Consider the following 72089-nt stretch of genomic DNA (forward strand, 5'->3'; position numbering starts at 1 on the left):
CTTAAGGGTGGATGGGATCTAGAGATTTGACGCGGAAAGATCGGTTGTAGGGGAATAGATAAGTGCAAATCCTTAGTTCTCTTTGTTTGACACTTGAATCCTTTACTCGACTTAGGACATTGGTTAGCGTGCATTCGTTTATTGGTTAGTAATATTAGCATTCTTTCGTGCTCGTTCCATAATAAAGGCCCTTTTCTTGGATTTTGTAGTTTTATTTTACTTTCTTTTTTATTCATTTCTTTTCTTTTCTTTTTCTTTTCTTCCCTTTTTCTTGGTTTTTTTTCCTTTTAGGTCTTGCCTTGATTGTGTTTTTGGAAGAGTTATGGGTGGTTCTCTTTGGAAACTCTTGCGAGATCTTACTTGCCCTCATGAGCGATTGTGGGGTTTAAAGAGCTTGTTGCATGTGCTTAAATGCAACCGTGATTCCTACGAAAGTGAGTTAGTGTGCATTCTTGTAGTTCTTATTTTCGTAATTTTGATTTTGAATAATTAAGCTCTTTCTCCTCCCCATTTCTCATTCTAGCTTTGCTTGAGGACAAGCAAAGGTTTAGCTTGGGGGAGTTTGATGAGTGAAATTTATGTCGCTTTTAGTTTAGGATTTTATTTCATTTTATTATCATTTTATTATTATTTTTGCTTAGTTTTATCGTTTTTAGTTCGTTTATCGCATTTTTGCATTAATCGTAATATTTTCTCGTCTTGCGTATATTTTAGTCGTTCTTGCTCTAAACGTGTCTTTTGTGCGCATTCTCATTGCGTAAGAGTCGTTTTGAGTATTAACGTATTAATAAATTAATGTGTCATTATGCTTGACGATGTTTAAAATGATTTTACGATTTGGAAAATTGCGATGCGAATTAATAATACGATTTTCTATTCTTAATAACGTGTATTGTGATTTTCTAACATGCTATACGTTGCTTATTAAATTGCAGCGACAAGCTTCTAATGTGCAGCTATACACGAGCAAGACAACATCAGCAATCAAGAAGTACAGCAGCTTAGAAACCTCACGAGCAGCAACAGCAGCTACACGAAGCAATCTACTTGGCTGTTGTTGATTAAGCTTCACTGCTGCTCACAAAGTGCATGAACAGCAGCCTTGCAGCATCACAATAACAGCAGCAATGACCAAGCAGAATAGCAGCTATGCACGAGAAGAATAGCAGCATCACAAAGCAGCTACAACACGAACAGAACAGCAGCAAAGCTGGCAACTACAGCTCTGTTCGGTCGCACAAGCAGGTTGTGCGGTCGAACAGGCCCTGTTGTACGGTCGTGGTACAGAGCTCGAGTGCACAGATGGGCCGATCATTTACAGTAGCTGCTGAGTTTTGTTGTGCGACCGAACAAGTATATGTGTGCGACCGAACTGAACCTTGTGCGACAGAACATACCCTCTATTCGATCGCACAGCTGCGCGGGTTTGAAGCTATAAAAAGAAATTCGCAGCATTATTTTGACTTATTTTTTTTTACGTAATTTCATTTTTTGAATCTCATAATTAGAATTAGCTTAGATTCTAGAGAGAGAATTAGATTAGGGCTTAGATTAGAGGTTAGGATTAGGATTCTTAGCTTCAAATTCTTCAATTCTTAGTGGATTCAAACTCTAAATTTCAGATTTCTTTTCTCTTTCATTTGAGTGTTTTTCTTCAATTTTGTTCTTCAATTTTGATGCAATTTCAACAATTCAAGGTATAATTCTACTTTTCTCTTTAATTTGTTCTTTCATTCTTTTAATGCTTCATTAATTTAGTTTAAGCTTTGATTTCATTGTTGAATTCTAGAATTAGTTTCATATTTTGAATTTTCTTGATTTTTCCCCCAATTTTGATATTTGAATTTTCTGATTTTTGTTGATTCAATTAGTTTCAAGATTAGGATTAGTTTTATTTTAATCTTGATGTTAATCATGCTTATTGAGTAGTCTTAGTCTAGAGATTTAGGTTGAAGCCTTGGGAATGAATTTGGGGAAATTGTAGGGAAATTCATATTGATGATGTGATTAAATTTGATTTGATGATAGGATTGAAGGAAATAATGCATACTGTGGCCTGCAGGCGCGACGAGCGAGCAAGCGCGCGCGCAGCGTGGCCTGCAGTGCTGCGTTGCGTGTGGTTGCTTGCGTGTTGCTGTACGAACAATCAAGGGGCGCTAATCCTCGTGCACTCGATGGGGCTTGGGGCGCAAGCCCAAGTGCCTCGTCGTGTCTCGATTGAGTCGTTTCAAATTTAATTTTGAATTTTCAGTTCGGAAGTAATTTTAATTATTTTTAAAATTAATAATTTAAATTGTTTTCTCGGATTTTAATTTTGAATATTATAATTATTATAAATTTTATTTATACTAATTATTTTACTAAAATTAAACCTTGAATTAATTTAAATTCGTTTAATTCAACTGAAATAAATTAAATTAATGGATTCGATTGTAAATTTTATATGAGCTTTAAATTTTAATTAAATTTGTATGTTTTCGGTTAGACTAGAAATACATTTTTATGTTTAAAATTAGTAAAGCATATGAATTTATTGGTTTAAGTGGGAGCCTTTTAGTCATAAACTCTTGATTAGGTCTATAAATCCTTTAAGGTTAAACAACTTGATTAGAATTAATAAGGACTGAATAATTGGTAGATTATTGGTGCCCTTAATTAATTGATGCAAATATTTATGTGATGCATAACGTGTTTTACTAACCAGCTATGTGGGCTATTCATGATAATGAATGGGTGAATGGTATATATTGTATATGTACTGTTTTGCAGGTTATGGAGTGACTGATATGGCCCAAATAGGATTGAAAATATGGTCTGCGTACCATTAATTTGAATGTAATTGGTCTAATGCACCAAATTTATTTTTCAATTTAAATATGGTCTGCGTACCATCAAATAGTTGTAATTAGTTTAATTATAACTTATCCTATTTGAAGAAAATGGCGCCTCCCACGGTGAAATTCAAGACGGAGTTTTCAATCCATTTTCATGACGGACTTTGAAGTTGAAGCTTCAAGATGAAGTCGGGCCATACTAGATCACATTTATCTTATGCATGCTTTAAGTTATTTATTTCTTTAAATATGTCTTAATTATGCATGAGATTGTGGCTTGATTATGTTGCATGATTAAGGATTTTAGTTCACTTAAAATCTAACCAACATAGTAAGAGCCTTAAGTTCCAAACTTAAAAATTGAGTTAAAAGGTGCCATTGCAAAATAAACACTTACTTGGATATCCTTTACATCTATCTAGTAATAGTTTTCGCTCAGCGAGGTGTTACTTATTGGTCCTAAAGGGGTAAGGTACACAAATAATTGTGAGTACATGTTAGTTTTGGTGAAACTCAACGATATAAGTAAGGAGTCCTTTTATGTCGTGGCAAAATCGATAGGTTTACCTAATACGTTCTTAGACGTACCTATCAACCAAGAGTAGTTTCTAGACTATTAGCAAAAGGCTTTTGCTTACCTAAAAGATTTTAGAATTGAGTCTAAATACATAATGTGCTTAATTCTTCAATGGGTTTTAGGATCTTGGAATCATTTTATTCACACCTGCCGGAACACATAACTTGAATAAAATGCTTAATGAACATTGAATTATGCATGTATGCTAGAATTTAAGTTTATTAAGAGAAACTGTGAATGGTTATTTATTTGTTTATTCTTTTCAATTGTAGTTTTAATTATGGCAAACAACAATTCATTCAACATTCGATCAATTCTCGAGAAGGAGAAGTTGAGCGGGAAAAACTTCCTTGACTGGCAAAGGAACTTGCAAATAGTTCTTATGCAGGAAGAAAAGGAGTATGTCCTGGAAGAGGCGATGCCCGAAGCCGCAGGCGAAGGGGTCACTCAGGCAGCCCTCAATCGTTGGATTGATGCCAACAAGGATGTGAAATGTCTAATGCTTGCAACCATGAGTGCAGATCTACAGAAAACGTTCATCAACTCAGATGCTTTCACGATCATCAGTGAGTTAAAGAACATGTTCCAAGATCTGGCTCGAGTCGAAAGATTCGAGACTCATAGGCAAATTCTTGAGACCAAGCTAAAGAAAGGCGAGCCCGTAAGTCCACATGTTCTCAAAATGATTGGACTCATTGAGAATATGAGTCGGCTGGATCAGCAATTCTCTTAGGAAATGGCTGTAGACACCATCCTCCATTCTCTTCATAGCGGGTATGATCAGTTCAAGCTGTACTACAGTATGAATAGTCTGGAAAAAACGCTCACTGAGCTTCACGGTATGCTGAAGACCGCTGAAAAGACGCTCAAAAGTGATAAGCAAGATGTGCTTATGGTGCGTGGGGGCAAGTTCAAGAAATCTGGAAAGAAGAGGAATGCTAAGAAAGGTGGCAACAAGGTCAGCCAAACTAAGCAACCAGCTGGCGCCAAATCTGAAAAGAGGAAGGTCAGTCAACCCACTTCTGAATCTGAATGCTTCTACTGCAAGAAGAAGGGGCGTTGGAAGAGAGATTGCTTGAAGCTAAAGGAAGATCAGAAGAACGGAACAGTCGTTCCATCTTCAAGTATTTTCGTTATAGACTATATACTTGCTAATTCAACTTCTTGGGTATTAGATACAGGTTGTGGCTCACACTTATTTTCCAATCCACAGGGACTAAGAAGAAGTAGAAAGTTAAGCAAGGGTGAAGTCGACCTACGAGTGGGAAATGGAGCACGGATTGCTGCATTAGCTGTAGGAACTTATTATTGATCGTTTCCCTCTGGGCTAGTTTTGGAACTGGAAGAGTGTTTCCATGTTCCAAGTTTTACTAAAAACATCATTTCTGTTTCTTGCTTAGATGCTAAGGGATTTTCCTTTTTAATAAAAGATAATAGTTGCTCGTTTTATTTTAAAGAGATGTTTTATGGATCTGCTAGATTAGCCAATGGACTTTATTTATTAGATCACGACAAACAAGTTTATAACATAAATACCAAAAAGGCCAAAAAGGATGATTCAGATCTCACCTATCTGTGGCATTGTCGATTAGGCCATATTTACTTGAAACACATGGAAAGACTTCAAAAAGAAGGAATTCTAGAACCATTTGACTTAGAGGATTATGGTAAGTGCGAATCATGTTTACTTGGCAAAATGACAAAGCAACCTTTCTCTAAAGTTGGAGAAAGAGCAAATGAACTATTGGGTTTAATCCATACAGATGTATGTGGACCAATGAGTACAAATGCTAGAGGTGGTTTCAGCTACTTTATCACTTTCACTGATGACTTCAGTAGATATGGTTATGTCTACCTAATGAAGCATAAGTCTGAATCCTTTGACAAATTCAAGGAATTTCAGAGTGAAGTAGAGAATCAATTAGGCAAGAAGATTAAAGCGCTGCGGTCTGATAGAGGCGGTGAATATCTGAGCTATGAATTTGATGACCATCTGAAAGAATGTGGAATTCTATTAGAATTGACTCCTCCTGGAACACCACAATGGAACGGTGTGTCGGAACGGAGGAACAGAACCTTGCTAGACATGGTTAGGTCAATGATGGGTCAGGCCGAACTTCCAATAGAATTTTGGGGACATGCACTAAATACAGCTGCACTCACTATAAATAGAGCTCCGTCTAAAGCTTTTGAAAAGACTCTATATTAATTTCAGACAAACTTCATCCAAAATCTGACAAATGTATCCTTGTGGGCTATCCAAAGGAAACAAAGGGGTATTACTTCTACAATACATCTGAGAACAAGGTGTTTGTTGCTCGAGATGGTATCTTTTTGGAAAAGAATCACATTTTCAAAATGACAAGTGGGAGAAAAGTAGACCTCGAAGAAATTCGAGTCGAACAACAAACTCTAGAGAATGCTCAAGATGACATTCAGGATGAAACTCAGAGATCTTTAGAAGTATCTGGTGAGAATCATGGTCAATCTAGAAATGTAACCCCGCGTAGATCGCAGAGATATAGATCTCAACCGGAAAGGTACTTAGGTATTTTGACGAACGAGAGCTATGACGCTCTATTACTTGAAAGTGATGAACCTGCGACTTACAAACAAGCTATGACGAGCCCTAGCTCCAAGAAATGGCAAGAAGCCATGCAATCTGAATTAGACTCCATGTCAGAAAACCAAGTATGGGATTTGGTCGATTTGCCAGATGGCTACCAAGCCATTGGAAGCAAATGGGTTTTCAAACTGAAAAAGGACAAGGATGGGAAACTTGAAGTTTTCAAAGTTAGATTGGTTGCAAAAGGTTACAGGCAAGTCCACGGTGTGGATTACGATGAAACCTTTTCACCAGTTGCAATGCTAAAGTCTATTCGGATAATGTTAGCAATCGCTGCATATTAAGATTACGAAATATGGCAGATGGATGTCAAAGTCGCTTTCTTAAACGGCGTTTTAACAGAAATTGTGTTCATGACACAGCCTGAGGGTTTTGAGGATCCAAAGAATGCTAAAAAGGTATGCAAGCTAAAGAAATCAATCTACGGTTTGAAGCAGGCATCAAGGAGCTGGAATATACGTTTTGATGAAGCAGTCAGTGACTTTGGTTTCATCAAGAACGCAGACGAATCTTGTGTATATAAGAAGGTCAGTGGGAGCAAAATTGCTTTCCTAGTATTATATGTCGATGACATATTACTTATCGGAAATGACATTCCTATGTTGAACTCTGTCAAGATTTGGCTTGGGAAATGTTTTTCGATGAAGGATCTAGGAGAAGCACAGTACATATTGGGCATCAAGATTTACAGAGATAGATCTAAAAAGATGATTGGACTTAGTCAAAGCACTTATATCCATAAGGTGCTTGAAAGGTTCAAGATGGCAGACTCCAAGCGAGGCTACCTACCCATGTCTCATGGAATGACTCTAAGCAAGACTCAGTGCCCAAAAACACTTGATGAGCGTAGACGAATGAATGGGATTCCATATGCATCATTGATTGGTTCAATAATGTATGCTATGATATGTACACGCCCGGATGTTGCGTACGCACTCAATGCTACGAGCAGATACCAGTCAGACCCAGGAGAGGCACATTGGACTGCTGCCAAGAATATTCTGAAGTACCTGAAAAGGCACAAAGATGACTTCCTGGTCTATGGTGGAGATGATGAATTAATTGTTAAAGGCTATACGGACGCAAGTTTCCAAACCGACAAAGATGATTTCAGATCACAGTCTGGGTTTGTCTTCTGCCTCAACGGAGGTGCAGTAAGCTGGAAAAGTGCTAAGCAAAGCACCATTGTGGATTCTACAACTGAAGCGGAGTACATTGCTGCACATGAAGCAGCAAAGGAAGCTATATGGCTAATAATATGCATGTTTTATATAGTATTTTTACCCCCGTCCCTTAGTACTTTTATGTGTCAAACGTTCTCTTAGGAGCTGTTTCTAGTACTAATGTGTGTTATTGAGTGTGCCTTGAGTTTCAGGTTTGATTATGAGAAATTGGTCGTTTTAGACCCGTTTCATTGTTGATCTAGGCCACTATATGAGTCCGAGAAGTTCGGGACCTCCATCGTCGACTTTCGGGAGCCTTGGATGCTTATGGTTGAGCCCCGGGAGTTAGACTCAGTGATATGGGCGAGCTACATTGAAGATTGCAAATCGCCCTGGAAGCTGAGGGCGAAATGCAACCATCGGGCGGAATTATAAGCAATCTGGATTCATCAACGCGCGCCCGATCGGGCGCAGCTCGCCCGATCCGGATCGGGCGGTCAATCTGGAGGCTATATGGAGAGTTCACAATCCGCCCGATCGGGCGGATTTTGGCCCGATCGGGCCGACTATCGAGTGGATCGCCCGATCGGGCGAAGCGACGCCCGATCGGGCGACGCCAACCCCCAGCAATTATGCGCGAGTTTTCTTTCCGTTTTTTAGACTTTATTTTGGGCAAACTATATAAGCAAGCCTTGATTGTTTTTAGAGAACACTTTATTTTCTAGTATTGAAGCTTAGTATTATTTCCCTTAGCCTAATTTTCTCTCTAGTTTATGCAAAAACACTTAGTTTAATTCTCAATAAAAATTCAAGCTTTCACTTTCCTTTGTTCTTCAAATAGGTATTAATTCTTATTTCAATTCATTGTCTTGCTTTAATAATGCTTTCAATTGTTATTATTGCTTTGTTTATTGTCAACATGCTTGAGTAGTTTAATTTCTAGGGTTGGGGATCCATGAATAAAATGAAGGGATGATTGAATGATTATGAATGTTGGCATTGTAATTGATTCCTATTGATTGGTTTATTTCACTATACAATTAGATTTGCGCAGGTTTAATTGTGGTAGTTATGCAATATCAAATTAAGATTCGAGAGATGGAATTTGATGTTTAGGCTTGTGTCAATAGGTAGAATTAGAGTTAATACGTAGCGAGAGCCCATTAATTCTAAGTCTATGATTAGTATCGACTTGAGAGAGCATGCTAATCTAATTAATTACTTTGTTGATTATCGTGATTGTTCAATGTCTTGGATTATTATTTGTTGGCGAACCTATACCCTAGATTCCTTAATATATTGATTCATTCTTGTTTAATATTCGTTCGTAGTCTTAGCATACAAACCATCAACCAACTTTGTTCACAATAGTCTAGATTAATTAATTGATAGTAGAAAGAACGCCTGTTTCCCTGTGGATTCGATCCTGACTTCCCTTGCTACCTAGCTAGTGGACCTTAGGTTATTTTTGATTAGGTGATACGACTTTAGCCTGTCAAAATTTGGCGCCGTTGCCGGGGAAACGGTTTTATTTTCTGTTGTTGATTGCTTATCCTAGATTATTGTTTGTTACTACTCAAGGAACTCACGTTCCTTGAGACCGGATCTCACATTGTTTTGTAGTCTTTGTCTATGCCCAGGACCGTAGGTACTAGTAATCTTACTCCATTCGATCCTGAGCCCGAAAGAACCTTTCGTAGACGAAGAACTTTCATTGCACAGTGTGGGAATTACTCTGATTCTGATCATAATATTGGCGATCTTTTTCCTTCAGATACAGATTCAGTTTCAGAGATAGAGATGGGTGACGAAAATCTGATACCGCCACCTACCCCACGGCTTACAGACTATTCTAAGCCAAGTCTGTCCGTGTTACCAAAGGCGATCATGCCTTCTATTACAGCTGAGACCTTCAAGATTGAGCCTGCATTGATTAACATGATCGAGAGACGCTAGTACGGTGGGGAACCAGGTGAAGATCCAAATCTTCGCATTCAGTCCTTTATCCAATATTGTTCCACCATCAAGCAAAAGGGATTGACTCCGGAGCAGACCATGGAGATACTTTTCCCGTTCTCTTTGAGTGGGAAAGCTAAACTGTGGATTGTTTTTTGGCAAATAAGATTTATTACCAAAAGGAATGAAAGAAAGGCAACAGCCTGTTACAAGCTCACAGCTAAACAGCCAAAAAACACCTCAACTACTCTGACTGCTCACAGCTAAACAGCCAAACAGCTCTACAACTAACTGCTCAAAGCAACTAAAGCATTACTAAGTACATCAGATGCTCTGCTAGCTACATGAAACTGAATTTCCCTAAACAAGGCATCAGGGTTTTTGCAATGTTGAGAATAAACTACATTGTTCCTATGCAGCCAAACTGAGTACACACTTTCTGCAAAAAACATCACTAGCAGCTTATGTTTGCTTCCACACCTTTTACTGCTCTTCATCACCAACTGTAGCTCTTCATGAAACAGACCAGGTCTTCTATGGAAACCCAGCAAGTTAAGGACTTTTTGCCATACTTGACAAGAAAAGGGACAGGCAAAAAATAGGTGATCAATGGACTCAGGTGAACTGGTACACAGAGGCCAAGCACCAGATTGAACAATCCCCCAGTGTAGTAACCTGTCAAGTGTGGGCAATCTCCTCCAAATAGCAACCCATAAAATAAAGAGGCTCTTGGGTGTAGCAGAATTGTTACAGATAACTCTTCTCCAGGGTACCTTAGGATAATTCCCACAAAGTTTGGAGTACATCAGTTTAATAGAGAAGCAACCTTTCTTCATAACAGCACTCCAACCACTCACCCCTTCCACCAGTTCCATACAACCAAAGATCTTCTTCAACGCCCAAGACATTGTGGAAGGGCATTGAAAGCTATTTAGGGGCCTGCCTTTCATATAGTAACCATCAACCCATCTACTCCACAGTTTGTCTTTCTTGTGTGTGATGGCCCACAAAAGTTTACAGATTGCTGCTTCATTCCAAAGCTCCATATTTTTGATGTTCCACCCTCCAACAGCTCTGGGAAGACACATATTAGACCAAGAAACCAGAGCTTTTTTAGACACCTCAGTACCACCTGTCCATAGGAAGATTCTGCAATAGCTTTGAATTTCTTTGACAGCTTTCTTAGGAAGAACAAAGATTTGACACCAGAAGGACTGCAGACTAAGTAGAATAGTTCTAACAAGTTGCAATCTTCCAGCATAAGATAAGTATCTAACTGTCCAACTCTTTGCTCTAGCTAGCACTTTGTCAACCAGGGGTTTGCACTGAATGTAAGACAGCTTCTTAGTAGATAAGGGAACACCCAAATATCTAAAAGGAAACTCACCATGAGGGATATTCAGAGTGTGCATTATCTGATTCTGAATCTCCACACTCACACCACATATATAAGCATTGCTCTTATCCAGATTGGCTTCCAGCCCTGAAGCTTTAGAGAAGAGGAAGAATTTCTGGAAGATCATATCAGTTGAAATAGGGTCAGCTCTGGTAAACATGAGCAAGTCATCAGCAAACATCATGTGAGTGATGTTTAATCTCTCACACCTGGGATGGAAATTGAAATCAGGATCCTTTTTAAGTTGCCCCAAACTCCTAGATAGATATTCCATGCCTATAGCAAAAAGAAATGGAGAAAGAGGATCTCCTTGCCTTAAACCTTTCTTAGCAGGAAAAGAAGGGCAAGGGGAGCCATTAATAAGTATACTATAGGAAACAGATGAGATACAACTCAGAATCCATTCCAGAAAAACTTCAGGAAAACCCAACTCTCTCATTACATCCAACAGAAAACTCCACTCCACTGAGTCATAAGCCTTCTTCATATCAACCTTGATCATGCATCTAGGAGACATATTTCTCCTAGTGTACCCCTTAACTAACTCAGTAGCTAACAGGATATTATCAGAGATGTGTCTCCCTGGTATAAACCCTGCTTGGCATTCATTAACAACTGACCCCACCACTTTCTGAAGCCTAGCAGTCAAGATTTTTGAAATAATCTTGTACACAGTGGTGCAACATGCTATTGGTCTAAAGTCTTTGACTCTAGTGGGATTGGGAACTTTGGGAACCAAAGTGACAGTAGTGCAGTTAACCTGTTTCAGCAATTTCTTGTGATTAAAGAAATCAAATATAGCAGCATACACATCAGTTTTAATCACATTCCAAGTTTTCTTGAAGAAAATAGCATTGAAACCATCAATTCCTGGAGCTTTAGTATCATCAATCCCTTTTAAAGCCAGATCAATTTCAGCTTCTGTGACAGGTTGGCACAAGAGAGCTCTTTCAGAGGTACTGAGAGTGGCACCAGATCTCATTGTGGGAACATCAATCATTGGCAAAGAGTGAGCTCTAGTACCCAAAAGCTGCCCATAGAATTTTAACACTTCAGCCTGTATCTCATCAGGTTTTACCAACCTGTTGTTGTTGTCATCTATCAGCTCTGATATTCTGTTAGTTCTGTGCCTCTCTTTTACTGCAGCAAAGAAGAATCCATTATTAGAATTCCCTACCTTTAACCAGTGCAACCTAGATTTCTGTTTCAATGCAAGTTCTTCAACCCTCAACCACTTTCTAAGCTGAGCAACACACTCTTGTTCCTGTTTCAACAAGGATGTATTAGAATGATCTTGCTGCAGTTGAGATTGAGTAGAATCCAACTGCTGCCTAGCTTGATCAATTCTGCATTTAATCCCCTGGAATTCCTGTTGATGAAGGGTTTTCAATTTGCCTTTAATCATCTTCAACCTTTCCCACACTGAATACATGGTTGTTCCTGTAACAGTGGTATTCCAACAATGTTCAACCAAAGAGATAAAGTCAGCATGATCTGCTAAGTAATTAAGAAATCGAAAAGGTCTACCACCCCCTTGTGCTTCTGGAACACACTTGATTAAAATTGGACAGTGATCAGAGATAGAGGAATTAATGTATTCAGAGTAAATTCCCCCATTAGCACTCATCCAGTCTCCATTCCCTAAACACCTGTCAATCCTGCTTGCAGTCTTGTTGACATCCCCACCTTTATGCCATGAATAGAAATGCCCTTTACTCTGAAGTTCATATACTTGATTAGTATCCACAAACTCAGCAAAATCCTTGATTTCAGCCCAAGTAACTGGAGCACCATTAACTCTATCTTGAGTACTCATAATTGCATTAAAATCACCAGCAAGCAACCAGGGGAGCTTACCAACTAAGCCATTAATATCTCCCAGACTACTCCAAAGACTCCTCCTATCATCTATAGTGTGTAAGCCATAGATTGCAGTGAAAAAGAAGCTAAAATCCCCATTCTGGTCAATAATTTCACAATGCATGAATTGAGTGTGAGTCCTCACCATTCTGACTGTTACTAAGTTTGGTTGCCAACCCAACCATATTCTTCCTCTATCACAGTGAATGTAATTGTGGTCCCATGTCCAGAACCTACCAAACTTACTAGTAATAGAAGTAAATTTACTATTTTTAACCCTAGTTTCAAAAAGAGCAATTACTTTAATATTATAAGTACTAATCAACCTTTTAACCTCAGTCACCTTAGAGGGATCATTAAACCCCCTAACATTCCAAGTACACAGATTCATCATGTGAGATCATTAGGGAGAACAATATCCCCCTCTCCTTCCTGCAACTCCACATCATCCTCCACTGACTCCCCATCAGAATCATCTTCAACTAAAGGGAAGAAGGTGTTACTGGTGGGAACTCCTCTACTTCTAGCCCCTTTAGTTGCCACTCTCCATCCAGCATCAGCTCCAGACTGGTTCAAAGGCACAGTTTGGTTCAGAGGTGTAGCAGAAGGAGTGACAATAGGTGGAGGAACCACCACCTGAGTTTTCTTAGGGACCCAAACTTTCTTCACCTGTGGAGCCTTATTAACATTCTGAGCATGAGTTTTGGTTACAGTAGCACAGTTGTTTCGCACTTAGTACAGTAGGTAGGCTTCCAATCATACTGCACCTGCTGTTTGAATGTTGTGCCATTAATATCTTCAATCCATATGTGATCAGGAAGGACAGCAGTCACATCCATTTCCACCAAGATTCTAGCAAATGATACTCTCTGTTGCCTAGAGGTACAATCATCAGCACAGACTGGAACACCTAGCAAGCTAGCTATTCTGCTTAATGAATCACTACTCCAGCAATTCAGTGGCAAATTAGGCAATCTGACCCAGAGAGGAATGACCCTTAAGACTTCTTCATAGAAATTAAACTCAGATGACCATGGTTTAATAATCATAGGCTTATTAAAGAAAGTGTAAGGACCCCCACTCATAATTGTGTTCCTATCATCAACAGAATCAAACTGAATAATGAAGTAACCATCATCATGTAAGAAAACATTTGGAGTCCCAACATGTGTCCAATTAGCAGTAATATATCGTTTAATAGAAGCAATAGTTGGTGTATCCCCCACCACATACAGCACAAGAGCACTAATCCATTTTCTAGTCATGGCATCAACTTCAAATTTTTGCAACTGGGCAACTTTCTTTCCATCTTTAACAACAGGTGCTACAAACTGGAGAGAGACCCCTTTACCTGTCAATGGTGAGCGCTGAAAGAGACTGGACCAAGGAGCAGCTTGCATCTCTAGCCTCCGTTGAACTGGTGGACCATCAGCAGTGCTTCGAACAGGGACAATAACAGGGGAATAGATTGGACGACTCGGATTCACAGTCTCCTTGGATTAATGGGTTGAATCGGGCGGCTTTGAAAATCAATAATTGGGAATCCTTGGCTCTTGCTTTTTATGTTAAATATTTTCCACCTGAGAAAACGGCTCGTCTGAGGGGTCAGATATTAGGTATCTCACAACAAGCGGATGAGAGTTTGTTCGAGGTCTGGGAGAGATTCAAGGATTTGCAAAGAGAGTGCCCGCACCATGGTTTGGAAGATTGGTTCTTGATTCAGCAGTTTTATAATGGTCTGGGCAATGAGTCTAGATGTTTGTTGGATTCAGCTGCCAGTGGGAGGTTCATGCAACTTGAGGTGCCTAGAGCTATGGAGGTGATTGAGGAGATAGCCATTCACAATGCCCAGTATGGAAATCCTAGAGGTCTATCTAATAGGGGTGGTAAGCATGATTTAAATTCTATTGAACAATTAACTGCCCAATTGTCTGCTTTACACTATAAGTTTGATAATATGCAAGCAGCCAATACTCAATCTGCCCAACCTGCTAGTGTAGCTGCTATGAGTGCCCAACCTGCTACTCTTTGTGAAAGTTGTGGAATGTCTGGTCATTATGCACCGGAATGTAGGAGCTCTGTTGAACAATGTCACGCATTTCAATCCTTCAAACAAAATAACCCATTCTCCAACTCTTACAATGAGGGCTACAAAAATAACCCTCTACTATCTTACAGGAGCAACAATATCCAGAACCCTCACCAAGTCCAACATCCACCACAACAACCATACCAACCCTACCAACCACGGAACAACTACAACCAACAGTCTAGTGGACCACCTGGGTTCCCTAGACAACACACATCACCACCACCACCTCAAAACACACAACCTGACCCTATGCTAGTAGAGATGAGAAACATGATGCTACAAATGCAAAAATCTCTAAGTGAAAAGGATGCAAAAATCGGTGCTCTTACTGCCCACAACAAAATCATTGATACACAGTTGGCACAGATGGCTACTACTATTGCAGGGAGGCCACCAGGCCAACTTCCTTCACAGCCCGAAAATAGGGAGACTGCTAATGCAATTACATTGAGGAGTGGTAGGGATTATGATGGTCCTTCTATGCCGGTCGAGGTTGATTCCGGGGTGTCTGCTAGTGATTTGGTCAGTGAGGAAATCCCGAAGATAGCTATGGGTGAAAAGGAAGCTGAAAAGGTAGTCAATGAGAATGAGGCTACAACTGCGGTTAAGAAGGGGGCGGATATTCAAGTACCACCTATTGCACTCCCCTTCCCAAACCGACAACTCAAGAATAAGCTAGACAAGCAGTTTGGCAGATTCTTGGAAGTGGTCAAAAATTTGCAGGTAACGGTTCCTTTTACTGAATTAATTTTACAGGTTCCTGCTTATGCTAAATTCATGAAAGATATTTTGACCAGGAAACGTGCTTTTTTTGAGGTAGAGACTGTAGCTTTCACTGAAGAATGTAGTGCTTATTTGCAAAACAAGTCTCCACCTAAACTTAAAGACCCTGGGAGTTTTTCCATCCCATGTAACATTGGCACCGTATTTATTGATAAAGCTTTATGTGATCTAGGTGCTAGTGTGTCTGTCATGCCTTTGTCTGTCTGTACTAAACTGAATATGGGTGAGCTTAAGGTTACCAATATCACTCTACAAATGGCCGACCGTTCTGTCAAATACCCCTTAGGTGTTTTAGAGGACGTCCCTGTTAGAGTAGGTAAATTCTATATACCTGTAGACTTTGTAGTATTAGACATGCAGGAGGATTCTCAAATTCCCATAATCTTAGGTAGACCCTTCCTTCACACGGCGGGGGCGGTAATTGATGTTAAAAGTGGGAAATTGACATTGTCTGTTGGGGATGATAAGGTGACTTTTAATCTGAATAGTGCCTTAAAAAGTCCCATGCTAGAGGGGGAACAATGCTATCGCATAGATGTAGTTGATTTTATTACTCGTGATAACGTCTCCCAAGTTTTCGAAAGAGACCCTTCGGAGGCAGTGCTTTGTTGTGAGTCTTCTGCAGGTGATAGCAGTTCTTGGAGTGCTGAATTGGATGCTCTGGAGTTGGCTCTTAATGGTGGAGAATCTGAGCCGGAGAGCACCAAATTGAAGAGGTTAGTTCGGCCGATTTGTTCTGTTAAAGAGGTAAAGAAACCCGAACTTAAGCCTCTTCCTGCTAACCTTAAGTATGCGTTTTTAGATAATGAACAACTTTGCCCTGTGATCGTCAGTACTGCACTTGATGCAGACCAGTTATCCCAACTTCTTATTGTGTTGAAAAGGCACAAAAAGGCCATTAGGTATAGTATTGATGATTTAAAGGGTATTAGCCCTAACTTTTGTATGCATAGGATACATCTAGATGAAAATCATAAACCATGCATCCAACCCCAACGTCGTTTGAACCCTGTCATGCAAGATGTTGTAAAAGATGAAGTTATGAAATTGCTTGATGCGGGTATTGTGTATGCTGTGTCTGATTCTAAGTGGGTGAGTCCTGTTCAGGTAGTGCCTAAGAAAGGGGGGACAACTGTGGTGAAAAATGAAAAAAATGAGTTGATACCAACTAGGGTAGTCACAGGTTGGCGCATGTGCATTGATTATAGGCGTCTTAATGTTGCTACTAAAAAGGACCATTTTTCCCTTCCCTTCATTGATCAAATGTTAGAAAGGCTAGCCTGTCACAAGTTTTTCTGTTATCTGGATGGTTATTCTGGTTTCTTTCAAATCCCCATACATCCAGACGACCAGGAAAAGACCACCTTCACCTGTCCCTATGGTACCTTTGCATATCGTAGGATGCCTTTTGGTCTGTGTAATGCACCTGCTACTTTCCAACGTTGCATGATGAGTATTTTTTCTGATTTTATTGAGTCTATCATGGAAGTGTTTATGGATGATTTTAGCGTCTATGGTACTTCTTTTGATTCTTGCTTGCTAAATCTGACTAAAGTTTTGAAAAGATGTGAAGAGTGCAATTTAGTCTTGAACTGGGAAAAGTGTCATTTCATGGTTACTGAAGGGGTGATTTTGGGACATTTGATATCTGATAAGGGCATTCAGGTGGATCGAGCTAAGGTCCAAGTGATTGAACAATTACCCCCTCCAGCTAATGTGAAGGGTGTTAGAAGTTTTCTTGGTCATGCGGGGTTTTATCGCCGCTTTATCAAGGATTTTTCTAAAATTGTTAAACCACTTACCCAGCTCCTTATCAAGGATGCCCCGTTTGTGTTTACTGATGCTTGTCTTGAAGCCCTTGACAGGATTAAACAGGCACTGATTTCGGCTCCCATCATTCGTTCTCCCGGATGGGATCTTCCGTTTGAGATAATGTATGATGCAAGTGATTATGCAGTTGGGGCAGTTCTGGGTCAGAGAAAGGAGAAGGTTTTACATGCCATCTATTATGCAAGTAAGACCTTAGATGAAGCTCAAGTTAATTATGCTACTACTGAGAAGGAGCTTCTAGCTATAGTCTATGCCTTGGATAAATTCCGCACCTATCTGATTGGATCCAAGGTGATAGTCTATACTGACCATGCGGCCCTTAAGTATCTGCTCTCTAAGAAGGAAGCCAAGCCTAGGCTTATTCGATGGATACTACTGCTACAGGAGTTCGATCTAGAGATCCGCGACAAGAAAGGGGCTGAGAATGTGGTTGCAGATCACTTGTCTAGATTGAGGTATGACGATGGTAAGGGATCTACCCCGATTGATGATTCATTTCCGGATGATCATTTACTTGCACTTGCCAGTCAGTCACCATGGTTCGCAGATTTTGCTAACTACATTGTGGGGAGAATTCTTCCGGCCGATCTTTCATATCAACAGAAGAAGAAATTCCTACATGATGTCCGGTTTTACTTTTGGGACGACCCTTATTTGTTTCGTGAGACTGCTGAAGGGTTGTACAAGCGTTGTATTCCAGAATGGGAAGTTCAAGGTGTTATCAGTAGGTGCCATTCTTCATCTTATGGTGGTCACCATGGACCGTCTAAAACAAACGCTAAGTTGTCACAATGTGGTTTTTACTGGCCTACTATGTTCAAGGATGCACAGGCTTTTATTATGGCTTGTGATGCGTGCCAGAGGGCCGGCACTATTTCGAGGAGGTATGAGATGCCACAGAACGGGATCCTTGAGGTTGAGATTTTCGATGTGTGGGGAATTGATTATATGGGACCATTCCCATCGTCCAAGGGTAACTTGTATATCCTTGTTGCTGTAGATTATGTGTCAAAGTGGGTGGAAGCCGTTGCCTCACCTACTAACGATGCTAAGACAGTCATCTCCCTGTTCAAGAAGATCATTTTTCCTAGATTTGGGGTTCCGCGCGCTTTGATCAGTGATGGAGGGTCACACTTCCATGAGAGGCATCTGGATGAGCTCCTGCGCAAGTACGGGGTTTATCACCGCACTGGGCTAGCCTACCACCCTCAGACGAGTGGTCAAGTTGAGGTCTCCAACCGAGAGATCAAATCTATCCTTGAGAAAGTGGTGGCGAAGTCTAGGAAGGATTGGAGCGATAAGCTAGATGATACTCTATGGGCATACAGAACCGCCTTTAAGACACCTATTGGTACCTCCCCGTATCGGTTGGTGTATGGCAAGGCGTGTCACTTACCAGTAGAAATGGAGTACAAGGCTTATTGGGCAATCAAACAGCTCAACATGGATGCAAAGCTAGCCGGTGAGAAGCGGTTACTTCAATTGGGTGAGCTCGATGAATTCCGACTACAAGCCTATGATAGTGCCCAGATTTACAAGGAAAAGACCAAGAAGTGGCACGACAATCACATTTTGCATAGAGAGTTCGCGGTGGGCGACAAGGTTCTACCTTTTAACTCTAGGCTCAAGTTATTTCCTGGAAAACTTAAGTCTAGGTGGTCTGGGCCGTTCACCGTGACTATGGTAAGCAAGTTTGGGTCTGTTGAAGTAGAGAATGAGAATGGTGAACGATTCAAGGTCAACGGGAACCGTCTGAAGTTGTACCATGATGGGGCTACTGTAGGAGTGGTTGAGGTCCATCACCTCAATCCCTCCGCCTCATAGACTGCATATTCAAGGTAACAAGGTCGAGCGGGACCTAGAAATAAACCAGCGCTTTGCGGGAGGCAACCCGTATTTTATCGCTTTAGTAGTATAAGTTTGATTTTTTTATTCTATTTTTGTGTGTTTAGTTAGTATTTCCCATACCTAAGTGTGTTTAAGTATTGTTTTTGGTGTTAGTGAGGCGAGAAGAGGGCATTACGCTGTTTGGGTGTTTAATAATGTGCAGGCCTAAAGCTCCAAGTTCGAGAAAGTGAAATTACGCACAAGGCCAAGCACGCTGCAAACCGCCCGATCCGAATCGGGCGAGGTGCGCCCGATCGGGCGCGCACGGATGAGTTTCATGCAGTTTATTTCTGCCCGATCGGGCGCAGCATGCCTGATCGGGCGGTCTGGCGAGTGGAATGCTCGATCGGGCGAAATTATTTTGCCCGATCGGGCGGTCTGGCGAGTGGAACGCCCGAGTCGGGCGATTGTTTGCCCGATCGAGCGCAGAAGGCGAGTGGAATGCCCGATCGGGCGAAATTATTTTTCCCGATCGGGCGGTTGATGAAAATTTCGAGGAAAAGTCAAGGAAGATTCTGGGCAGGAAAAAGTCAAGAAAATGAGCATTCGCAAATCGCCCGATCCGGATCGGGCGAGGTGCGCCCGATCGGGCGCGCACGCATGAAAAGAAAAGGATCGCATCCCGCCCGATCGGGCGGAAAGTCGCCCGATCGGGCGAGACGCGATTTCAGCGATTAAACCACGGTTTCCCCTTTCTTTCTTCACTTCCTCTTCATCTTCAACCTAACTTTCTCTCACTTCCTCCATTAAACCCCAACTTCCAAAAACTTCCAACCACCATATCTCCCTCAAATCTCCACCAAATTCAACAATTTTTTCATCAAAATCATCCTCTCATCATCCTCTACAACCTACACTTAACCGATTTGAGTTTTCTCTCATCCCCACAAAATCCCCAAATTCACCCAAAAAGCTCAAAAACTCAAAAAAATCAGATTTTTCATCAATGGCAAACCGACCACAAAGGAAATGCACAAGGGTACCAAGAAATCAACATGAAGCTTCCACGAGCCGAGCTCGGGAACCGACACCACCACCTCCGCCGCCGCAATTCGAGCTCGACACGGATTTTCCGGATGTCATCTTTATTACGGAGGAGCAACGAGCACGATTCATGCACCTCAAATTGAGGGAGGTAATCCCTACTCGCTTTATATGTCAAAAATCCTTGCATGAAATGGGAATTGAGCGTGATGTAAAACGTGTTTTTGTTGGTGTTGGTATGAGTAACATTTATAGTATGCTCCGTCTCACATTTAGACGGTTGACTCTAGAATTTTTGAGTAGTTTTAATGTGCGTAGGGATGGTTATCGAACTGTGTCATCGGTTCAATTTCGTGTGATGAACCGAACCTACACCATGAGCTTATCTGATTTTGGTAGGATTTTTGGATTGTCTACCACATATAGTAGGAAACCTAAGGAGACCCATAATAATTGCACCATGTGGGGAAAGCTTACGGGCAATGCTAATCCTGGGAGTATGCAACATTTGCATGCTTCCAAGATACAACACCCGGTACCCATTGTCTTTTACAGGTTCCTAGGATTTACAATCTTTGGTAGGGATGAGACCCAGAACATTAGGAGTACGGAGCTAGAGATCCTAGGTGGCTACGTTTCAGAAGGAGAGGAGAGCTACAAAATGAACCTTGCACATCACATGGCCTCTCAATTTTACTCCATAGCCACTTCCACACATACTACCAAAATTACCATTGGTGGGTTGATCACCCACATAGCCATGGCCACGGCCAACTTTACTGAGGCTAACCAGATTCCAGTTCTGGGTAGCAACTTGCTTGATTTGGCTTATTTTGCTGGAATCCGTAGGCTACAGGGGGAGCATGGGTTATTTAGGCCGGGAGCCATGTACTGGATGTTCGAGGGAAACAGGCTTTTCACCTTGCCTGACCCTCAGGGCCGCACTAGTTTCAGACCCGGTCAGGCTCATTATTTATTTGTTGGATTTGAGCAAGAGCCTCAGCCTGACCCCCAGCCTCAGCCTGACCCTCAGCCAGAGCCCCATCAGTACCAACCAGAGCCTCGCACCTACTTCAGGAGGGGGCTTCGAGACACGGGGAGGCCCCAGGGTGGCCCGGTAGTACATGAGGAGCAGGGGTCCATTGATGAGAGGTTGAGCAGACTTGAGCTCGGGTTCCGGGAGTTCGCAGCTGATCACCAGAGGACCATGTTCCCATTTTATGATCAGTATGCCAGGCAGGGCTATATTTCCCCAGATTACGAGCACCCTACCTGGTATACCTATCCCGCGGAGGGATATGGAGCTCCGGGTTCTATGGGCACCTTCACACCCACCCAGTACGGAGGGTGGGGAGCGGGTCCTAGTGGGCATGGTGGCCGAGATGATGGTGATGATGATGATGATGGCGGCAATGGCCGTCAATGATGGAGATGAGATCGAGTTGGTTCGATACCCTTGAGACAATGAGGACATTGTCTGATTTGGTTTGGGGAGGGTTTCACATTACTTGTACATTGTAGGTATGTTTTTCTTTTCTTTTCGCATTTCTTTATTTTGGTGTGTTTCTTTGGTGTGTTTAATGCTTTCTAGATTAGTTTATTGCTTTGAAAAGAAAAAAAAAATACAAAAATACGTTCCGATGAATGCAAAATCATGCTTCCCTGTGCCCCTTTGATTGAAAATTGTTTTGATTCTTGGTATTTGATGATGGGCAATGTAGATGTGTTAGCCATGATTTGATGTTCGATTGCTTTGATGCCTAAACATGAGTCAACTCCGACTAACTACTTGTGGACTTGGTGCTTGACTAGTTGACTTGGTTAGGATGTGTGATAGCTTCCTGGTGTGCCATTGATTTTGAGTATTGGTTTGCAACTATTAGTAATGTTTTATGACTCGTATACATGCACATTGTGGAGGACGAAGGCATTTTTTCTATTTAGGTAGCCTTCAGATGAAATTAGATACGTTTGTTCCCTCTTTTTCTACCCATGTTGTGCTTGTGCCATTTATTCGGTGACTAACCACATTACAAGCCCGTAAATTCCCCATTGGTTACTAGTCCCAAGCCTAGCTTGGGGGAGCTAATAGTAGTGAGGTGAGGGAGTTGTAGTGTGGTACATTTTGAGCATATTGAGTATTGAAAAGGGAAGTTCTTCTTATCATGATTGTTGTTGAAAAAATGAGATGAGGAGAATAAAAAAATTTGTGCGAAGGTTCCAAAAGAAAAAAAAAATGAGATTGAGCAAGAAAAAAAAAGAAGAAAAAAGTCGTTATTCTCAAGATAATTCAAGCTTTTGTCACTCCGGTATTATAATTTCTTATCTTCATGAGTGATTGGTTATAATTGTGAAATCAAGGCAAGAAAGTATAGTGTGGTTGTTTGTTGTTTTTATTCATGTGTTGAGTGGGAGATTGTGGTCATCATTTGTGGTTGATCATGGATTTGCTAGGATTTATGCTCCCCAAAGCCAAGGCTTTAAGCTCACATTTTACCCAAATTTACCGCACCCTTACCTAAGCCTATCATTACAAGCTTGAAAGACCTTCCGACCTTTGTGCATAGAGTTGTATTAATGTGAAAGTAGTTGTTTATCAATGCAAGTTATGACATGACACATTCCGAGTCGACTACTAGGTTGAGTGCATGTTTTTCTAGACACACGAGTGTTGTGAGTTTGGGAGGGCATTGTACACATATATGTTGGGAGGGGAGCGAACGGGTACAATTTTTATCCGCCACATAAATGAGTGACGAGTGTGTGAGAACTAGTCTTGAATTCCATTATACACTTGTGGTTCGCTTTGCGTGACGATTGTTAAGGTGGATTGGCGATTGAATGAAATTGATTGGTTAGCATTGATGCATGCTTGTTGGATTTTGCCTCGAATTATGTTTTTCATTTTGAATTATGTCGGGGGTGAAGTTGGTTTTGTGTTCATCGATGATTTCCTTGCTTAGGGACAAGCAAGGATCTAGCTTGGGGAGGTTTGATATGCATGTTTTATATAGTATTTTTACCCCCGTCCCTTAGTACTTTTATGTGTCAAACGTGCTCTTAGGAGCCGTTTCTAGTACTAATGTGTGTTATTGAGTGTGCCTTGAGTTTCAGGTTTGATTATGAGAAATTGGTCGTTTTAGACCCGTTTCATTGTTGATCTAGGCCACTATATGAGTCCGAGAAGTTCGGGACCTCCATCGTCGACTTTCGGGAGCCTTGGATGCTTATGGTTGAGCCCCTGGAGTTAGACTCAGTGATATGGGCGAGCTACACTGAAGATTGCAAATCGCCCTGGAAGCTGAGGGCGAAATGCAACCATCGGGCGGAATTATAAGCAATCTGGATTCATCAACGCGCGCCCGATCGGGCGCAGCTCGCCCGATCCGGATCGGGCGGTCAATCTGGAGGCTATATGGAGAGTTCAAAATCCGCCCGATCGGGCGGATTTTGGCCCGATCGGGCCGACTATCGAGTGGATCGCCCGATCGGGCGAAGCGACGCCCGATCGGGCGACGCCAACCCCCAGCACTTATGCGCGAGTTTTCTTTCCGTTTTTTAGACTTTATTTTGGGCAAACTATATAAGCAAGCCTTAATTGTTTTTAGAGAACACTTTATTTTCTAGTATTGAAGCTTAGTATTATTTCCCTTAGCCTAATTTTCTCTCTAGTTTATGCAAAAACACTTAGTTTAATTCTCAATAAAAATCCAAGCTTTCACTTTCCTTTGTTCTTCAAATAGGTATTAATTCTTATTTCAATTCATTGTCTTGCTTTAATAATGCTTTCAATTGTTATTATTGATTTGTTTATTGTCAACATGCTTGAGTAGTTTAATTTCTAGGGTTGGGGATCCATGAATAATATGAAGGGATGATTGAATGATTATGAATGTTGGCATTGTAATTGATTCCTATTGATTGGTTTATTTCACTATACAATTAGATTTGCGCAGGTTTAGTTGTGGTAGTTATGCAATATCAAATTAAGATTCGAGAGATGCAATTCGATGTTTAGGCTTGTGTCAATAGGTAGAATTAGAGTTAATACGTAGCGAGAGCCCGTTAATTCTAAGTCTATGATTAGTATCGACTTGAGAAAGCATGCTAATCTAATTAATTACTCTAATGATTATCGTGATTGTTCAATGTCTTGGATTATTATTTGTTGGCGAACCTATACCCTAGATTCCTTAATATATTGATTCATTCTTGTTTAATATTCGTTCGTAGTCTTAGCATACAAACCATCAACCAACTTTGTTCACAATAGTCTAGATTAATTAATTGATAGTAGAAAGAACGCCTGTTTCCCTGTGGATTCGATCCTGACTTCCCTTGCTACCTAGCTAGTGGACCTTAGGTTATTTTTGATTAGGTATACGACTTTAGCCTGTCAGCTAAGGAAGTTCATAGGTGAACTTGGTGTAGTCCCCTCCATTAAAGGACCAATAACCCTGTATTGTGATAATAACGGAGCTATTGCACAGGCAAAGGAGCCTAGACACCACCAAAGAGTCAAGCATGTACTTCGTAGATTTCACCTTCTACGAGAGTTCGTTGAAAGAAAAGAAGTCGAGATAAGCAAGATTGGAACTGATGACAACATATCAGATCCATTGACTAAACCTTTGCCGCAGACGAAGCACAACTCGCACACTGCAGCTATGTGAATCAAGCATATTGGAGAATGGCTTTGATGTCCTTATTTAATGTTTTAAAGTTTTAGAGTTTAATTCTTTGTAAAACATTATTGGTTAATCATTCATAATAAATGAATAGAATTCATTTTTCCATTTAATTTGTGGTTTATTAAATGATGAGTCCCTTCAATTTGACGAAATATTCAAGATAGACTGTCAAGACTAGTCCTGTGACTAAGAAATGTCTATCAAGTGAACTTGAATGTCAAAAGTTGAAAATGGTGCCTAGTCGGAGTTTTCCATAAAATTGGACGCATAGAAAACGTTAGACGACTGGAATGCAAGATGACTAGTAGTTCTGTTTCTTGAACTATGTGGACATGGCAATGTCATAATCATTTGCATAGATACTTACTTTGGGAAGACTAGTATCGGACAGACCTATGAAACTTTACTGTAAGAGATAAAAATCTGTCATAAGTAAATTTCATTAAAATTATTAGACACTAAATCCTTAATACCTGAGTGATTTGAGATTACTTATTTGAGAACTGGTTACTTTGACGTTGACCAACCGTCGCACCGTAAAAGGAGGCTATAAAGGCAACGCTCAGGTAATCACCTATCAAACGAAGTCTAATCTCAAGATCGCAAGATAGGGATTGTCCTCCCACAAATCGGGATGAGATGCTTAAAAGTTGTACAAGGCCACTCGGAGAGCTAGAAACTGTAAAATGCAAGGCCGTGCTCGGATGAATCATAGGCTATGATTATCTGTTTATTTGATCAGTTGAACTCTGAAACCGAGAAACACCTCTGGACATAATAAGGATGACAACTCTTACCTTATGTTCAAGAGCAAGCATCGAGCGACAAAGGAATTAGGAAATGCACACTTGTCCCTAAGGACAAGTGGGAGACTGAAGGAAATAATGCCCTTGGTCCAAGTATGCATATAATATTAAGTCTAATAAATGCGGTTCAGTATTAATTAACAAGTTAATAATTCAGTGAGATCAAGTGAGCTGAATGCCTAGCTAGAGGCCGCTTCAGTTCAAGTGGAATTAATTATATTAATCCACAACTTACTCTTGACTGAACCCGTAGGGTCACACAAATAGTACGTAAACGGATCAAGTATTTAATGGAATTAAATACTCCATCTACGGATATTCGGAATCTACGGATCTTGGTTTCAGTGGGAGCTGAGATCGTCACAAGCAAGAAAGGAATCCTCCGGAAACGATGATATTGCCGGAAACGGAAATATGGATCGTATCGGAAATTTAAATATTATCTAAGTCGTAGATGTTGCCGGAAACGGAAACATGGTACGTATCGGAAAATATTATCGGAAATGGAAATAATACCGGAATCGGAAATATTGCCGGAAACGGAAATATTGTCAGAATCGGAAATATTATCGGAATCGGAAAATAATTCCGGAAACGGAAATATTAAATATTTGTTCGAAACGGAAATTAATTCCGGAATCGGAAATATTAAATATTGTTCGTATCGGAAATGAATTCCGGAACCGGGAATTTAATCGGAAGCGCATCGTACGAATTAGCATCGGACGAGGCTTGCTAGACAAAGGCCCAGCACGAAGCCAGGCCCGCGCCCAGCAAGCCGAGCGCCCAACACGAAGGCCACAAGCCTCGCCAGGCCCAGCGCAAGGCCAGGCCCAGCAAGGCTGTTGGCGCGCGCGCTGAGCGTGCTCGTGGGCTGCGAGGCTGCGCTCATGCGTGTGGGCCGCAAGGCCTGCGCGGTGCGTGCTTCCCTCGTGGTCGTGCGACGCTCGTGTTCGTAACGAATCCTAATCCTATCGGAATTCGTGCATTGATTAAATCCTAATCCTAAAAGATTAAATTTATTATTTAGAGTTCTAATAGGATTCTAATTAATAAATCCATATCCTAGTAGGATTATAATTCCTTTCCATAAGCTCTATAAATAGGTGGCTAGGGTCACATATTTACATCGAGATTTGAAGTATTCTAAAGGTAAGATTTTGAAGCAAAAATCAGCCAAACACTTGCAACCTATTAGCCGAAATTCCTAGTAACCTTAAGGGCGATTCTAGTTGGTCAAGCTTAAGGCGGATCCGGACGTGCTGTGGACTATCTACGGAGGGACGACACTTGGAGTCCTAAAGACTTGTTCTTGTTCGGTTCGGGCGTAGCTAGGGAGGGCACGCTACAAAGTGTATGCATCTGAATTATGCTAAATGATTATGTGTAAATAATATGTTTCCTGGCTTTATGGTTTTTTCGCATGATTTATATTTTGTCATATGTATCATAACCTAACAAGGATTTCCATGACTAATGAATTAGTAGTTTCAAATTCTAGTTTAATTAGGATTTATTGGAGTGATTCATCTTGATTTGGCAAGAGATTGTGAATCTCTATGATGTATGTGAAAAGTAGGTCTCAATTGCGAGTTGTCTAGTCCTAGGATCATGCAAGAGCTTTTCCTAGATTAGAGGACTTAGCGCGCTCTATCCGAGAGGTGGCAAGCTCGGCAATAGTTGCTTTTCCCCTATACGTCAAGTCATTGCATAATCATTGTGTTTTGACCTTTGTCCTTCCCCTAATTCAACTTCCATTGCCGATTCCCGAAATCTCTAGAATTTCTTTACTTGTTCATATTTCCTACTTTTCTTGCTTTCATTAGATTCATACAAAAACTCATTTTACATTCGAACTAGCTTTTGAACACATTAGATTGAAAAGTCAAACATATTCATTCTCTTGGGACGATCCCTATGCTTGCCGCTATAGCTCATATAGTCGGTTAGTTAGGTGTTTATAAATATTGTTTGATAAAGGTGTATTAATTCAACAATGGAAAATACCTCTATCAAATACCTCTGGACATAATAGGATGACTACTCTTACCTTATGTTCATGAGCAGGCATCAAGCGACAAAGGAATTAGGAAATACACACTTGTCCCTAAGGACAAGTGGGAGACTGAAGGAAATAATGTCCTTGGTCCAAGTTTGCATTTAATGCATTTAATGCTAAATCTAATAATGATGGTTCAGTATTAGTTAACAAGTTAATAATTTAGTGAGATCAAGTGAACTAAATGCCTAGCTAGAGGTCGCTTCAGTTCAAGTGGAGTTAATAACATTAATCCACAACTTACTCTTGACTAAACCCGTAGGGTCACACAAATAGTACGTGAACGGATCAAGTATTTAAGTGAATATATTATTCATTAAGTACTCTATTTATGATCATTCGAAAATGACGGATCTCGGTTCCAGTGGGAGCTGAAATCGTCAAAAGGCAAAGTAAAGAGTATTCCGGAAATGAAGATATTGCCGGAAACGGAAATATAAATATTATCCAAGTCATATATGTTGCCGGAAATGGAAACAAGGTTCGTATCGGAAAATATTATCGAAAATAGAAATATTACCGGAATCGGAAATATTGCCGGAAACGGAAATATTACCGGAATCGGAAATATTACCGGAATCGGAAATATTTTCGGAATAGGAAAGTATTTCCGGAATAGGAAAGTATTTCCGGAAACGGAAATATTAACGGAAACGTAAATATTTGTTCATAACGGAAATAGATTCCGGAATCGGAAAACGAATTGGAAGCTCGATGAGCGACAAGACGGCAAGCGAGCGCACAACACTGGGCGCGAATCCCAGCACCAAACACCCAGCCTTGTGCGATGGGCCAGGCAGGCTGTGGGCGAGCAGCGACCAAGCCGCGCCAAGAAACGGGACAGATGCCAACTGCAAGGCTCGCTTGGGCCTGGTCAGGCGCGCGCCAAACGTGGGCCTCGTGGTTGCGTATGGGCGTGCGTCTTAGCCTTGTCCGATCACTTAGTCACCATGTAAGTTGGGTGTTAAGTTTAGTTTTCCTAGTCCTACTAGAATTGGATTATTAGGAGTTTAATTATTCCTATAACTCTAATTGATTAATAATTACAATCCTAATAAGATTGGTAATTGTTTTCCTAGTGGGATTCTAATTCCTTATTTCCTACTCTATAAATATGAGGCTATCCCTTATAATGTAAAAACCTATATCATATTCTTTACTTAGATTGTGTTTAAGGGAGAACATAGTTTAAGCCTAACCCGAGTGCATAAAACCTTAATGAATATCCTCGTTGGTTGAACCTAAGGCGGATCCGAACGTGTTGTGTACTTTCTACGGAGGGGCGACACTTGGAGCTCTAAAGACTTGTTCTTGTTCGGTTCGAGAGCAGCTAGGGAAGGCACGCATCACATTGTATGTAACCTAAATTATGCTAATTGACTATGTGGCAATTAATTTGGATTCCTGGCTTTATGGTTTTTCTGCATGAATTATATTGTTTGTATTATTCATAACCTAACACGTCCGCCCCTAGTTGTCGTCGCCCGATCGGGTGAACAACTCGCAACCTGCCCGACGGGCATGCGTCCGCCCAATCAAGCGTATTTATATCCTTCTTTGGTTGTTGCAATGTGGGCGCCCAATGAGCACCGGGCGACGGGCGCCCTATCGGGCGCGTGCTGAAAGGGGGAAATCCTCATTTTCTCACTCGGTTGGTCTCCCTTCGCCCTACGACCGGCTTCACGCCTCATCCTTCATTAATATCACCGAGTCTAACTCTTAAGGCTCAAACATGAACATCCTAGGCTCCCGAGAGTTGACAATGACCGTCCCGAACCTACTCGGGATAGCGTAGTGGCCCTTAATATCATGAAACGAGCCTTAAAATGTCAGTTTCTCTTCAAACAACCTGAAACTCAAGGCACACTTCATAACACATATTAGTACTAAAAATGGCTCCTATGAGCTCATTTAACACAGAAAAGTACTAAGGGACGGGGGTAAAATCACTATATAATATGCATATATCACATCCCAGCCTTGGGAAATCTTCTTCAGCCTAACCAAAGGAACTTCAACCTCCTCCCTCTCACTGGAAGTTTCGACCACGAACTTGTTCTTATTTTTATCTCTAGCCATGGCCGGAAAACCTAACTCTAGGGTTCAGACGGTGTGGTAGAAGAGAAAGTACAGAAAAAAGAGGGGAATTCGCCGATGAGCCAAATGACACAGGTTCCCGAACAGAAATTCCCACCAAGAGACGAAGATCTAAAGAATTCAAACGAACAAGATCGCCGAAATTTGAGAGAATTCTGAGAGAAAGTGATGTGAAATAAAGTTTGAAAAGTGGGGTTAAGCTGGGTATTTATAGAGGAAATAAAGCCCAAAATCACTTCAACTTCCTCTAAACCTCACACCACATGATCTGAAGAATTTGAAAAGACTTCGACACTTATCATAAATGCAGGAATTCGGAAAAGCTTTCAAATTAAAAAGCGGGACTTTTTGAACTTCAAGAAACAACCCATGTGCATACAAATACCCATCCATTTAACCTCAAATGAAACGGGTCTGGGAGCATGTTGTTTGGGTGTCCAATTGGCTTCCAATTGGGCCTAGTCCCCAAAAGCCCATTGGCTAAAACATGACATAAGCTCCAACCAGCAAATGGCTCTTAGCCTTATCCAAATGGCCCAAAGCCCATTTGGCAATGGATGCCATAAACAGCATTTACTACTCAAACACTATAAATAAGCCGCCAAGGCTCACAACTCAATGTGTACTTACTTAGGTATCGGAGGGGCTTTTCTCGGAAACACCCCGATGCTAGTGACTTTGTCATTGTGAAGGTACATTCGGGCTCTACACAATGAAACAAGCAAGATTTTTCTCATTTACACAAGGCTATTTAATCTGAAGCTCATTGTTTCAACACAGGAACAATTATGATTTCATAATTGGTCGAGATATGGAATAATGTAACAATTGACATCAATCATTAGAAATATAAGTAGTAATTAACAACATCTAACAACCTAGGATAGTAATTGGCAAACTCACTTACTGATATATTTCTAACTTTCTCCTCCTGGAAATCTAATCAGTTAGATTTGAAATCTTATTAGTTTGATTTGATATATGTACGAAATAATGTCACCTATGATAATGCTGAATTTCAAGGCCAAGTTCATGCATATGTAACTGATGTGCAAGGTAAGAAATAATGATCTAAATTGCTCACCTAGAAATAATGATCTAAATTGCTCACCTATAAATAATGATAGTAATTGTGGTTGTCTTTCGAAAGTACGAAAGAATATTGAATACAATAGAATACTTATCCCTAGTAAAATCATCACCAAAATTTCAACCTTAAAATCATCACTTGTCACCTGACTGCGTACATAAAATACCTATAAACTCAACCTAAAACAAGAAAGGAAAAAAAAAAAAGACATTACTGAGCTGACGAGGACGGAGTGAATGTTAAAACCAATTGCCAATTTGCCAACGAGCAAGGAACGAAGCTTGAGGCTGCGACTGGTGCTAGAGCAAAACTTTTAGAGAGCGAGCTTTGCCCCGGACCTAACTCTCAAGGCTTGGCATGTTTCGAGTCCGCTCGTCATTTTCCAGCTTGAAGCAAATCTTCAAGGTACAATATGAGCTCATGAATCTTCTTATCATTGAGGTAAAGTGATGAAAGAAATATACATTTAATAACAGCACAAGGTAGGGCATTGTATCACATTTACTTCACCAGGCCGTCTCTCTACAATTTGAGTCATTTGGCTACGTTGGAGACCACCATTGGGGAAGGACTGCCAGCAACTGAAAGCTTCACTGACTTTCCACCAATTGCATTGTTTCACCAATTCAAATTAAGTAAAGTTCGGAATTTTTACAACATCTTTGCTAATTATGAAGGTATGAACTTCAGAGAAAACTCATAGGTGAAACTATTGCCGGTACACTATTTGTTAAAAATATACCCCTATATGATGCCCATGTTCTTCACGTATATGATACCCTCTGCTCCTGATTCTGCACACAAGGAGATGAGAAAAGACCAGAAAAGCCCTTTGAAAGGCAGCCTTCAACTGTGTAAAGATATTTTGATGAATTCAATGGATTAACAGTCTGCATCCCTTCATCTGAAGCATTCTCTCCACATCTATTGAGCTGCTGGTGCTTCCTTCGCTTACAGCTTATGGAATTTATCACTTCACATGGTAGGGAACTGTTATCCATATTATTTCCCGGTAAGTTCTGCCGGAATTTTCTCTTCAAGCCAGGCAAGTTCTTTAATCCTGTAACACAACCAAATTTAAAATACCAATTCAAAATTAAGCTACGAAGAGAGCGTGTAGGGTGGAGGGGGGCTAGTTATGACTGCCAAAAAACTGTAATGATTTTATGCTTAGCAATAAAGTGGTGGCAGGCTGACAGCAGATATAAGTTACTGGGGATAAAAGCCTTAAATCGATAGCAAAGGCTAGATACCTGGAAGGGGTTCTTCAAACATGGATGATTTCCCCAAGGGGACATCGCAATCACAGGTGAGATTCTCACTAGTGCAGTTATTGAACCCAGTAATTCTACACAGCAAATAATGGGTAAAGGTAAGCATAAATACATAGAGAAGTGTGAACCAATGTCTGGGATCTCTCAGACAAGAATGTAAACAGATCTCAAAGCAAAAGCATTAGCAATAACAATAACAATAACAATAATAATAAAAGACTCCATCCTTTTACCTGTCTGTCTTATCTAACTTATTTTTAGTTATGGAATGAACTTGGTAGCTCTGAATCTGGACATTTTAAAAACTATCAAAATTTACCTTCAGCAGTCTGAAGTCTGAACTTATTTTCCTAAACCTATAAATTCAAGGTGAATAGAATGAGGCCAAAGCCTATGCAACTTTTAGGCAGTACCATGGTGTAAAAACTCGCCCGAGTTAACTCGTATCACCCGAGTTAACTAGGTTTTGGAGGCTGGCGATACGAGATATCACGAGTTGTAAAGGTGTTTTTAAAAAGGGCGAGATCTCGGCCGGTTCAACCGATCGCGTTAAACGTTATTAGCCTCACATCTACTCGGTTTTCAGCCGAATTCCTTATGTTTTCGACAAAAAGAAAGGGAAAAAGGAAAGAAATGGAGAAACTCCACTGAAATAGAGTAGAGAACTCCATTTTCTGATCTAAACAAGAGAGGAGAGAGAAGGTAGACAAAGGAATTCATTTAATTATGTCACGTGTACGGTTTAGGGGAGGGAGACTAGGGTAGGTAGTGACTGGGGTTGACATGGGGCTTCTTTTTAAAATTCCTACGCGACAACCGCGATACGGTCCGCAACTAACACATCATTTCCGTTACCGAGACTCCGCGACCGATCCCGCGACCGTGACCGATACCGCATTTTATAACTATGGGCAGTACCCTCGAGGTAAGGAATTTTCTGCTGCAAATAAACTTATTCTATTCATTTTTCTCTTTTAATTGGAAATCAAATTAAATTCTACAACGCTACCAAGTGCTGATATAAGCTACTTCCACATGCAGGTAACAAATAATAGAGTAATCAACTACATTAAATATAGAAAAAAAATTTACCATCCAGAACAGAAATGGCAACTGACATTCCTATCTCTCCTCTCCCTCTCTGAACCACATAGTCCTCTCGCCCCCAACCTCTGGGGATCATCCATGGACCATGGCCAATGAATAACTAGGTAATCCCTCATTTATGCTACCCTACCAGCCAGCCAGGGGCTAGTTTTGTGATTTCCTCCGTAAATTCCAATTTTTCTCTAAGTTCTCATCCTCCGTCCTTACAAAAAACCTCCCGGAAAAATTGATTCTAATAATCCAACCTTTGGCCCGTTTTCGTAAAACAGTCCCACACAGTTAACTAAGAATAATCCAATCTTTGAGGGATACCTTCCCAAATTGGTCCTCTGTAACCGTCAACCTTGGAGGCAGTTAATTTTAGTAATTACTTCTCCAACCCAATAAGCTCATCCCAACCCACCATACACTAATCTTGTTAGTTACAGTGTATACCAACCACCACTTCCATTTCTTCAATTGCTGCACCCCATTGCCCAATTAAAAACAACCTTTTTGTCAAAAAAATAACAACAGTTAATTACCAAGTAATCATGTAAAATCTAACCAAATAATCGATATTTTTTTTGCCATTTCTTAGTTTGAGCTAATCATAAGCTTGTTTGCAGCAAAGACGACGGCTGGATTAAATTGAATTCGACTAACAAGGTAATCAAACATGCATAAATAAACAAGAAAACAAATCAAACCTATTTCCAAAAACCTCAAATCAATTTTAAAAGGAAATAAGTCAGCAATCAACGAATAACCATTTCATATTTCAGAAAAATCACGAGGAATATAAAACTGGAATTTTTTGTCGTCTCAAAAAGGTTGAGCTTGGTGGATGTGTACTATGCAGTTGTTGGAGGATAGAGAAAGGGTGGCATTGCCGGCCAAAGAGGAGAGTGAAAGAGGGAGGAGCGGTGATAAGTGAGGCGGTGTATGAGGAGGAGGACAGATGGGCAGCGAGGGTGGAAGAAGAAGCCAAAAAGGAAGATGAAGATGCCACAAGAATGGGGAAGGTGACATGGGAGTAAAAGTAGCTAGCCAATTAAAATAAGAAACGTGTAATACTTTACCGGTTAACAAAGGTTACAGACCGCTTTAAGAAGATACCGACCAAAGGTTGGATTATTCTTGGTTAACAAAAATGTGGGACTGTTTTAAGAAGACTGCCCAAAGCCCAAAGGTCGGATTTTTGGAATCAAACTTTCCTTTTATTTTCTTAACGCTTTACGCAACATTCTTAATTCTAATTTTAACAAATGTTGCATTAGTTTGAACGTCGACTTATATTTTGAAATCCAAAAAATGTGTGTGAAAGAACTTGCATTTCAAAGTGATTACTCCTTACATCCCTTTTTAATTGCCCAATAGCCAAAATTCATTTTATTAAGAATTAGATGAAAAATGTGCACATGGGTCGATAAAGTGAGCCCATGAGGAGAGAGATAGAGAGCGCAACTGGAAAAACTTATCATTTAAGTTATGAATCAAAGAGACACCCCAAAGAGGAATAGGGGAAATCAAAGAGGGATGGACAAAATTAACTTCAGACATGTCATTTGGTGGCGTCCCAAAGTACATCACACTCTTTACCCTTACTTTTCCGTTCTTCACTTTACATCCCATCAATCGTTTTCTCTCTCTCAACATGTATCTTTACTTTTTCTCTCTACTCATTGAATTTTTTATTCTATATACTACCTCTGTTTAAGCTAACAAGTTCCTTTTTAATCCGTTTTATAAATCTGTTAAGATGTTTGCTTTATTCTACTTTTGGCATATTATGTTACCCTTCTCACACCAAAAGATTTACACCTATTTCCTCCCTCTCTCTTACTTTATCCACCTTTTTTTTACACTCACCCGCCTTCTTACACTTTCTCTCTTACTTCATCCATCTTTTTCTCACACCTACTTACCACATCGACACTCTCTCCTTTGTCTTAGTATTTGTGCAAATAGTAAATGTTAACTTACATTATTAATCTCAATTCCAATTGTAAGGGTGAAGTTCATCATCAGACAAAGGCAGTATTTCTTTTCTTTCTTTTCTTTCTCGCAAGGGAAATCCTCTCAATCTAGGCTTGATTGGTTTGTAAAAGCTGAATATAGCCCCTTTATATCTCTAGATGTCCAGAATTGATAGTGATGTTATGGAAAAAAAAAAATGGATAACTTTCGGGGTTGTGTGAAGAACATAAAATGTATTAGAGAAGGTAAAATTGTTCAAAGCTATATGGTAAAGCCTGATGACACCAAGACACAATTCAAGAGTTCAAGCCAGTATTATGGGTAACTCCAACTCCTTCACCAGCGTCAATATGCCCCCAAATACCACATGATTCAAGTGACTGTTGCATAGAACTTATACAACAAACGAGTGACTAGATCCCGGAATCTACAAAGTAAATATAGACAGATACTCCCTCCGTCCCTTAATACTCGACCTGTTTTGACCGGACACGCTTGCCAATGCTCAACTTTGAACACCAATTTCTTTAACTACATATTATAAAAACTTATAAAAATATTAGTATTTTGAAAATATATATTAAGATGAACCCAACAATTATTACTTCCTCCATTTTTTTTTTAATTGCACCATCTGTGATTTCACGCTTGCCAATGCACTATTTTAACCACTAATATCTCTCATTATACATTTTAAAAAATTATAAAAATTTGATAATTTGAAAGTATATTTCGAGACGAATCTAACAAGATCCCACATGAATATATATTTCCTTACATATAAATCACAAAAATAATTATATAAGTATGCGTGAATAGTGCTAAAACCAAGATGGTGCAATTATTAAAAAATGGAGGAAGTATATATATTAACATTTGTTTTCATATACTAGAAATAAAATAGGGTCAAAGTGAATTATGTGAATAGTGCAAAAAGTCAAAACGGGTCGAGTATTAAGGGACGGAGGGAGTAGTAGATAGACATCAAACCTGTACATGTGCTCAACAAAGTCATCGATTAATGTGGGCCAAGCACCTGAAAATGAATTCGTGACTTGAAAGTTAATTCAAAGGGATGGATTTTACTGATAAGTACGAACTCTTTTTCTCAAGACGAGAACAAGTACAACTGAACAATAAGGGTTCCTGGACAGATATAAACAATGAAAGAACAATAAATAAGAGGACAAGACTATTTGCCTTTGTTTAGACCCTGAGCCTCAACTGATTTGGAATTTCCAAAGTTAGAGCTCCCTAAGTCAAGTTTTTCTTTCTAGGGTAAACAATGGAAAAAGACTTTGTATCCTTGTGCGGAGGATTGACCAATTTCATAAAATTATATCGCTCAACAACACCTGAACGCATAGCATGTGCCCGTGGTACTCAATCAGCAAAAGCGCACGCTTTTCGTAGGCAAAGCGCAACAGAAAAGAAATAATAAATTTAAAAATTCATAAAAGATGGAGAAAATATGGAAAAAAAGATGAAAAAAAAAAGAGAAACCGTAAAGATGAAAGAAAAATTCAGAATCCGACTGGAGAAATTCGGCTACGGGAGAAATTGCACTAAGGTTTTCAAAAAACCCCCAAATATTCGCTTTTAAAAAATAAAAATAAATCACGTGATACTTTAAAAAGAAGATTAGAGTCACGTGGCTTTATTTTTATAAAAAAGAAGGGTCTGCTGTGCCCAGACTACAACAACGCGCTTCCAGTATGTTGCTAGGCTTCGGCTTCTGCTGTGAGCTTCCGAGCTTCCAACGCTTTAAGCGCACTAAAGAGTGCTTTTTAAAACTAAGGCACCAACAAAACTCCAAGGCACCCGAATATCTAATGAATTTGAAAAACTAGAAACATTGATTGAGTAATAGGTTAAGGTCACAAATTTACTAGGCAAAGGAAAATATAAAAAATATCTCAAGGGACTACGGAAATTTCAGTGAAGTGAAGTTCTGCAAATAACTTTTGGTACCACCTTCCTGGACAGAACCATTTCTAACTGTCCAATCTCCGATTTCCACATCTATTTTATTGCTATGACTACCTTTCCTTAGTCTTTTCAGCTTACACCAGAAGTAAAATGCTGACAACGCCAAGTACGAGAGGTTAAACAAAATCTATAAAGGACTATGCAAGAAAAGCCCAATAACAAAGTGAAATTTGATTTAACTTTGGTTAGTAAGAACATCATGTCACCCCCTCAGATTGATATCGTACCACATGTAATTGAAACTGCTTTTTCTTAATAGGTTGGCAAAATTGTCAAACAATACCTTACTTTTCTCTCTTTTTGTGAACTACTCCCTCCGTCCTGGAATACTTGAAACGTTTTCCTTATCGGGCCGTCCCGGATTACTTGAAACGCTTCTAAAAATGGAAACTTTACATAATATTTTATTATTTTCTCACCTTACCTAAGGGCCCACCAACAACCCTACTACCCCAAATAAACATTAAAAAATTCATAACCCCCCACCACATCCCACTATCTATATTAAACAAATACCCCAATACCTTTCAATTAAATAAGAAGTCAATTATAATGAATTAAACTCCGTGCCGGTCAAACGGTTTCAAGTATTCCGGGACGGAGGGAGTAGTACCTTACCTGATTATTTTTGTGAAATAATACCTTTGAAGTACCATTTCTTTTTAAAAGGCCACCTTGTTGCCTGATTTGGTGAAAAAGTCAAGAATTGGGGCATTTGACTTCTTTTTTCCTCTGATTTTCCCTAGATTGGGGCGTGACTTCACTTTCTCTTTTCTTTTTCCTTTTCTTCTCTGTTTTTCTTCTTCCTAAGCTAGTGTTTTTTTGTTCAGGAAAACAGTGATTTTCGTTTGATCACCATATTTGTCGATCCTATATTTTATTCCCTGCCCAATCACCTAAAAGCTCAATTGCATAGGTAAACGGCTAAACATCTCTACTTCGGATAAACATATACAGACTCACCAGAAAATCAAACAGCGGAATGTTGAATGTCATGCCATAGATTAAAAATGCGGTATCGGTCGCGGTGATGCGGTAACGGAACGGTCTCGGTGGACGCGGATCCGGTCGCGGTGGTACAGGACCAATTAGTGAGGGAAATAAAAATTAATTAACAACACTTGTATAAAAAGAGTACATTAGTGATGGAATTTTTTTTAAGAAAATTAATAAATAAAAGTGAAAAATGCCCATAACCCACTCCCCGGTTCCCACCTACCCCAGCCCCCCACTCCCCAGTTCCCACCTACCCCAAAGCAATATATTTAATAAAAGGAAAAGGCTGACGCAGTCCTCACCTACCCCCAACTCACTCACCATATGTGAAAGAACATACTCCAAGAATCCCAACTCTTTCTCTTCCTTCCTCCAAATATCCATGGCAGTCTTCAGAGCTTCACTCTTGGCGGTCTTCACATCTTCATTCCTCTACTTCTTCTCTACTTGACTTCTCTGTTCCTTCTCCTCGTTTCTATGAAAAAATCGGCCGATTTGTGAATTGTATCGGTACATCTCGTGCGATTTTTTGACCAAAACGGTTGATTCGGGCAAAATATTGTTTTTTTAAAAAGAAAAGCTTGACAACTCGGGAAATCTCGTATCGCCAACATGAAAATCCGAGTCAACTCGAGCAGTACGAGTTAACTAGGACAACTTTTTACATCTTATCTTGTATTCGGTTTGTTCAATTTTGCATTTAAAATTGGAACTTGGGAGTAGCTTCTGATTTCAAAAGAAGAGAAGGAGTTGAATGAAAAGGAAGAACAAATAAAATCAGAACTTAGTTTTAAAAGGCGTGAGGCGCACCAAGGCGCAAGGTGCGAGGCGAAGGCGCGCGCCTTTCGTACACAAGGCGCATAATTTTTTAAACATTTTTGTGGTACTTATTTTCTGGAAAAATAAAATCAAAATAGTACTACTTGTCCCCACAAGGGGTAAAATAGTAATTGTAGTAAATTAAAAGCCTTTTTGAGGAAAAAGTTAAACAAAGAGGGGAATAAGGAAGGTTCAGTAACTTTTTGGTCACTAGCTATTCATTTAGATTCTCAATAGAAGGGTGCCACACTACATAAAATAGTTGCTTTAAAACAGAAAAAGAAGGAATTTACATGACCTTTTGCTGAAAGAGACAAGAAAAAAACGGAAAATTTGGGGTTCTCTCTCCTCTTTTCAATATAGGAAATTATAACTGTTAGGAGGGAGCCATTAAAGTCATGCGTTTTTGGCCTTTGCGCCTTTTCCAAGGATCCAAAAGGTGCGAGCCTTTTGGAGGTGCCTAGCGCCAAGCCTTACACCTTACGCGCTTTTTAAAACTAAGAATCATAGAGAGGACGAAGAACAACATAAAAAATAGAGTTACAATGAAGAAGAGGAAGGAGATCCGACGAGAAAAGGAACAGAGGAGAGAGAGGGAGTGCGTGTGAGGGAAAGAAAATAAGTAAGGGAAAAAAAAGATAGTTCAAAGGCATGATTCTTAATTTTTCTACCAGAATCCGGCAATAAGGTGTTTTTCTTTTAATAAAAGAATGCCTATTTTAAGGTACTATTTCATAAAAACAAAAATCAAATGAGGTAGTAGTTCACAACATGACAACAAGAGTAAAAAGTAGAGTATTCTTTGACAATTTTTCCTAATAGGTTTGTTGAAACTACTGTCTTCAAAGAACTTGTTCAAGATTAATTAATTGTTTTCTATCTAATCTAAAAATGTGGTTAGTAAGAATTCAAAGAGAGGGAAAAGTTGTGCTGATTTAGGGTGTCACTAGCCTCAATAGAGCCTGGGCTTGTGGAGTAGCAAAGAGCAGAATCGAGGGTTCCCGTCTCCATACTCAAATCTAAGCCAGATGACTTGTGGACCGGACATTTGATTTAGTTATTTTTTTTTTCATTTATACACCCAATTGATAATTTCTTGTTACACAAAAGTAGCAAGATGATTGTTTGAAAAAGCACGTGAAGAAGAGACCAAATACAACATGTAGTAAATAAGGGAAAAGAAGAAAGCAAAAGAAAAATACAAAGAGCTTTTCTTGGGGGGTCATCAAACATCATTCCCATATGAGACATCAAAAACAAAATGAGGGCCCTAAAAAATATTGGTGGATTCATGTGGACAAATATCTATCTTACTTGGACTCTTCATTTTACCTCTAAGTACCCGTGTGGGATTCTCGACGCCCGGACATGGTATGGACATTGTACACTTCATTTTGGAACAAAATCATGAAACCTTTTCAGAGAATAGCCGAGTCATACACTTGGACACATACCTGTGTACGACATTGCTGCCCGAGTCCGAGTAACATAGATAAAAATAATAGGTGAAAGAATTATTTGGAGCAATCCAGAAAAAACAAGGGTTAGATGTTGGGGGGAGAAGGCAAGCAATTGCACATTTAACCAAGAAACAGGCTCCTAACACCAACAGCCTTGTCAAAGGTCTAGGACTATTGCATACTTTAGGTAGCACCAGGGAAAATAACATGGACAAGGTTAAACCTCAACCAGTTAACAATTTTATTTCATGCCTTTCCAGGTTAAAAGAGGGGGGACATTCTGGATACAGCCACTCAAACTGGGAGTATGTTGATTAGTGATCTATGAAGAAAACAATCAGGTCATGGCGCAAGGCTAAAAGATCCTTTTGGATGCATATCCATATTTTTACAAGTGCCGAAAAATAACTAGAAAATAGAATTTGTAATTGAAGAAAGAGTGCATAACAAGGATAACACAAGAGTACAAGACCAAAGAAAAGATATGCCACATAAAAGTCCACCACACAGTACCAAACAACCCAAAAGACATCAAAACCCAACCAACTTCCCCCTAATACATGCTTCAACACCTGAACACAATGGAATCAAGTTAAATAAGGAAATAAAGAAATTATACCTTCAGGGTCATACCCTTCCAGATCTTCATGTACACAGCGGCTGAAAGCTAAAACTTGACGCCACGTATCTTCAGTTATATTGTGCCTTTGGTTTTTCTGAGATAACCCATTCAACAGAAGTAAATAAAACATCATTCGCTATTGATTTAAAAATATAGACTAGTAATAAGCTGAGCAGGAGGCAGAATCCTAGAATGTACATTGATTTAATGAAGGTCCATACTAAATAAAATCACTGTCACACACGCACACTGCACAGTTTATCACTAAAACAGACACAAATTTGAGCTAACAAAGCAGCAATTGTGCCAAGGAGATCATAAGCATGTATTTGTTTGATTAGTGTTTAAAAATATATTTATATAAATAATGCCAAATTCGTTTTTGGGAAAACGGAATAGCATAAAGGGTGAAAGGAGCAAATCTAAAGGGGGGCAAAAGAGGGATACGGAAATAAAAGGTAGATAACCCTTATATGAAACTCTTAAATGTTAAGAATAAAGAATATTTACACTTGTGTCATAACCTTTTCTGCCAGAATGGAAACAAAGAAACCAAAGGAAGGAAAAGGAAAACAATAAGGTCATTTCACCTCTGTCACAACAAGGGGTTTGGAATGTTGACATAGAAGATAATCAACTAAACCTCTTGCTTCCAAACAAGGAATACCCTCTTTTGTCCCACTCTACCATCCCTTTTTCCTCTCTAGCCAAGTCTCAGACAGATATTTGAACTCTTTCATGCCAAATTTTTAACCATGACAAACCAGTTTAAGTACAAAATTGTATACGCAGAGAAGTGCAAATAATCTTCAATTAGACATCATAAGAACATAGAAAATTTGACACATAGAATAACAGAACTCAACAAACATTGAGACTTTGAGATGAGAATCATCTGTACATCCAAATAACAATACAGGATAGTGCTGGCATGTAACACTAACATGGAATCTGAAAATGTCAAAACAGGATCATGCACCTCAACAAAGTCACACCACTGATCAAGTAGCCGAAACCTTCCAAAAAGGACTACTTTCCATGCAGCTATTGCCCTGCTTACAGCTAAACACAACAGAAGAACAGCATCCATGAAGAATGCTTTTGTCAGTAAAAGCATCGAAAACACAATGTGATAGGGATTAGGGAGGGGGATAAATACTCACTGATATTCTTTTGACCACTTTCCCGGCATATAAAGAACACAAAATCGTAGAAATTTGAAAATTCTGAAAAGTCCCCCTGGAAAGATCAAAGGAGAAATATACATTACAATATAAAAATATGAAAAGAATCACAGTCAATCAAAAGATAAGTATTCTTTCTTTTGAGGTCTAGGAGTGGGTATTTAATACAAAATGGAACCCTACCATTCTATTTAGGCTGGACATTAGCTTGTATAGTTCATCCAAAATCGAAAAGCTGCCAGCAAAAGTTTATAGCATGATAAGAAAAATAGTTGAATAACTTATAAAGGTAACAGAAGCCATCAGAACCATTGAGTGAACTTAGAACCAAAACTGACTGACATGCAGCCAATACACCTTAGTTGAAGCAAAAAATTAACTAGTAAATTCAACTTGCATACATTCCCCTGAGCCAATAACCCACATTGACGACATTGAAACCTCCACTATTTGTATCACTAGCCAGCAGCGGCGGATCAAGGAATTTTATATTGGTTGGGCCAATACTATAACTTCGTTCTATATACTTTTCTGTAAAAATATTTTTAAATAAATACACTTATAGATACGTTAATATACTATGTTACATCACTATACCCAAAAAAAATGAAATTGAAATAAGATTGCAATTGTTGTAAACGAAAACAATATTGTCTATAAAATTTATGATCTTTTATCAAGTTATTGTCTAAAAAAAGTTGGACACGTTTTATTTGCATGTGATAGAGTTTGAACCCTTGACCTTCAGGGAAAGAAGCCACGTCAATACCAACTAAGATATCATGACAATTTGTTCTAAACATGAAACAAAAATGCTTATATTTCTTTTGGCTAATAGGGCGGGCCAAGGATATTTAGCCCTTAAACACTATCGAGAACATATGAAGACTGGGAAAAATTAGGATGATTCCCTGAAGCTAAAAGGCATCCATGATCACATCCACACCATCAAGATCAGCATTAATGCCTCTAGAGTGGTTCCAGCCCAGGTGGAGTGAAGGAGAGCAGAATATGAACAACGCACTAGCACAAAACAAAGAAGCAATTCCCATTAATCCCTTAACCCAAATCGCAATGAATTTCTGCTTTGGTTATTCGTTCAGAATCTAAAGCCAACAGGTTGGTGACTTTTCAGGCTCTACTGAACTAAGAGAAATTCATAATCTCGTCTGAAAATCCAAAGTGGATAATTTAAGACAATGGAGAAGCACATGGCTTATTTCATACAAAATCCTCAAAAAAACAGCTTCATTTCATGTTGTGACAAGTAACACCCACAATAACTGTCAATTTCTTTCCTTTTCTTTTATTTTGACAGCATATTAGGGTCCTTAATGATTTCGCCATTGAATGAGAAATTTACCTAGTCGAAAGAATTCTACAGATTCAACCGTTAACAATATTGAACTCAAACTTAGATGAGTTGATGCCCAAAAAAGCATATGTTTAGATATTTGCGGGAGAAATAAAATGAAAATGTTTAACCAATACTTAAAAAACTGCATAAAATAATGCACTGAATAAGCCAACGAAACACAGGAAGATTGTTGTAAAGGAAGAGCTTGAGGACACTAAATGGCAGCCAACATTATGGTTGAGATTTTTGGCATAAATTTGGACATTTTGGGATATTAAATTATTGTATACAGTATGTTTGAGATATTCTGTTTATAAGTTATTATTTGAAATATCTTGAAACATTGTATTTGGTTAGCATTTGAGGATGGAAAGGAAAGAGAGGGAAAAAGAGGGAAGAGGAAGGGAGGTGGGGGGAGAAAAGAACAAGCCTCCATTTTCCATCCAAATATTTCTGATAGTGCAGGGATTTGGTTTATTATAAAGGAAAGAAAATGAATCCCATCACGTCTTTCCCCTCACTTTCCTTCGTGATAAAATATCGTGAACATGGGAATAATAATGGTAACAGTAGCGTTGTCAAGGTAGCGGCTTGTAACGGATGAAACGCATCACAGCCAACACAGTATGAATTTTTGAAAAATTAAAATTACTGAGTTTTAACCTTATTTACAACTTTTTAGGTTAAGAGGTATTCTTTCAACATAATACAATTAACCCTATAATAATATGAGTAGTTTATATATTTAGTGAACCGATAATTACTTAAACTAACATGTTACATTAACTACATAAATACTAAGTAAAATACTTTAGCCATTTTTAGAATGGATGTGAGGGGTAAAAACAGCCACATAATTCCCATTATTTAATGGAGGGTGTTGCGAGAAGGATGTGATTTCCTCGCAGCATTATGTAACGGGGTTAGTGGGAAGGCAACTCCATAATCCGCTACAGAACCCTTTCCCTCCAAATCTTCCTATCCAATCATGACATAGAAATTTTCTTCCTTGTTTCCGCGTTGAATTTAGGTTATCAAAAACCACTATTCTTATGTTCTGTTCTAAATTTTTGAAATTGCACTTAATAATTCACCTTACGTGGGAGGATCCACAAAGCAGGCAGTATCTAGAACTATCAGAGAAAACATGCAGCATATGTCATGTTAATTTACCGTCTACAATACAAGCACCGAATCACAAAGGCGGGTAGTGGTGAACAAGCAATATAAAAGAGTAACAATAAAGAATGGCTGCCATCAAATTTGTTCAGACCTCAAGATTGACACTTTACAGGTCAATTCATTTTCGGTTTTTCAGGAAAGGCCAAAGGAAAAGAATATCGACACTCTTCTTTCTCTTTGGCTGTCCTTGATCTCTATTTTACCACATCCAGAACAACTGTAACTTAGGCACCACCCACCCTAATTCCATCCCCACTAACGCACACAAGCTTTTACTCAAGCGGTTTCCCATCTATTGTAAGTTTGTCGCCACTACCATAAACCCATCCACTTATCCCCTTTGAGAATTTAAATTAGACCATATCAGTTCGTTAGGATTACCGTGAAGAGGAAGCAAGGCAGTTAATTAAAGCAAGAAAGAGGGGAAGAGAAGATCAGATCCTCTAATTACTGAATAATAAGCATTCAAAATAATTTAAGCACTTTTCTTGGCGCATACCCGTCAAAATAGATAAACCCGTAAAAAACCGAGTATAAATATTATTTACTGAGAAATGCAACACCCTGCATCCATAAATAATATACAAAAGAATTTATCATCCTTTTTTTTAATAAATAACAAGCCTGGGCAAGTATGTTTTCAGTGAACTTTTATTCCGAATTATTGACTACAAAATCACGATCTTCAATTAAACATTCATAATTATGTTACCCAGAATCCACCACTCAACCTCATTAAGGATGCATCTCCACTCTTGACAGAAAGTTGAAGATTTACCTCATACTCATGTTTGAATCCACTGTTTTTGTCAGATCGGCCATTGCCTCTCTTAAAAACTTAACCTTTTCGGAATCATCATCGTACATGTTGCCGGCTTCTTTGTAAGAATACGCATTTCCTGATTTGATATCTGACAACAGGCCAATTAGAGTGAAAAATAGAACAGCGCAACAGATGCAGGAAAGTAGGAACAATGATCAGGAAATAACAAAGAGCCCTTAAACAATAAATGAAAAATGTTCTTGCACAAGTTATACATATGGGTCTGGCTACCACAGAACAGAAGAAGAACAAAGGCTTCATACGTAGGTACACTACTAGCTCCAAATGCACCAGTAAATTATTTTTGATAGACAAAGAAACACTTATCCCCTCAAAACCCCAGCAGTCCTACTGTAATAAGAAGAGATCTATGTAAATATAAGTGAATAAGATATTCTCTCCCAACAATCATTGGTTAAACATATATGCAGGAGACAACATCCCCGGCACTAAACAAATTTGCCATTCCGAACAGGAATACAGTATTGAAATGTTTTTACATTCGTCATTTGATTGGCAGACTTCTTGGCAGCATTACGGTGTGTACCCCCCTTGAAGGTACAAATTTTATCCCTTGGCATAAATATGAAAATAACAACTTGAATGCTTCGTATTTGATAGCATATTAATTCCCTAAACTCCTAAGGTTTCCTAACACTGTTGAACACTTCAATCTGACAAATTACAATTCACCACTGCTGTGAATTTCGAACAAACCCAGAGAATCGCAAATGACAAAAGAGATCATTAAACCAGTAAATCCCCCAAACAATTAGACATACACCATTTCACCCTACATTTCACCCAAGGTAAGCAAACAAATCGAAATTATGAAATAAACCAAATTATGAGAACAGCTAAGGAATCGAACCAACATAAAGTAAAATTAACCATCTCAAGAAATTCAGAATCACAAAAATTGTAAAAATTTAATCAATCAACAAATAGATTAATCATTAAGAAAATCAACAATCAGCAACAAGCAATTCGACATAGAACAACGTAAAATACTCCAGAAAAAGTTCATTAATTGTATAAAATTGAAATTGAAATTGAAATTGAATTACCGCAGAATCGCTGATAGATATCAAAGATTTCGAATTGGTTTGGAATGGAGTAATCCATGATGAGATTATTAGACTTAGGGCTTCGATTTCATGAATTGAAATTTACAATCGGGGCAAAAAACGAAACCCTAAGCAATCCCAGCTCGGAAGCGTTATCTCTCTCTTTCTCTCTCAAAGTTTTTTCAGTTTGTTTCTCTCTCCTCTCCTACTGTTTTATACATGCACGCTAAACTGCCAGAGTTGAATTTGAGTCTGGGTCTGTCTGGTCTAGTTGAATCAAAAGGTCTTGCGCGCACAAGGTGTACAATAAATTTATTGTACACCAAGATAACTTTTACCCATTTTTTTATAACTTTAACCTAGTTTTGATTAACTTTTATATTAGTAAAAAAAAAAGTTGATAGATAAATATTTTAAAGGGTTAAATTATTAATTTTATACATTATTATTGATTTTGAAGAAATAAGTTTTACTAAAATGAAAAAAATTATCACTAATAAATAGATAACTTTTACCTATATAAGCTTAACTTTTAAACATTTTAAGTTAACTTTTACTACGGTGTACAATAAATATTGTATACCCTTTGTAAATAAGAATTTGTGTAGTTGAATTGAGTCGAGTAGAATCTTCAAGTTTGAGAGGAGATAAGATTTGTTATGAGCAAATAAGTTTAGTGGTTTTAATAAATTACGTGCTACCAATTAAGGTTGGCACGAGTGATTAAGGGATTTTTACTCCTTAACTATATTAAGGTGGGAGAAAATGAGGGATGTTGCCCATCGAGATACCATGTAAATTCCTGCGCGAGATTTGTTCTCGTGGGGAATTACTTTCTTTGTGAACTTTCTAGAAAATATCTTGCTCTTATTTGGTTAGTTTGTTCTAGTGGAAAATTACTTTTTTGTGAACTTTTTAGAAAATGTCTTTGTTCTTATTTGGTTGCACTAAAAGCACTCCCAGCAAAATGCTCGCGAGGAAACTTGGAAAATCTCGCAAGGCTTTCTCTTTTAATTTTTTGCTCACGGAATTATGGGTCCCACTTTGCTATTTATTGCAGGCAAAAAGACAGCCAAAATGCATGAAATTTCAAAAAAAAGCCGTTGGTTTTGCAAATTAATCCAAAAAAATAGGAAAGATTCCTTTTGCTGACTGGGCACAGGTAGAGGCCCGATGGGCACTTGACACTTGTCAGAATCAGCATCATCAACAACCAATCCCAAAATTGGGTGCAATTTGCAACGGTTATTTTGTGTTAATGGCTAATTTAGCCGAAAATAATTAATTAAAAAAAATTATACCAACGGTCATAAAATTTCAAGACCTATAAATAGAGACCAAATTTGCTATATTTTGACACACTTTCAAAAATCATTTATCTCTCTCTAAAATCATCAAAATCATTTTTTCATACTAAGTATTACTATAATTTGTGATATATTCGAAAAATCAGTAACATATATTTTCGAAAATCGTATATCCGGTTTTTATTTATTAATTTTATTATTATTATTATTATTATTATTATTATTATTATTATTATTCTCATTATTATTATTATTATTATTGTCATTATTGTTGTCATTATTATTATTATTATTATTATTATTATTATTATTATTATTACTATTATTATTGTTACTAGTAGGTATATTTACTGTTAAAATTATTATTGTTACTTATTAGTGTGCTTGCATATTTTTTTTTAAAAATAAAATGGACCCTAATTACTATTCTGAAAATTTAGAAAACAATGTTGATGATTTTGATCTTAACCTTGACAACACTCAATTATTATTCGCGGGTTAATTCTTCCTCTCAAAAATTTTAACAATCTTTTTATGTTAACACTATTGTTGACCATGAATCTGTAGAGGAAAGTGTAATGGAGACACGGGAACCGATCATGACGCATCCATTGTCCGTTAAACCAAATCAACCACTTAAGGTTGCATCTCAGTCTCGAAGTTGATCGATTCTGGAGGATGAAGCTTTGGTTGATTCCTACGTTAAAGTATGCTCCGATATGGTTATAGGCATCGGCATGAAAAAAGCTGGGATTTGGAGGCTAGCTGTTGTGCGCTATAACAGAATTCAAGTGAGTAGACCGTATGAACTTGTTATAAGAGGCGCAAACTGTTTAGAGAGTCGTTAGAAAAGGATGTCTCCAGACATCATTTTGTGGGTTGCTAGTTTTGAAGAAGCTGGTAAGTTATTTGCAAGTAGGAATAGTAATGCGGACCAAATTGCTACCGCGCACAAGTTATTCCGCAATATTCAGATAACAAAAAGAACTTCACATTGATGAATGTTTGGAAGATGATTATTCATGATAACCCGAAGTGGAGGGTGATGATGAAGGAAATATGTCCTTCACCCAAGGTGCATTAGTCCAATACCAAAGTTCAGATTAATTACGAACAATTAATTCAATGAGATCAAGTGATCGGAACAGCTGGTTGGAGAAATGCTTCCGACCAGTGAGTTCTAATCTATATTAGGCTAGCAACTTATTACTCTTGATTGAACCTATAAGGTTACACCATTGGCATGTAAAAGATCATCGGATTAAATGAATCAGAAATTCATTTAATAGCTTTTCGGGAAATTAGTTCGGGAAATTAGTTCAGAAATATAATTATACGATTTAACATTGGATCGTAAAATCGTATATCGTGATTGCGTATATTCGTAAGCTAGGAGAAACAAATAATCGTATCATACGACAATGGATCGTCAAGTATGAAACGGTTAAGCAAACACGAAAGCAAGCCCACAAGCAAGGCAACAAGGCACCAAGGCACAAAGGCCCATGGCCTTGCTGCCTTGGCCATGCGCGCACAAAAGGGGCAGCAGCAGCACAGCCAAGGACCGCGCCCCAACTGCTAGATGCGCTAATATGCGTGTTGTTGTCGTGGGCCAAGCTGGCCGGTCAAGGCCTTGCGGTTTTCGTCGGTTAGCTTGGTTGGGTAAAAGGTTATTTTAATAACCTAAAACCTATGGCCCTGTTTGGCAAACAGCGGTTAGCGGTTAGCTGTAGTGGTTTGTATTAACTGGTTTGACTAGCGGTTTGTATTAGATTATTTGACTAGAGGTTTGCATCAGCTGGTTAAACAAAAGTGTTTGGCCAACAGCGGTTAGCTGTTAGCTGATCAATTACATAAAATAACCAAAATAAACATTGTTACATTTAATTTTGATGATATTTTTTATTCAATAATTAAATGTATTAGTCGAATTCATTATATAAGAGTACTTATCAAACGCAAAAGATATCAAATTCACAGTTACTTGAAATTATAATGTTTTAAAATATTAATAATAGAACAAATAGAAAAACTGTCTAAATGCTTTGTGATAATAAATTTAGTTTAAATTATCTATACTAATATATTAAAAAGCGTTGAGAAAAATGTCTATGTGGTACGTAGTACTCTTCCCTTTGCGCCACATCATCCACTCACCAAATGATATGTCATATCATGGACAACCAAAAATCAATACATACAATGAGGTTCGAACTCCAGACCTCAAGTGTGGAGGATAACTCTCATTACCATCTTAACCAACAACCATTTGTGGTTTATCTCTTCACATTAATTTAAAAGTGAATGTTAACATGAAGTTTACAACAACTAAACTTTTATGTGACTTTTTATTTTCTATTGGCTATTTTGGAAAAAAAAAAAATTAATTAAAGAATTAGGACAACCATGAATAACCATGATGTCATAAGTCTCATAATTAAGCATCAACTACAGAAATGCCTTGCATGGCTGCATGTATCTAATTTAGTGTTTGTTAATTTTGAATCTCTTATTTCCACTAGAAAACAAATTATACAAATTGTAAGATGATGCAATTGAAAAATTATTTCTCATGATAAATGACTTAGTGTGTTTGTGTAGTTGACGAACTTGATGAATGCTTTCACTTAATACTTTACATGTATCTTATCAAATATTTTACTCAAGAAAAATCTAAAATTTTAACTATTCAATGTAGCAATCGGGGCATCGCCCGAGCCACACACTAGTTATATTTAAAAATAATGCTCATCCTTATCCAATGTATTAAAGATTAATAAAAAAAATGCAAATGTTTATAATAAAAAAAACAAAAAAAAAGCAAAAAAATGTATACATCCTACCAATTAGTCCACCACCGTTCATTTCCCTTCACCTCTTTTTTCCATCTCTTTTCCATCTCTGCTTACAATCTCCATAACTACCTAAACCAAATCTCAAATACCACTATTCCTCTTCACCAAAAAAAAAAGTACCACTATTCCACCAATTACCAGTTTACCACCAGTCTACCTTCACCATTTTCATGTCCAAAAAAACTCATGGAAATTAACAATTTTTCAATTTAAATTTCGATAATGAGATACGATCTTACATCACTTTCAAAACGTGTTCTTCTAATTTCTCTTCAATTCATTGGTGAGGTGAAGATACTAAGGCCAATCCAGATCTTGCGCAAGTTTTGGATCTCTCAATTAAGACATGCATGCTTGTTTCTAAACCAAAATTATTTCGATCTAAAATGAAGAAGATGGAGACATTCCTTCATTTTTAGACAAGAAAACGGTTTGAATTTGTGATGACTAAAGAATAAGGTTAAAAAAATGTGTCCATATTTTTTTAAATAAGAAATGGATGGGATACTGAAGGAGATTGGATGCTAATGAAGGAAAATGATAACAGGACAACAATGGAGATGGGAGAGGAACGTGCCAGTTTGGGGCAATTGGGTAATTTCACATCTCAAATGTGAATCTGCTAAATGGAAGCGCTGCTCTAACCAGCATTTTTCAAATTAGCGTTTTGGTGCGAAAACACTATTTTAATCCACTCACAACCAAACACTCAAATTAGCGGTTTGAGCCGGTCAAGCCTCTAATAGTGTCCAAACCGCTAAAAGCTCTCCAAACCCCTCACAACCAAACAGGGCCTATGTTTTCAGCATTCTAATTACACATATTATTCTAACCTAAGGCAAGAGAGAACCCTAATTCTCTCTGTGCCTCCATTAGAGTGTTCTTCCCAAAAAGCAAATATCTTGAGTGACTTCTAAGCCATCGATCTCAAGACGGATCTTAACGTGTCGGTGAACCAAGTAGAGGAACGATATCTGGATTTCTTGTTCGTGTTCGTGATATGTTGAATCTAAGGAAAACACGCTGCAAACATAAGTTTGCATGATCTGTACTTTATACATGATTCTTCGCTTTGGGGTTATTCCGCTATTGTTAATATGTATTTAACTATAAACCCCTACAGTGGTATCATGAACAACATGTATTTAAATTACTTTTTTTTTTGAGGTAATGTATTTAAATTACTTATTGGCATGTTATTATGTTTGTGATTAATGTCGAATTTTTTCTGAATTTTTCGTGAATTTTTCGAATTTTTCTGGATTATTGGATAGATCGTAGAAAATGTTCTGAATTCGTAAAATGTCGGAAATTTGATTTTTCTGACCCTAATCTGATTAAAAACGGTGTTTTAAGATCAATTCATGAGAACAGAATCACAAAAACAGGCCCCGAAGTTCGTGTTTTTGGGCGTTTTTGTAACACCCTGATAATTCCTTATATTTATAATTCCTTTTTCCAACTAATATAAAAGAATTAACAAGATATTACCGCCACCGTGATAACGGTTAAGGCTATTTACCAAAATTACACAGCGAAAATAACTAACTTTCAAAACATATTTAATAGTTAATGGTCACTTGATAGGGCGTTTTTCTGTCGTTGAAAGATCAACACCACAATCAAACAAAATTAATAAACCACTAAACTAACCGGCTATATGAACTATAGCGGCAAGCATAGGGATCGTCCCAAAGAAACGGTGGTTATCGAGTTTAGATATTAAGCTAGTTTGAACAAGAGTTTGATTGAATTATAACTAGGAAACTAAAGCTAACGATTAAACGAAATTGAATCAATAAAGGGGAACGCTAGGGAGTCGGGGATAGCCTAGGGAAATCGGGGGAAAAGAACTAAGCACTTAAGTAATCATGATCATGCAAGGACTTGGTGTATAGGCAAATAGCATCTAATGACGAACCCGCCACCTCTCAGATGGGGAACGCGAAGCATCTAATCTACGGAAGAGCTTTCGCCTAATCCTAGACTAAACAAGCTTGCATATAATAGGCACCACTATTCACTTACACAAGTTAGGCTCACAATGTCTTGCCAAACCTAACCTATGCAATCCAATTAAATCTAATCAAATAGCATTTGCAACTACCACTCAATTAGGCATGGATATCCTATCATCAAATCATGTTTAATTACAACAATCAATCATCAATTCAATCTTCAATTTCCCCTAATTAAACCCCTAGATTCTCCCCTTTCCCTAACCTAAGACTACTCACTACACATGCTAGAAACTAGGAAGTTCATGGATGCTAAGCAAGCAAACATGAGATTAAAGAATTAGAAAGAAGGAATCAAAGAGTAGAGCATTCAATTGAACAATCAATGAAGGAATTAAAAAACAATTCAACTAAAACAAAGAAAGAGGAATTTCAAGAATTATGAACAATTAAAGAACAAAAGCATAATAGAAAGAATTAAGAAACTAAGAATTGAATTGAATTGCAAGAAATTAAAAGAAGAGTTTAAGGAATTACAACTTGATGCTTCAATGGAGGAGTTTCTCTCTCTAGAATTGCTGAAAATCTATTTTGGGATTCTAAAAATGTTAATCTAAAATTCTACCATAAAATAAAAAATGAAAAATCTATTTATAAGTTTCCCCCAATAGAAGCCGAAATTCGAAAATATGCAGCCCGCGCAGCCATTCGGTCGCACATACCCTCTGTGCCACCGAACATAAGAGACCCATTCGAGCAAAATTCAAGCCTGTGCGAGCGAAGGCAGCGAAGAACAATTCCTTCGTCATGTGCGACCGAACAAGAAATCCTGTTCGGTCGAATGGTGTTTTCTTGGCCTTTGTCTCATTTGAGCTTTGATTTGGTCGAACAGAAAAACCTGTGTGGGCGCACAAACTCTTGTGCAGTCGAACCAAAACCTGTGTGGTCGTTTTCCAATTTTGAGGCATTCTGTCTCCAAAATCCATTTTGTGCGACCGAACAAAAAGGAACGTTCGGTCGCACAAAACTGTAGATTCCTTGATGTCCATCAGCTCTCCTCTGTTCGGGCGCACAAGTATCAACTCGATCGCACAAGCCCTGTTTTGGCTCAATTCTACTTATTTTCCATCACTTTTCATCATAATCACCTATAAAGCACAAGATGGAAAGAAACTTATAAAAATCACACAAATAGCTATAATTTGCCATAATTCCCTCGAATTTTTCCATAATTCACCAAACGCCCATCAAGTTTCAATAATTCATAAAATACCCCTCACAATTCGTACAAATACCCAACATACCCTTACTAATAACGGGCCGTTAGTCCGCCGTTAGCCAAGTTTCCAATTCACCCAAATGCCCCTATTCTAAAACTTATTTCACCAAATGCCCCTATTCTGAAACTTATTTCACCAAATGCCCCAAACTTAAATATAGCTATTCTGATGTTCCGACGGCTAGCTTTTGTGTTTGAAAAGTGGTTGTTGGTCATGGTTGGCTATAAAAACCCCTTTGCTGAATGGTTCTTGTATTTTAGATGTTATTTTGCTTTACTTTGCTAATTTCATAAGATTTGTGTCATGAGTTTTCCTTCAAAATCATCATCCACACCCAATGAGTCCTCATATATTAGGGTACCTAACAAATTTTGTTATTGTGGTAGTAATGGAGGTTGGAGTGGAGAATTGTTCCACAAGCTCTTTTGGATAGCTGCTAGTGCTTTTTGGGGTAGTTTTTTGCACATCTGTTTTAATCTTGCACATATTCATTGAGTAGAAAACAACATTAAATGTAGTTGGTGCATAGATGTTTTGTAAGTGAAGCTAAAAACAAAAATGCTTACCATTTTGGTATTTTGTGCAGATTATGCAACATCAATTATTTATAAAATGTGAATTTGTTTCTCATTACTTGTGTTTACTTCATGATTACAAACAGTAAAATTATAATTTCCCCATATGTATTACAACTTTGACTACTTTTTGTTGTTGTTTTAGCTTCTTCTTCATTTGCTTCAATTCTTCTTGCATCTTACTGTTTCCCCTATTTTCAATACTTTCTCCTTCGTCTAAGCTCCCACCGCATTGTCCTTCGTGTTGTTGCCCCTTGTTTTCTTGCTCAACTACTCCCTTGCACCATCTCAGATTGTTTCAAGGATCACACTTGTAGTACAACCTTTGTGGATTGAGTGTTGTATCATAGCTTCGAATGACAAATTTTCTACCACAATAACAAAATTTGGTAGGTACTCTAATATATGTGGACTCATTGGGTGTGGATGATGATTTTGAAAGAAAACTCATGACACAAATCTTATGAAATTAGCAAAGCAAATCAAAATAACATCTAACTTACAAGAACCATTCAGCAAAGGGGATTTTATAGTGAACCGTGACCAACGGCTACCTTTCAAACACAAAAACTAGTCGCTGGAACATCAAAATAGCTATATTTATGTTTTGGGCATTTGGTGAAATAAGTTTCAGAATAGGGGCATTTGGTGAAATAAGTTTCAGAATAGGGAAATTTGGGTGAATTGGAAACTTGGCTAACGGCAGACTAACGGCCCGTTATTAGTAAGGGTATGTTGGGTATTTATACGAATTGTGAGGGGTATTTTATGAATTATTGAAACTTGATGGGCGTTTGGTGAATTATGACAAAACTCGGGGGCATTTCATGAAATTTCCGTAAAAACTATGAAAAAGCATAACAAACTAACACGAAATCCTAAGCTAAGAGCGACATACATGTCGCTCATCATCACTTAACAAACTGGAACCATTACGGCCCAAAAACCAAAGCATTAAATAGTTTAAAACCCAATAACTATAGTTCAAGTAATAATAGTAGTAGTCATGACTAGAAAATAAAAGTAGAGTTTATAAATACGGAAGAGTAAATAGTCTCTCAACACTATTCCCATGATAACTTCTCTCGCAAGTTATCTTTACGAACCTGCTTATTGAAAACTACTCCACAACAACGCAAATGCAATGATGGATCATCATAGGGTCATTAAGGCGAAGGCCATGACCGAAAGACATGAAGCACGAAGTCAGCGATAGATGAGTAGGAACAAGGTAGAATGAAATCCTAGTTTAACATGCTTCACAACAATATAATAATCCACATGCAAAAGCCATCCAATAAACAACTAACCATGGAGACAGACTCGATACTTGACACGACTCTTAACTCACAGATTAATAAGAATTAGCTTCGAACGGGTAAAATATAATAACAAAACCAATGAGGGAAACTGAGGGTGTTGGGAGCCAACCAAGCACCAAATAATTAAGGTCGGGCTTTCTACCGACAGTAGGACCATACCGACGGAATTCTTGCGCATTACAAGCGATAAAATCAAAAGAATGAAACAACGTCTTGTATCATCCAAGGAGTACGAGTTTTTTCGACGTGACTCCCCCCATTGTTCATACTCAAGGTATATACGTTCCAAGAGTTTTGAAGCTCATTCGGGTTACACTTGACGTTAATTAGTATGTTATGTTTAAGGTGAGACTAAAAACTCCACATACACATAACATGCAAACAATTAACAAATAAACAATGACACTTCACTTTAATCCTGTAGGACTTGTGATCAAACATAGGACTCAAGTGAATTTACTCCCTTTGTTCCTTCTCAAAACACCGTTGAGATAACCCGATATTGCCTGTTAACAAGCGGGGTGTGCCTATAGCACAAATAGTCCTTAGTTCAATTCACATAAATTTCCCAAATGTATTCTACACGGTGGTAGAATAAACGATGGACTGAGGAAATTTAAATAGGCTCAAGGTATTCTAGACACCCCGTACAATAGCATAATCATAATAACTTGCATGCGAAACACTCATACATGCATATCAATTCGAACAATATGCTTGACATAATTCAACGATTATGAAAGTCCATAACATGATTGTTCACGTAGAAATCATAGATTCAATAATACTTCACAACATGCTTGTTCACAAATCAAACATTAATTCTCAACACTTTAAGTTCACATGATTCACAATCAATACACATCATATAATCCTCATGGAATAGGTGGTCACCCTAGTCATTTACGTACCTGAAATACCTGAGTACGGGGGCCACTATGCGAATCACGACTCAAAGCTAGAAATCAACTCCTATAAACAAAATGGAGAAACTTAATTATTATCCATGTTTACTAAATTTCCATAAACTATTTAAGATTCTAAAACCTTTTTTTTTAATTAGAAATTAATCGTATTCATTCAATTGATAGTCTCAAATAGTCAACACAAGTCCTAGTATAAAAACATTGACTGTTTGACCTTAAAATCATTAAAATCAACACTTTAAAGCTTTATAATAAGTTTGAAAATTTAAGTTGATTCCCATAAATTAAATCGTCATTAAATTATGTGAACCAATCACCTAAACAATTGGAATTAAAATCCTATCAATAGGTCATCAATAAAACCATGTTTTGATCATAAAAATTGACACACTAATTAATTACTAAATCTGAAAATAATAGTTTGTATAATTAAAATCAATCTCATCAATTCAAATACGAAAACATATAACACGGTGTTCATAACCGTTCCCACCAATTTAAATAATCCAAAACAATAATAATAATAATTTTTTTTGTAAAACGGAATTCAGAAAAAGGTTAAAAGTATACGGAGTACGGAAATCGATCAACAACAACAACCCGCACAACACGAATCGTGTTGCGTGTGGGCAGCGAGCACGAAGCAGCAGTAGTGTGCGAGGCACACGCGGGTAGCGACGAGCAAGCAGGTGAGCAGGGGCGAGCACTGGGCGCTGGGCGCGGGGCTCCGCTCGGCACAACACAACAGCAGCGCACTGCAGTGTGCACGTGTGTGCGAGGGTGAGCGGCAGCGAGAGGTGCGAGGGGTAGGCAGCAGCAACGCATGAGGTGTGAGGGTGTTGCGCGAGCAATGCACGAAGGAAGGCACGGGAGTGCGCGGCTGGGCAGCGAGCAAGGCACGAGGGTGTGCTTGCTTGCGGCCGAAGGTAAGGGGCGAGAGGAGAGAGAGAGTGCCGAAAGAGAGGAGAGAGAGAGAGTAATTTCTGAAATTTTGAGGGGATCAAGTGAAAGGAGGGATTATATTTATAGGTTCCTAATCCCTAGTGGTCTTAGGTTAGGGTTTTGCATTGGGCTTAGAACTTGGGTTATGTTAGAATTAAATACCTAAAATCTTTTTTGGGTTCACCAACTGAATTGGTTTGGGCTCGGAATTTAATTTAAAAAGTTTTGAACTACGACCCAATAAATTCCCGACTTAAATAATAAAATAATAAATTCGTTTAATTTATTTCGGAATCAAATAAAAAGAATAATTTTTTTATTTAATTAAAACCACATTTAAATGCATATTAAATGCAATTTAAATTCTGAAAATCGTAAAAATACTTTATAAATACATTAAAATATATTTATAAATTCAGAAAAATACGAGGTATTACAGTCTACCCTCCTTAAAAGAAGTTTCATCCCGAAACTTGGGCATAGAAATCGTAATTTGGAAATCAAAACTTGAGACTTTATTGAGACTTTAATGCGTTTTCTTGCAGAAAATTTTAGTTGGTGTACTCTTTAAGTAATTCAACATGACAGTATAGAGTTAAACTTCACTGAAAAGCACTAAATTAGGCATACAGTAAGGGGAAATAAGGTAAGTAAGGTAAAAAGCGCGAAATTCTATCGCACTCTACCCCTTTTAAAGAAAACAAGTTACGACCCCGTAACTCAACTAACCGCGAGAAAAAGCTCGGGATATTTCTTTCTCATTTCTTCCTCGGCTTCCCAGGTAGCTTCCTCAGATTCTTGGTTAGACCATAACACTTTAACAATCTTAACATCCTTGGTCCATGTACTACACACTTTGCTATCAAGGATTTTGACAGGTCTTTCCTCAAATGTCAAACTTTGGTCTAACTTTATGGTCTCCAGTTGAAACACATGCGACTTTTCCAGGACATACTTTCTCAACTGAGATATTTGGAACACATTGTGCACTCTATGTAAGTCCATGGGTAAGGCTAATCTATACTCCACCTTACCTATCCGTTCCAGGATTTCATATGGGCCGATATACTTTGGGCATAACTTTCCTTTCTTCCCAAATCTCATTACACCCTTCATTGGTGAAACCTTAAGTAACACTTTGTCACCTATCTGGAACTCTTCATCCCTACGTTTCAAGTCTGCATAACTCTTTTAACAATCTTGTGCGGCTTGAATTTTGGATTTAATAGTCCTTACTTGGTTCATTGTGTCCTCTATCATTTGGGGACCTAGTACAACGGTTTCACTGATATCACTCCAACACAAGGGACTTCTGCATTTTCGCCCATACAAGGCTTCAAATGGTGCCATTCCAATACTGGCATGATAGCTATTATTGTATGAAAACTCAATCAGATCAAGGTTATCTTCCCATCCACCTTGAAAATCTATCACACAAGCTCTTAACATATCCTCTAGGGTTTGGATAGTCCTTTCGGTTTGTCCATCTGTGGCTGGATGGAACGCTGTACTCATTTTCAATGTTGTACCAAAGTTCTTCTGTACACTTTTCCAGAAATTCGAAAGGAACCTAGAATCCCTATCTGACACGATATCCTTAGGAACTCCATGTAGTCTCACTACATATTTGATGTAAGCTTTGGCAAGTTGTTCCATTTTCTAGGTTTCTTCCATTGGTATGAACACTTCCGACTTAGTCAACCTATCTACTACCAACCAAATGGTGTCATTGTTAGGTTATGATACATATGAATAAACATAAATCATGCGGAAAAACCATAATGCCAGGAAACATATTATTTACACATAATCATTCAGCATAATTCAGATGCATACACTTTGAAGCGTGCCCTCCCTAGCTGCGCCCGAACCGAACAAGAACAAGTATTTAGGACTCCAAGTGTCGTCCCTCCGTAGATAGTCCACAGCACGTCCGGATCCGCCTTAAGCTTGACCAACTAGAATCGCCCTTAAGGTACTATAAATTTCGGCTATTATGGGGCAAGAAAGTGACTGATTTTTCTTGAAAGTCTTACCTTTGAATACTTCAATTGTATCTATAAATTGTGACCCTATGCACCTATTTATAGAGTTATGGAAAAGGACTTGTAATCCTATTAGGATACGAATTAATTAACTTAGAATCCTAGTAGAACTCGAAATCAATTAATCTATCTTTTAGGATTAGGAAATTCAATCAACTAATGAATCCTATACGCTTTAGGTTTCGTAAGTGTGCACGAACACACACGCACGCACATCAGCCCACGAGGGGAGCCATGTGCGCGCGTGCAGCCCACGAGCAATCGCAGCCCATTGCCACGAAGCCCGCACACTGCCGCAGCCTTGGGCGCGCGCTGGGCTTGCCTTGCGGTGGGCCTGGCGCAGCCTCGGGCTGGTGCGTTGTGGCGCGCGTTTCTCTTGCTGGACGTGGGCCTGGCTTTCGTCCTGGGCCTTCGTCTAGCAAGCTCGTCCGATGCTAATTCGTACGACGCGCTTCCGATTAATTTGCCGATTTCGGAATTCATTTCCGATACGAACAATATTTAACATTTCCGATTCCGGAAATAATTTCCGTCTCGAACAAATATTTAATATTTCCGTTTCCGGAATTATTTTCCGATTTCGATAATATTTCCGATTCTGACAATATTTCCGTTTCCGGCAATATTTCCGATTCCTGCAATATTTCCATTTCCGATAATATTTTCCGATACGTACCATGTTTCCGTTTCCGGCAACATCTACGAATTGGATAATATTTATATTTCCGATACGATCCATATTTCCGTTTCCGGCAATATCATCGTTTCCGGAGCATTCATTTCTTGCTTATGACGATCTGAGCTCCAACTGAAACCAAGATCCTTCGATTCCGAATATCCATAGATGGAGTGTTAATGCCATTAAATACTTGATACGTTTACGTACTATTTGTTTGACCCTACGGGTTCAGTCAAGAGTAAGCTGTGGATTAATATCATTAATTCCACTTGAACTGAAGCGTCCTCTAGCTAGGTTTTCACCTCACTTGATCTCACTGAATTATTAACTTGTTAATTAATACTGAACCGCATTTATTAGACTTAACATTAAATGCATACTTGGACCAAGGGCATTATTTCCTTCAGTCTCCCACTTGTCCTTAGGGACAAGTGTGCATTTCCTAATTCCTTTGTCGCTCGATGCTTGCTCTTGAACATAAGGTAAGAGTTGACATCCTTATTATGTCCAGAGGTGTTTCTCGGTTTCAGAGTTCAAGTGATCAAATAAAACAGATAATCATAGCCTATGATTCATCTGAGCACGGCCATGCATTTTACAGTTTCTAGCTCTCCGAGTGGCCTTGTACAACTTTCAGCATCTCATCCCGATTTATGGGAGGACAATCCCAATCTTGCGATCTTGAGATTAGACTTCGTTTGTTAGGTGATTACCTGAGCGTTGCCTTTATAGCCTCCTTTTACGGTGTGACGGTTGGTCAACGTCAAAGTAACCAGTTCTCAAACAAGTAATCTCAAATCACTCAGGTATTGAGGATTTAGTATCTAATAATTTTAATGAAATTTACTTATGACAGATTTTCATCTCTTACAGTAAAGTTTCATAGGTCTGTCCGATACTAGTCTTCCCAAAGTAAGTATCTATGCAAATGATTATGACATTGCCATGTCCACATAGTTCAAGAAACAGAACTACTAGTCATCTTGCATTCTAGTCGTCTAACGTTTTCTATGCGTCCATTTTTATAGAAAACTACGACCAGGGACCATTTTCAACTTTTGACATTCAAGTTCACTTGATAGACATTTCTTAGTCACAGGACTGGTCCTGACAGTCTATCTTGAATATATCGTCAAATTGAAGGGACTCATCATTTAATAAACCACAAATTAAATGGAAAAATGAATTCTATTCATTTGTTGTGAATGATTAACCAATAATGTTTTACAAAGAATTAAACTCTAAAACTTTAAAACATTAAACAAGGACATCAAAGCCATTCTCCAATATGCTTGATTCCCATAGCTGCAGTGTGCGAGTTGTGTTTCGCCTGCGGCAGAGGTTTAGTCAATGTATCTGAGATGTTGTCATCAGTTCCAATCTTGCTTATCTCAACTTCTTTTCTTTCAACGAACTCTCGTAGAAGGTGAAATCTACGAAGTACATGCTTGACTCTTTGGTGGTGTCTAGGCTCCTTTGCCTGTGCAATAGCTCCGTTATTATCACAATATAGGGCTATTGGTCCTTTAATGGAGGGGACTACACCAAGTTCTCCTATGAACTTCCTTAGCCATATAGCTTCCTTTGCTGCTTCATGTGAAGCAATGTACTCCGCTTCAGTTGTAGAATCTGCAATGGTGCTTTGCTTAGCACTTTTCCAGCTCACTGCACCTCCGTCGAGGCAGAAGACAAACCCAGACTGTGATCTGAAATCATCCTTGTCGGTTTGGAAACTTGCGTCCGTATAGCCTTTAACAATTAATTCATCATCTCCACCATAGACCAGGAAGTCATCTTTGTGCCTTTTCAGGTACTTCAGAATGTTCTTGGCAGCAGTCCAATGTGCCTCTCCTGGGTCTGACTGGTATCTGCTCGTAGCACTGAGTGCGTACGCAACATCCGGGCGTGTACATATCATAGCATACATTATTGAACCAATCAATGCCGCATATGGAATCCCATTCATTCGTCTACGCTCATCAAGTGTTTTTGGACACTCAGTCTTTCTTAGAGTCATTCCATGAGACATGGGTAGGTAGCCTCGCTTGGAGTCTGCCATCTTGAACCTTTCAAGCACCTTATTGATATAAGTGCTTTGACTAAGTCCAATCATCTTTTTAGATCTATCTCTGTAAATCTTGATGCCCAATATGTACTGTGCTTCTCCTAGATCCTTCATCGAAAAAATTTCCCAAGCCAAATCTTGACAAAGTTCAACATAGGAATGTCATTTCCGATAAGTAATATGTCGTCGACATATAATACTAGAAAAGAAATTTCGCTCCCACTGACCTTCTTGTATACACAAGATTCGTCTGCGTTCTTGATGAAACCAAAGTCACTTACTACTTCATCAAAACGTATATTCCAGCTCCTTGATGCCTGCTTTAATCCGTAGATTGATTTCTTTAGCTTGCATACCTTTTTAGCATTCTTTGGATCCTCAAAACCCTCAGGTTGTGTCATAAACACAGTTTCTGTTAAAATGCTGTTTAAGAAAGCGGTTTTGACATCCATCTGCCATATTTCGTAATCGTAATATGCAGCGATTGTTAACATTATCCGAATAGATTTTAGCATTGCAACTGGTGAAAAGGTTTCATCGTAATCCACATCGTGGACTTGCCTGTAACCTTTTGCAACCAATTTAGCTTTGAAAACTTCAAGTTTTCCATCCTTGTCCTTTATTAGTTTGAAAACCCATTTGCTTCCAATGGCTTGGTAGCCATCTGGCAAATCGACCAAATCCCATACGTGGTTTTCAGACATGGAGTCTAATTCAGATTGCATGGCTTCTTGCCATTGCTTGGAGCTAGGGCTTGTCATAGCTTGTTTGTAAGTCGCAGGTTCATCACTTTCAAGTAATAGAACGTCATAGCTCTCGTTCGTCAAAATACCTAAGTACCTTTCCGGTTGAGATCTATATCTCTGCGATCTACGCGGGGTTTCATCTTCAGATTGACCATGGTTCTCACCAGATACTTCTAAAGATCTCTGAGTTTCATCCTGAATGTCATCTTGAGCATTCTCTAGAGTTTGTTGATTGACTCGAATTTCTTCGAGGTCTACTTTTCTCCCACTTATCATTTTGGAAATGTGATCCTTTTCCAAAAAGATACCACCTCGAGAAACAAACACCTTGTTCTCAGATGTATTGTAGAAGTAATACCCCTTTGTTTCCTTTGGATAGCCCACAAGGATACATTTGTCAGATTTTGGATGAAGTTTGTCTGAAATTAATCGCTTGACGTATACTTCACATCCCCAAATCTTAAGAAAAGACACATTTGGAGGCTTTCCAAACCATAACTCATATGGAGTCTTTTCAACAGCTTTAGACGGAGCTCTATTTATAGTGAGTGCAGCTGTATTTAGTGCATGTCCCCAAAATTCTATTGGAAGTTCGGCCTGACCCATCATTGATCTAACCATGTCTAGCAAGTTTTTGTTCCTCCGTTCCGACACACCGTTCCATTGTGGTGTTCCAGGAGGAGTCAATTCTGATAGAATTCCACATTCTTTCAGATGGTCATCAAGTTCATAGCTCAGATATTCACCGCCTCTATCAGACCGCAGTGCCTTAATCTTCTTGCCTAATTGATTCTCTACTTCACTCTGAAATTCCTTGAATTTGTCAAAGGATTCAAACTTATGCTTCATTAGGTAGACATAACCATATCTACTGAAGTCATCGGTGAAAGTGATAAAGTAGCTGAAACCACCTCTAGCATTTGTACTGATTGGTCCACATACATCTGTATGGATTAAACCCAATAGTTCAGTTGCTCTTTCTCCAACTTTAGAGAAAGGTTGCTTTGTCATTTTGCCAAGTAAACATGATTCGCACTTACCATAATCCTCTAAGTCAAATGGTTCTAGAATTCCTTCCTTTTGAAGTCTTTTTATGCGTTTCAAGTTTATATGGCCCAATCGACAATGCCACAGATAGGTGAGATCTGAATCATTCTTTTTGGCCTTTTTGGTATTTATGTTATAAACTTGTTTGTCGTGATCTAATAAATAAGGTCCAGTGACTAATCTAGCAGATCCATAAAACATCTCTTTAAAATAAAACGAACAACTATTGTCTTTTATTAAAAAAGAAAATCCCTTAGCATCTAAGCAAGAAACAGAAATGATGTTTTTAGTAAGACTTGGAACATGGAAACATTCTTCCAGTTCCAAAAATAGCCCAGAGGGCAACGACAAATAATAAGTCCCTACAGCTAATGCAGCAATCCGTGCTCCATTTCCCACTCGTAGGTCGACTTCACCCTTGCTTAACCTTCTACTTCTTCTTAGTCCCTGTGGATTGGAACATAAGTGTGAGCCACAACCTGTATCTAATACCCAAGAAGTTGAATTAGAAAGTATACAGTCTATAACGAAAATACCTGAAGATGGAACCACTGTTCCGTTCTTCTGATCTTCCTTTAGCTTCAAGCAATCTCTCTTCCAACGCCCCTTCTTCTTGCAGTAGAAGCATTCAAATTCAGAAGTGGGTTGACTGACCTTCCTCTTTTCAGATTTGGCGCCAGCTGGTTGCTTAGTCTGGCTAGCCTTGTTGCCACCTTTCTTAGCATTCCTCTTCTTTCCAGATTTCTTGAACTTGCCCCCACGCACCATAAGCACATCTTGCTTATCACTTTTGAGCATCTTTTAGGCGGTCTTCAGCATACCGTGAAGCTCAGTGAGTGTTTTGTCCAGACTATTCATACTGTAGTTCAGCTTGAATTGATCACACCCGCTATGAAGAGAATGGAGGATGGTGTCTATAGCCATTTCCTGAGAGAATTGCTGATCTAGCCGACTCATATTCTCAATGAGTCCAATCATTTTGAGAACATGTGGACTTACGGGCTCGCCTTTCTTAAGCTTGGTCTCAAGAATTTGCCTATGAGTCTCGAATCTTTCGACTCGAGCCAGATCTTGGAACATGTTCTTTAACTCACTGATGATCGTGAAAGCATCTGAGTTGATGAACGTTTTCTGCAGATCTGCACTCATAGTTGCGAGCATTAGACATTTCACATCCTTGTTGGCATCAATCCAACGATTGAGAGCTGCCTGAGTGACCCCATCGCCTGCGGCTTCGGGCATCGCCTCTTCTAGGACATACTCCTTTTCTTCCTGCATAAGAACTATTTGCAAGTTCCTTTGCCAGCCAAGGAAGTTTTTCCCGTTCAACTTCTCCTTTTCGAGAATTGACCGAATAATGAATGAATTGTTGTTTGCCATAATTAAAACTACAATGAAAAGAATAAACAAATAAATAATCATTCACAGTTTCTCTTAATAAACTTAAATTCTAGCATACATGCATAATTAAATGTTCATTAAGCATTTTATTCAAGTTATGTGTTCCGGCAGGTGTGAATAAAATGATTCCAAGACCCTAAAACCATTGAAGAATTAAGCACATTATGTATTTTGACTCAATTCTAAAACATTTTTGGTAAGCAAAAGCCTTTTGCTAATAGTCTAGAAACTACTCTTGGTTGATAGGTACGTCTAAGAACTTATTAGGTAAACCTATCGATTTTGCCACGACATAAAAGGACTCCTTACTTATATCGTTGAGTTTCACCAAAACTAACATGTACTCACAATTATTTGTGTACCTTACCCCTTTAGGATCAATAAGTAACACCTTGCTGAGCTTAAAACTATTACTAGATTGATGTAAAGGTTATCCAAGTAAGTGTTATTTTGGCATGGCACCTTTTAACTCAATTTTTAAGTTTGGAACTTAAGGCTCTTACTATGTTGGTTAGATTTTAAGTGAACTAAAATCCTTAATCATGCAACATAATCAAGCCACAATCTCATGCATATTTAAGACATATTAAAGCAATAAATAACTTAAAGAATGCATAAGATAAATGTGATTTAGTATGGCCCGACTTCATCTTGAAGCTTCAACTTCAAAGTCCGTCTTGAAAATGGATTGGAAACTCCGTCTTGAATTTCACCGTGGGAGGCACCATTTTCTTCAAATAGGATAAGCTATAATTAAACTAATTACAACTATTTGATGGTACGAAAACCATATTTGAATTGAAAAACAAATTTTGGTGCATTAGACCAATTACATTCAAATTAATGGTACGCAGACCATATTTTCTATCCTATTTGGGCCATACTAGTCACTTCATAACCTGCAAAACAATACATATACAATATATACCATTCACCCATTCATTATCATGAATGGCCCACATAGCTGGTTAGTAAAAACACGTTATGCATCACTTAAATATTTGCAGCAATTAATCAAGGGCACCAATAATCTACCAATTATTCAGTCCTTATTAATTCTAATCAAGTTGTTTAACCTTAAAGGATTTGTAGACCTAATCAAGAGTTTATGACTAAAAAATACTCCCACTTAAACCAATAACTTTATATGCTTTACTAATTTTAAACATAAAATTGTATTTCTAGTCTAACCGGAAACATACAAATTTAATTAAAATTTAAAGCTCATATAAAATTATTATTGAATCCACTTATTTAATTTATTTTCAGTTGAATTAACCGAATTTAAATTAATTCAAGGTTTTTAATTTTAGTAAAATAATTAGAATAAATGAAATTTATAATAATTATAATATTCAAAATTAAAATCCAAGAAAACAATTTAAATTATTAACTTTAAAATTAATTAAAATTATTCGAACTGAAAAACTCAAATTAAAATTCAAAATGATTTAATCGTAACACGACGAGCACTTGGGCTTGCGCCCAAGCCCCATCATGCGCACGTTCAATCGCAAGCCCATGGCACATCGCAACAGCAGCCACGCGCAAACGCAGCAAGCCAAGCCACGCTTGCGCAGCCTGCTTGCCTGCATGCATCGCAGCATCTACCGAAGGAGCGCTCGCTCGCTTAGGCGCAAGCAAGTCCTCGAGGCATCGCATGTTGGTGCGCAGAGCAGCGATCGATGGACGACCCAGCTCTAGCCCGCGCGCGCGCGCCTCGTCATGCGCCACGCCCATCGCCCTTCGCCATTAGCACACAACACACATGCACAGGTTCCCTTGCCTCGTGCGCGCGCCATGCGCTTGGTTGCTCGCTGCATTCGTACTGCACGGGCGACGAGCTCCCTTGCTCGTCGTCGCGTGCCCGCACTATACAACACCCCTTAAGGGTAAAACGTAGCTTCCTTTGCTTTGTTCGTGCAACGTTTATGAGCGAATTTTATAAAAAATTAAAATTTTTAATTTCAAATTAATGACAAATTAATAAAACCTTTTAATTTCATAATTTTAGGGCGAAAAATCGAAAATTTGTTAATCAATTAATTTCCGATTAACATGGATTCAAATCTAGGTCATAAAAATTTAAAATTTATCACAAATTAACAATTTTTATGGTGGTTTTTAATCATGGGTACCTAATTAAATTATTAATTAATTATGAAAATCAAATCAATTCTAAATTGTTCAAATTTCAACAAATTAATCATAATTACAAATTAGGTTGTATAATTAACAAGCCTAGGCATTCAAACTTGTTAAACATATACTGTAGGTCAATCAAAAATTCAAGATTTATGAACAAGAATCGCAAATATTCAATTTAACATCTTAAATTTACAAACTTTTGCGTTCAAAAAACTAAAACCTCCGAAAAGTCATAATTAGGCTTCGAATTTTAGAATGCCTTTTACATGCGGTATCGACAAAAAATCACTCGATTTTGTTGAGTAACGAAGAAACTGCCAAAAAACTGCGTACAAATAATTAAATAAATGCAATTTGCAATTAATTAACAATTACGAAAATTAATCACCCCTTTTAATTCTTTGCAAATTTGTAAAATTTAACCATATTATGCAATTTAGATTATGAAAATAATAAGAGGCTCGTGATACCACTGTTAGGTTATGATACATATGAATAAACATAAATCATGCCGAAAAACCATAATGCCAGGAAACATATTATTTACACATAATCATTTAGCATAATTCAAATGCATACACTTTGTAGCGTGCCCTCCCTAGCTGCGCCCGAACCGAACAAGAACAAGTCTTTAGGACTCCAAGTGTCGTCCCTCCGTAGATAGTCCACAGCACGTCCGGATCCGCCTTAAGCTTGACCAACTAGAATCACCCTTAAGGTAATATAAATTTCGGCTATTATGGGGCAAGAAAGTGACTGATTTTCCTATAAATTGTATCTATAAATTGTGACCCTAGGCACCTATTTATAGAGTTATGGAAAAGGACTTGTAATCCTATTAGGATACGAATTAATTAACTTAGAATCCTAGTAGAACTCTAAATCAATTAATCTATCTTTTAGGATTAGGAAATTCAATCAACTAATGAATCCTATACGCTTTAGGTTTCGTAAGGGTGCACGAACACACACGCACGCACAACAGCCCACGAGGGGCGCCATACGCGCGCGCGCAGCCCACGAGCAATCGCAGCCCATTGCCACGAAGCCTGCATACTGCCGCAGCCTTGGGCGCGCGCTGGGCTTGCCTTGCGGTGGGCCTGGCGCAGCCTCGGGCTGGTGCGTTGTGGCGCGCGTTTCTCTTGCTGGACGTGGGCCTGGCTTCGTGCTGGGCCTTCGTCTAGCAATCTCGTCCGATGCTAATTCGTACGACGCACTTCCTATTAATTTCCCGATTTCGGAATTCATTTCCGATACGAACAATATTTAACATTTCCGATTTCGGAATTAATTTCCGTCTCGAAAAATATTTAATATTTCCGTTTCCGGAATTATTTTCCGATTTCGATAATATTTTCGATTCTGACAATATTTCCGTTTCCGGCAATATTTCCGATTCCGGCAATATTTCCATGTCCGATAATATTTTCTGATTCGTACCATGTTTCCGTTTCCGGCAACATCTACGACTTCGATAATATTTATATTTCCGATACGATCCATATTTCCGTTTCCGGAAATATCATCGTTTCCGGAGCATTCATTTCTTGCTTATGACGATCTCAGCTCCCACTGAAACCAAGATCCGTCGATTCTGAATATCCATAGATGGAGTATTTAATGCAATTAAATACTCGATCCATTTACGTACTATTTGTGTGACCCTACGGGTTCAGTCAAGAGTAAGCTGTGGATTAATATCATTAATTCCACTTGAACTGAAGCGGCCTCTAGCTAGGCATTCCGCTCACTTGATCTCACTGAATTATTAAATTGTTAATTAATACTGAACCGCATTTATTAGACTTAACATTATATGCATACTTGGACCAAGGGCATTATTTCCTTCGGTCATTTCCACTTTTCGACTTAGGTAAACAAGTGACGAAGTCCATTGAGATACAATACCATTTCCAACTCGGGATTTCTAAGGGTTGGACCTTTCCTTGAGGTCTCCTATGCTCAATATTAACCTTCTGACAAGTCAAGCATCTTGCAACAAATTCAGCCACTTCATTCTTCATTCTTGGCCACCAATAGACCTTTTTTAGATCCTTATACAGTTTGTCACCACCCGGGTGAACAAAATATGGTGTATTGTGACCTTCTCTCATTAACTTTTCCTTTAGTTCACCACACTTTTGAGGCACGCACCACCGTCCTTTGTACCTAAAACTTCCATCATCGTGGATCTTAAAATCCGTATCTTTCCCTTGCGAAATCTTTTCCTTTATCCGCTCTAGCTTAACATCTCCAGCCTGATTCTCCTTGATATCATCAAACATAGACGATTAGATAGTTAAGGCATTCATCATTCCTTCGAGACATTCTCCATTCACTATCTCTAGTTTCAATCGTTGCATGTCCTTGCACAGCTCGTTAGCAACTACTAACTGTGAGGGGGTCGAAAAAGCACGAGGCTAATGCGTGACCTCGTCCCTCGTGGGTGTGACGATTATTTTTATTCAATCAAGTGTAATTGGATTTCCTGTGAGTTCACACCCAATTGACTAGTAATATAGGAGTCGCCATTCAGTTTTTAACGACAATGAGAAAAACTGACAAAACCCGGTTATCGTGACATAAAGGGAGTGCAATTATGTTTGACCACGACGGCCGTAGGTTCCCTTGTGATCCCTGGTGTGGGGATCTCTCAACATACACCCGCAAGGTAGAGATTGAGGGTTCGGGGGACTGTAACTACCGAGAGGAGTACTTCGCTCGTCGATAACTCCAGAGGCAGGATATCCTTACTAGCTCAGCATAAATAATTGAAGGGACATGCGTTAACTATTAAACTAATCTGAGTTGATTTTAGCAATATGCAACATATAATACTAATTCGATCGTGATTATCTGATTTAAATAGCATTAAGGGACCTAGCATGATAATCCGATTTCCCAAAAATATTATATTTGTTAGGCGTGATAGAACAATCAGATTTAGTTAGTTTAACAGTTCATAAAAAGGGCGAGGAAAGCAGTTAAATCATCGAGAAGGGGCACATTACGACGCACCCTTGAGAGGTGCGTCACGGTCCTCAGAAAACTAACCACTTTGACTTTGCTATTTCTCCTTTTTATTTAACGAATCTCAATTATGGGACAGGATACGTTCTGTTCGATTTATAAATCGATTGCGACAGAACGCGTGAACAGTTTTGCAGCGTGAGGCTTAGGCTAAGGGTTGGAGTCAATACTCAGAATATAATTGTGTTGTGTGTGTTCCTTTCACGTCGAATTCAGGGGTCTATTTATAGGGAAGATTTCGTGGAAAGATAGAATTGCAGAGTTTTAATCCACAAAGAATTAGGAAAAAACACGTACCCAGGTATTTTCAGCGCCCAGGCCTGGGCGCCGAAGATTTCGGCGCCCAGAGCCAGGCGTTGAAAATAGGGTCTGGGCTGTTTTCTTTAGTCAGATTCGGATTCCTGAAATCCGTAGAGTTTAAGACTTTAATCGAGTCTTTTAGCGCGTATCAATTTTATGACGGAATGCGTCTGGGCCCGTTACGAACTCTAGGCTCGTTAGGATTTTAATTAATACGTAACTCTTATTTACGAATCATATTAGGAATAGGATTCTCGCAGTTTTCTATCTCATTTAGGATTTATGTTGGAATGCAACACCTAATTCTGACAGGTTTCTATCCTTTATGATTTGCCACTTTTAGAAGCTACCTTTTACGGCAGTTACTATTTTAGCAGGTTTCCATAAATAGCAGGTTTCGGGTGAAATGAAAAGGGGAATTGAGATTCGTTTATTTTATAGGAGATGCGTTGTCAAGTGGAGATTTATGCTTTCATCATCAAACCTTTCCCTTTCGGGAATGGGGACAAAAGTAGGTGTCTACACTAACGTATTCACACTATGACTTGATTTCCTACTCAAAGCATCTGCAACTACATTGGCTTTTCCCTCATGTATTGAATGTCCAAATCACAATCCTTGATCAATTCTAACCATCTTCTTTGGCGCATATGCAAATCCTTCTGTGTGAAAACTCTTATGATCCGTGAATATCCTACATTTCACACCATACATATAGTGTCTCCATATCTTTAATGCAAACACTATGGCATCTAGTACTAAGTCATGGGTAGGGTAATTGGATTCATATGGTTTCAACTGCCTTCATGCATATGCAATCACCTTTGCGTTCTGCATCAATACACACCCTAAGCCATTCTTAGATGCATCACTGTACACATCATAGGTACCAC

At 38.6% G+C, this 72089-nt stretch overlaps 2 protein-coding genes and 1 non-coding gene across 3 annotated transcripts; all 3 read right to left on the reverse strand.

Moving 5' to 3' along the window:
- Positions 1-12802: 12802 nt before the first annotated feature.
- Positions 12803-13812, reverse strand: LOC130464535 (uncharacterized). Its single transcript, XM_056833987.1, has 2 exons — positions 13180-13812; positions 12803-13102 (listed from the first exon to the last, which is right to left on the reverse strand). The coding sequence occupies exons 1-2, from the start codon at positions 13810-13812 to the stop codon at positions 12803-12805; spliced, it is 933 nt and encodes a 310-aa protein (XP_056689965.1).
- A 194-nt stretch (positions 13813-14006) lies between these two features.
- Positions 14007-14113, reverse strand: LOC130466484 (small nucleolar RNA R71). Its single transcript, XR_008926709.1, has one exon. It is a non-coding gene; the product is annotated as a small nucleolar RNA R71 (small nucleolar RNA).
- A 16619-nt stretch (positions 14114-30732) lies between these two features.
- Positions 30733-46803, reverse strand: LOC110800235 (defective in cullin neddylation protein AAR3). Its single transcript, XM_022005536.1, has 9 exons — positions 46571-46803; positions 45459-45591; positions 42325-42376; positions 42121-42196; positions 41937-42019; positions 40955-41051; positions 36062-36107; positions 31985-32079; positions 30733-31791 (listed from the first exon to the last, which is right to left on the reverse strand). Exons 1-9 carry the CDS (start codon positions 46626-46628, stop codon positions 31496-31498), a joined length of 936 nt encoding a protein of 311 aa, XP_021861228.1. The 5' UTR covers positions 46629-46803; the 3' UTR covers positions 30733-31495.
- Positions 46804-72089: the final 25286 nt, after the last annotated feature.

Source organism: Spinacia oleracea, chromosome 1, assembly GCF_020520425.1.
Source record: "Spinacia oleracea cultivar Varoflay chromosome 1, BTI_SOV_V1, whole genome shotgun sequence".
Lineage (NCBI taxonomy): Eukaryota > Viridiplantae > Streptophyta > Magnoliopsida > Caryophyllales > Amaranthaceae > Spinacia > Spinacia oleracea.

Excerpts from the sequence above, each read along its gene's own strand:
- LOC130464535 (XM_056833987.1), bottom strand. The coding sequence starts at position 13,812 with ATGCAAGCTGCTCCTTGGTCCAGTCTCTTTCAGCGCTCACCATTGACA. Across the intron at positions 13,103-13,179 it reads GCACAACATTCAAACAGCAG|AATGTTAATAAGGCTCCACA; the intron begins GTGCAGTATGAT and ends ACTCATGCTCAG.
- LOC110800235 (XM_022005536.1), bottom strand. The coding sequence starts at position 46,628 with ATGGATTACTCCATTCCAAACCAATTCGAAATCTTTGATATCTATCAG. Across the intron at positions 45,592-46,570 it reads TATCTATCAGCGATTCTGCG|ATATCAAATCAGGAAATGCG; the intron begins GTAATTCAATTT and ends GCCTGTTGTCAG. Across the intron at positions 42,377-45,458 it reads GATTCAAACATGAGTATGAG|CTTTTCGATTTTGGATGAAC; the intron begins GTAAATCTTCAA and ends TTTTGCTGGCAG.